At 48.2% G+C, this 60,039-nt stretch overlaps 1 protein-coding gene and 1 non-coding gene across 2 annotated transcripts; both read right to left on the reverse strand.

Annotated features, from left to right (window-relative positions):
- Positions 1–577: 577 nt before the first annotated feature.
- Positions 578–32,533, reverse strand: Faim2 (Fas apoptotic inhibitory molecule 2). The gene is made up of 12 exons (XM_046436362.2): positions 32,375–32,533; positions 29,774–29,969; positions 26,379–26,482; positions 25,941–26,005; positions 25,509–25,562; positions 19,914–19,964; positions 19,588–19,627; positions 19,079–19,116; positions 18,460–18,547; positions 18,144–18,239; positions 16,480–16,533; positions 578–4,208 (listed from the first exon to the last, which is right to left on the reverse strand). Exons 1-12 carry the CDS (start codon positions 32,387–32,389, stop codon positions 4,059–4,061), a joined length of 951 nt encoding a protein of 316 aa, XP_046292318.1. The 5' UTR covers positions 32,390–32,533; the 3' UTR covers positions 578–4,058.
- A 26,791-nt stretch (positions 32,534–59,324) lies between these two features.
- On the reverse strand, positions 59,325–59,426 carry LOC124087490 (U6 spliceosomal RNA). The gene has a single exon (XR_006850081.1). It is a non-coding gene; the product is annotated as a U6 spliceosomal RNA (small nuclear RNA).
- Between the last annotated feature and the right edge of the window lie 613 nt (positions 59,427–60,039).

The raw sequence follows: 60,039 nt of genomic DNA on the forward strand, positions 1-60,039 counted from the left end.
GCAACTTAATGAGATTCCATCTTGAAAACAAAACAAAACAAAAGGTCTGGTGGTGTAGCTCAGTAGTAAAATGCCCTGGGTTCAATCCCCGGTTTGCTGGGGGGTGGGGGGCGTGGGGGTGGAGTTACTTGCTGAGACTGTGTTTTAAAACACTACAGATTCTAGGTGACCAAGAGAGCTCCAAAGAGCTCAGGTTTTATAGTTTTAAAGCTGCTGCTATGGGGGATCTATCCAAGAGCACCACAGACTTTCCTTTTAGGGAAACAGATTTTCACTGAAAATAAGAATCTAACAGAACTGCCCACGAAACATTAGGTTTCCATACTTGGGGTGAGCCTTGGTGCAGAGAAGCCTCTCAGGAAGTCCTTCCAGCTCTGGGAACCTAAGTTCTCCAGAAAGGGTTTATTGAGAAGAAGACCGGTCACCTTTTTATACAGGTAAATAAAGGTGGGGGCTTAATTCAAATGTAGCTGCATGGAGAAACACACTGTGTGAGAGCTTTCCCATTGCTCTGAGTTAAGCCTTACACATGCTCCAGGAGCCATCTGAGGACGCAAGCAAAAGATAATCAAAGGAAACAGTTCAAATGTCATAACTGCTTTTATTCTTATCTCCAGTCAATCACAGACCCCGGAAAAGTGAGGCCAGGGAAGGGGGCGGGCACAGGCCAGGGACCTTGGAGGAACTGAGGCTGGAAGGGCAGCAATTGTGTCTGGGGCTGTGGCAGACAAGCCGGTATCCCTGGTGCTGAGCCTTGGGAGCAGCATAGGGGTGGTTTTCAGTAGACAGGTAAATAGTGACTGAGAGATGTGACAGTCATTGGTCAAAAGGGAACAGCTGGTGGTTGCTGAGAAGAGAGGGGTCTGGGAGGACTGAGAACTGGGAAGGCCAGCAGGCAGGTCCTGTGCCTCACGACTAGCCATAGCCGCCCTAATTCTTTCCCACTTCTCCTCTCGAAGCCACTGGGGGGCAGCAAATTGCTTGTGTAAAATCTCATCCTATCCCTGGCAGACAGGCCACTTTGTCCCCAGGTAAGCTGGGGAAGGAGATGCACAATCTTCTGAATGAGGGGTCTGTCTGATCCTGAATCCCCCAGGATGAAGTGTAGGAAATTGAAAAATCAAGACTCTTGGGCCTCCCGAAATTATACAGAAGGAGCCAAGCATGTACCCAGCAATTGGTTTAGGGACTTCCCTGTGCCTCCCTGGCTCTGGATCTGCAGCCTCCAGGAAAGGATCTCTTTGTCTGTCACCTCTCATCAGGATACTTCTGACTTCACATCACAGATGGTTAGATTCCTGGCTTCCTCTAGCTTTATAAAATGAAACCTACCCTTTCCCAGGTCCAGCCTCACCCAGGCCAAAAAAATGAAGAGCATCAGGGTCCCTCCTCCTCTATAGCTTATGGCAACTGCCCAGCTTCAATTTCTCATAATCTGGCATTCCTGTTCCCCGCCTGTCCTCCTTTCAGGACCCATCCAGGTGTTCCTGGGACTCCTCACTGCCCAGATGGGAGTGGCACACACAGGCTTCAGTTCTGGCCTTGCTGTCAGCTCTGCAATGCCCTGGACTCTCCTTAGGACCCAGGGTAGAAGACTGCAGCATCTTCTGCTGGGCCTCCCCACCTCCTCAGAGGAGCCATCATTGATTTGTGCTTGAGTCACACACATTATTAATGACTGAGGGCTTACCCTTCCCCCAATCTTTTGGAGCTCAACCATGGAAAAACTTCTTAATCCCCAGTTTCTGCATAAATTATCCCAGGAAGAGAAGGACATGGACAAGTGAATTCTGGGAAGCTGGCCAGTGTGGGAGTGGCAGGTTAATGACTGGGAAGAGGGGGTTAAACCCTTCTAGTACCAAGGCCAGAGATTAGGAGAGGAACCCAAGAGGCCTTGGAAGAGGGGTGTCAAACCGGGTGTGGAGATCAGGGAAATCAGTGTTCTGGTGCTTCTCCCTGCTCCACACTGGCCGCGGACTTCCATCTTGCAAATAGGAAAACTGAATTTTCCTATCTGGTGGGGGGAGTGGGAATTGAAATGGGTGGTACTATCCCCAGAGATCTTGGGGCTTGATCATCCACCTTTCTGGGCTCTCATGCAGTCTCATTCCAGCCCCTCCCCACTCAAGCTGGAAGGAAAGACTGATGCCTTTTGAGCGAGGCAGCCATGGATTTGAATCTCAGATTCACCACTGCTAGCTGTGTGACCTTAGACTCATTATCAAGCCTTTCTGATCATCTTGGCTTTGCCCTCCCTCTGCAGTAGGGACATGCAGAGGACTGCCTTCGTAGGACTGCTGCAACGGTTTAATTTAGACCAACACACAGTGGGCACCCCCTTCCCCTGCCCTGATTGCCTTTACCTCACACACACACTACCTGCTGGTTCTTGGTTCATTCTTTCCTCAAATACCCAAGATGGAATAAAACTTCAAATGCTTCTATTATATTTCTTGAAAGCTAGAAGTAGGAAGGGCAGAGAGGGGTGGGGTTGGGACTGGATAGACAACACACCTAGTCACCTCTTCCAGGTGCTAGCGGGGTCTCCAGAATAGGAAGAAGAGGAGAGAGCCCAGGAGACAGAGAGGCCAAGGGAGGGTCCTGATATCTACTCAGAGTCTCTTTACCTCCACCCAGTAACTTTCCACTAGCTCTGAGTTGGCCCTGGGCACATGTCGGCTGCACACTGCCCCAGGTGTGGCCCCTTGTTGCTCTCCCTAGCAGGCACCCAGCCAGTGGCCGGGTGGCTGACGCACACCCTGCCTGAGATCCCAGCCACCTGGAGGCTGATAAGGAACTTTGGCCTCATCACATGGACCAGCTCGAGCTATTGGTCCTGGCTGTTAGCATCAGCTGGACAGCTTCCAAATTGGAGAGATGTGGAGATAGGGAGGGGTAGGAGTTCAGGGACTCTGGGCTGAGTGAGTGGCCAGAGAAGCTGGGGGAAGGGATATGGACCTGCCAACTTCTAAGGCCTCAGGTGGCCTGGCTGGGGATAAGCCAGAATGTGGCAGCAGATAGGGTAGGAAATAAGAGGTGCAGAAGGGACTTGGGCATCCCCTCAGGTTAGGGCTGGGGGCAAAGCAGGATCCCTCCACATGGAGCTGACCCATTAACTAGAACTGCCTGCTCTCCAGAACCTCCAGTCAGAAAGGCCCCAGCATACCTCACTCTTCTCAGGCCTGTGGGAGCAGTCCCAGGCAAACAGGGAGAGAAGACAGTGAGAAGATGTGGGTCTTAGAATTATAACCCTAACACCTCCCAAGTGGACCCAGGTCTAGATAGATTGCCCATGCTGCACAGTTCGGTCTCCCCAGTTGGCTTTTCTGCCCCTACCTCCCTGGGAATCCAGGACAGGCCCTCAGGAGTAGGTCCTCCTACCCCTATCTCTTGCTCCACAGGACTCCCAAGAGGACAAACCAAGGCAAATATCAGAGGCCTTGGGCTTCCTAACCCTTTTCCATTGCCCTCAGCCCTGGGGCCCATTCTCAGAACAAGCCACTGGTCCTGGAGTTGAGAGATGGGCAGCCTGAGACACCTTCCTTTCATCTCCCTTGGTGCTCCCCACCCATTTGCTTATAAGGTGTCAATGTTTGACCTGTAAGAGAGAGAACAGCAGGTTGACTGGACACAGAACAGTATCCCTCAGAGTCACCTGGTTGTGACAGCCCTAGGAGGAATCCTGGTAGGGATACAAGTCTCAGTCAGGCTTCTTAGGGTCTCCTTCCTGCCTCTGAGATTTTGCTGGGCTCCTCCGACTTGTCCCTTGGGTTCTCAAACCCAAAGAGGCCTTCATCCTTGACTGTTCCAGTTTGGAAGATGTAACGGGGGAGTGGGGAGGGTAGCACGGGGGATGATGTGGTCTTAGTTCCTCAGGCCCCAAAGGATGGCATATGTACAAGCTGCAGAGGGTCAGGTGAGGGCTGGCTGAGGGAGAGAGCAGCTGGCCACAGGCTGGCTGCAGCAAGGTTTTATGTCTGGTTTTGCAGGAGCACAGAGAGGGTCAAAGGACAGGGAAGGGGCATTATCTGGAGGAAGGCGGGAGTGGAGAGAGCTTTTCATTCCCGGTTGGTGCCAAAAAGCTGCAGGAAGAAGGTGAAGATATAGATAATATCTAGGTAAATGTTGAGGGCTCCAAAAATATACTCTTCTGGGCTCAGCGAGTGGCGTCGGTTACCCATCAGCAACTGGGTGTCAAATGCCAGGAACTGGGGAAGGGAGGAGAGAGAGAGAGAGAGAGAGAGGTCAGAGGTCCAGTCAATGTGACACTAAGACATCCCAGCTACCACACTCAGGCCACCCTGATTTTTTTTCACCCTCAACTGCTGTTTGGATGTGCAGTGACTCTCCTGTGACAGAACAGAATCTCTCGCTTTTCCAACACCTTCCACCCCTAATTCTATTCAATACCTATTTACCAAGCAACAACTATGTTCCAGACACAGGAGTACAGCAGAGAGCAAGACAGACAGTATCCCTGACCTTGAAGAGCTCTGTGTCCAGTAGGAAGTAAGGGCCTGTGCCATGAGTGTAACTAAAAAGGGTTACAAGACCTATGTAGGTGTGGCAGGGAGTTAGGGAAGGAGGGGTCCTTCCAGCTGAGCCCGATCTTCATGCTTCTGGCAATAAAAGCAGAGACTGAGCATTCTTAAGTTATTTACACACAATAGCCCATTTATTTCTACTAACATCCCCTTCCAGTAGGACTTAGCATCCTAGAGGAAACTGAGGCCAGAGATGTTAATTTGTCCAAGTTTACCCATCTGGGAAGTGGCAAGCCCAGGATTTGAACCCAGACAGGCAGGCTCCAGAGCCCCTAGGCTTGACCATTCTTCTCTGCTGCGCACTGGTAGCACCCAGGGTTAATGCATTTCCTCCCAGGAAACATGCTCTCCCATGGAGCACCTTTGTGGCCTAATGGACACTGAACAGATTCCTAAGGGACAGTGCCTCTCTATCACTGCTGCCCCTATCAGGCCTTGCCACTGGTCCCAGCAACTCCCTCTCCTTCTCCATACCTATCCTTGGGGTCCAAGCCTACACAGTAGGACTCCCCAGTAACAGGATATGGAATTTGGTAAGCACAGTGCATCTTTCTGGGAAGAAAGGCCAAAAAATTCCAGCATTGTCCCAAGGATAAGAAGCACTGGTCCACGTGGGATTGGAATTCTTTAAATCCATTCACATTCTTGTTAACTGGGCTGTGCCCAGCTCTTCCATCACTTGTGTATGGAAGACTGGTGTTCCTACAGCCCTCTGAAAGTCATTCATTATACAAAAACTATTCACGGAGTGACAGTTGCATGCCAGAGACTTGTGGAGAGCTGAAGAGACAATAAGGGACACAAAGCTATGCCTGCCTTTGAGAAGCTCACAGGTTAGAGCGGGATACAGATAACTACAAGAAAATCTGGTATATGCTATAATCAGAGCTCCTGATTGGGGAGGAGGAAGATGTGGTGACATTTTACCTAGGGTTTGAAGGATAAATAGAAGTTTGATAGACTGAGAAGACCCAGAGGAGCCTTGAGGACCTGAGGCACCCTGTGAGGAACTCCATGTGTCAGGAGCAATATGGGAAGGGAAAGAGGACAAAGGGGCTGGAGCCTGCCCTTGAAGCTTGAACTTTGCTCTGGAGGCACTTTCCTTCACCCTAGCCAGGTTCCTTGACTTCCCAGGACTGATTTCTTGGAGTTGCTTTAGATACAGCCCTGTGGAATCCTGGGAGAAGCTGTGCTGATGTCCCCAGTGCACAGGTGCCAGGGAGCACTCTAGCATGTGAGACCAGACTCACACACTTGAAGGTGAGGTGGTAAGGGTAATTGTGAGCTCAGTCTCCAATGTCAGCCTGCTACTCATTAGCTGGGGGACCCGGGCAATGTACCCAATCTCTCTGAGCTTGATTCCCCAGCTGTGAAAGGGAGATGAGAGTAACTTGCCTCATGAGGTTGTTGTGAGAGGAAGATGAGCATGTAAGGCACCTGCACACAGCACTCAATGAATCATAGCTATGACCTGGGTTTTATTGTTATTATCTGCATAAGGAGAGGTGCCCTCTTGAGGACAGGTAGACACCACTGATGAGCCCAGGTGGCTCCTGCATCTCATCAGGGAGGCAGAAATGTTCTTAGGGGAAGATGTGTGGCGTTAACAGAAGGAAAATGGGGAACCACAGCCAGGATGGAGGGGAGCCTGCATGGGTACATCAGGTTCCTGAGCCCCGCAGCATTGAGGGAAGAGCACCCACAATTATGGAATTGCAGTGGAAATGCCTTCATATGACCTCAGTGTCCTCATCCACAAAATGGGACAGTAACGAGACAAGGGGACATTGTATATTACAGTATAGAGTGCTATCAACTATGATTACTCTTTAGCTTCATTTTACCTTATTCCACTCTGTGGAATTTGATTTGAGTTCCCAAGTAAATTTTCCTTCTGTAGAGAACAAACAAGCAGAGGGACCAACTCAAATGCTACAGGCTGTTTAGCAGTCACAGTTGCCAGCATAAGTTAATAAATTGTTGATCTGCCTTATCAATCAGGAGATTGCTTGGTTGATTTCCCAGAGCCTGGTCACCCCTGGGTGAGCTAATGAAATTGAATCTCTCAACCTAGAAGGCTTGGACCTGATCAGGCCTGGGGCTGGCTCCTCCGAGGAGCACCCACCCAAGGAGGTCTCGGGCAGCCAACTGGCTTTTCTCTTGGAGAGAAGAATGGAAGCATTTCTGCCCCTGCCATTGGCCAGAGGCCATGGATGCTTATCTACTTGGTGCTATCTGCTATGGCCTGCCCCAAATTTCAACCCTCTGCTGGTACCACCCATCACCACAACCTCATCCGTGTGAGTCAACTGAAGGCTTGTCACCCATTTATCCTCAACAATATTTACTGAGCACCTATTTTGTTCTGGTGAAGTTGCCCTGATAGAACTGACAGTTTAATGGGGGAAAAGACATGATCAGAGATTTTGTTATGAGTATGCATTCATTAGAGGGAAAAGTAGTCCGCTGGTATCTTCCTGGGTGATGGGAAGCACTGTTAACTAGCGTCTTAGTTGAGAGCAGGTATCTTGGTTTTGGTTAACATCTTAGCTGGCAGCTAAAATTTTAGTTGAGAAGTAACAACTGAGTTGACTGCTAACACCTAGAAGGAGAGCAGGTGCCTGAGTTAGGACCCTACTGTACATGAGACTTTTAGAAGGACTACATGATATGAGGCAAGAGGCATAGGGGGCAAGTGGCGCTAGGATGCTATTAATAGGAATAGTCCTCATCTGAGCTAATACTCTATCATATCTTACTCCCTCAATTTTCCCTGGAAGGTAGGCATTGACACTATCTTATATATAAGGCAAGGAGTCTCAGAAAGACAAGTGACTTGCTGTTGGCAAGTCACTTATCTAGCACTGGAACCACATCACCCACTTTCTATTCTGGTGGGGCTGGGGGAAGAGCAAGCCTGCAGGGAGACACAGAGAGGACCACACAGGGAGCAGAAGGGCCAAGGTAGACTTCCCTGGTTCCCCCACCGTCCAGGGCTGCACCTGCTCAGAGCCCCCTGGTCACACACCTGGCCTGACCTGGAATACAGCCTCAGAGGTGAGGCTGAGGTATTCCAGGAGCACCACTCTATAAAAAGGCCAGCTCAGAGCCACCAAGAGACAGGCACTGAATACAAAGATCTAGGGTTGCAGTGTGTTGAGTCAGCAAAAAAGGGAACATGTGGACCGCATCCGTCCTACGGAAATGCCAGCATGGTGCACAGAGCGGCGCACCCCAGGCCACATTCTCAGTGTTTGTTCTAACAGTGATTCACTGGCAACAACCCAAACTATCAACAGGGGACAGTTAAATAAACTGGCATGAGTACTGAGGTGGAAACAACTCTGATATATACTACTATGAGAAAAATGCAAGTTGATTTTTTTCCCATTTTTAAAAATCTATACTATATGATCTCACAAAACTATGCACATCACAAGAACCTATATAGAAATGATCTACATAGAAAGGTTTGGAAGGAGAGACAACTGCCCACAGTGGTTACCACTGGGGAAAGGAATGATAGATGCTATCAAAATGACATTTCTTTTATCCATATTTAAGATTAAAAAATATCTTAAAAGATGTATTTATAATTATGAAACTGGAAATTAAAAATAAAAGGAGGAGCCAGGTACAGGGGCACAAGCCTATGATCCCAGCAGCTTGGGAGCCTGAGGGAGGAGCACGAGTTCAAAGCCAGCCTCGGCAATGGTGAGGCACTAAACAACTCAGTGAGACCCTGTCTCTAAATAGAATACAAAATAGAGCTGGGGATGTGGCTCAGTGGTCGAGTGCCCCTGAGTTCAATCATTGGTAACCACCCCCCCCCAACAAAATAATAAAAGGAGGAGCTTATGAACTCCATTGTTCAATGCTCATCACAAACCTCTGTGCCAGGTGTTTCATGACATTTTTTGGCATTGGCTGAGAAGACTCAAGCACAGAGTGTAAGTGACTAGCTCACTTCACGAAGCCAAGAGAATAGCTGTCTTCTGACCCTGAAGCCCAAGAGAAGCAAGCATGGTGTGTGTGTGTGTGCATGTAGAAAAAAATGAAGAGTTGGGAAGAGAAGCAAACTGAGTTCATGGCCAGAACACAGGCTTCATGGACAATGCAGAATACTGGGCCCCCCTGCCCCCATGTTTTCAACTAGAGGGTTGGCTTGGGTCTTGAGGATTGTTTTCTGTTTCCAGTACTGGGGATTGAACCAATGACTTTGAACATACTTGGCAAGGGCTGTACCATGGAGCCTCACTCTCCCCTCCCCTTTGTGTTTTGAAATGGGGTCCCTCTAAGTTGCCCAGGCTGGCCTAGAACTTACGGTCCTTCTGTATCAGCCTTCCAAGTCACTGGGATTACAGACATGCACCACAATGCCCAGCTGGGTAATCTTAAGAGAAGACACTACCATCCTTAAGTCCTGGTGCCCCAGTCTGGTTTTTAGGACAGTGTGAGGAAGCAGGGGAGTGAGGAGAGGTTACTGAGTGGGAGACTTGGGTTCCATTTTTTTAAAAAAATATTTTTTTAGTTGTCAATGAATCTTTTTGTTTATTTATTTTTATGTAGTGCTGAGAATCAAACCCAGTGCCTCACATGCTAAGCAAACCACTCTCTACTACTGAATCACAACCCCAGGCCCTGGGTTCCATATTTTGTTTGATGCCAATAGAAGGTACTTCTCTCTCCTTGGTTGACCTGACACAGCATTTGCACCCTCAGGCAGACCACCGAAGTGGCAAGGTCTGGCAGGCACTTGATCTCAAAAGCCTGGCCCAGGATGAAAATGGAATAGTGTACAAATGTGTATGAAAGAGTCTATGTGGCCACATAAGGGGTATGGGTACGATATAGTTAAGAACACAGGCTGGAGAGAGATGCAGAACTGGGTTCAAATCTTGGCTCTGACTTTAGGCATTGCCCCGAACAAGAGTCATTGATCACTGATGGTATGCCATGCACTTCCCATGGGCTTCATATATATCAGTTCTCATAAAAATCACAACCTCCTAGGGAATGGATACTATTATCATCCCCATTCACAGATGATGAAACTGAAGCACAGACAAAACAAGTAAACTTGTTCAAGGTCACTTGTTCAAGGTCACACAGTGGTAAGGATGAGCGAGGCCTTGAACGCAGTTTGGTGGGGGTGCCTTGGCCAGCTGCAGGGCTTCCCCCCACTCCACAAGCCCCCTGGCACCACCTATGGCACTGCTTCTGGCTCTGCCCTGGAGGATTGCATCCTGGATGCATCTGCCTGTTGCCCGCAGGGCCTCATCCCTCCCTCAAGCCTGTTTCCTTGGAGATGAGGGGAGTTCTTTCACTTCCTCCTCCCTAGCAGGCTGTCCTGACCATCCAGGCTTGAGCAGGGCGTTGGTTCTGAGGATTATCAGAAGGTGAGACTGAGGTGAGGCCTGGGAGGGGGATACAGCACCCAGGTCAGTCCAGCCCCCACCCCTGAGGAATCCACTCAACCTCCCCGTGATGTAGGTGAGGCCTCAGTAAGGCCACAGTGCTATTTCCTTTCTGTGATGAGGGTGGGTGGCTCTCACTGATGTTTTAGGCTTCTGTAAACCCTGGAGGCAAAGGAGCCTCTAAATTCCGAGTGAAAGAGATACGCCTAAGATTATCCTGTGGCCTTGGACTTGTGCATTACTTCTGCAGTGTTGTTCCAATTGCATAGGAGGTCGGGTGCACATCACAGCTCACTGGTAGGGGTAGGGCCAGGGCGGGGGAGATGGGAGTGTTTTTCTTAAATCTTCCAGAAGCTGTGGGCCAGGCCTAAGCAGGTCATGGGTGGGGAACACAGATTCTCTATTGGGACTGGATGAAAATAACTGCCAACAGCCTCACATTATAGGTAACAGGGATTGAGAAGGATTCTCTGGTCTAGAGAATCTCTCTAGGCCTCCATTTTCACATCTTTGAAATGGACAGAGAGATGTTGGGCTGATAGTCAGGAAAGTTGGGCTTTCATCCAGTGTGGCTGTTAACACTGTGTGTGTGTGTGTGTGTGTGTGTGTAGTGTGTGTACCTTTTCTCTCTGGGCCGAGGAGAGATGGCTATGCTTTAACCTCAGGGTGAGGAGTCTGCACACAGTGTTAGAGGCCTACCACCTCTACAAAGCATCTTCCTAACACTGGCTTTGGCCTTCTATCAGACGTCGAAGCATCTTCTTGTGACCATACATATACTCCCCGCTACCCTGACTCTGGGACACTGTAGTGGTTTCCTATCTGGTCTCTGGTTTCCCAGCCTCTGACTGATTCACTTGGTTTCTCCCTAATCTTCCCTGAAGCATGGTGACTGGGATGTATTTTTTAATCAACTCTCAGTGGCTCCCATAGTTCTCAAACTGACTAGGTTGGTCGGGAGGGAGAGTTCTATCCAAATGGGCCCATCACTTGATTTCTAAATACCTATGCCTAGCTTCTTCCCTAGGTCTCTCAGACTTGGCTTCCTGATTTAGGTAGCTCAGTGGTCTTAGCTTCCCCCCCCCCCACAAAAGGTACAACTCTAAGATGGAGTAACCTTCAGAGTCATGTGACCTGGAAGATTAGCCCGCTGTTGCTAGAAATCAGCTGATCAGGCCCTTGATCCCATTCCTCTCAATTCCTGCTCAGGCCCCTCAATACTGTCCCATTGTCCCAGACCAGCCATGAGTTTCTACAAAAAAAAAAAAAAGAAAAAGAAAGAAAGAAAAGCAGCATTCAAGAAGAGGGCACCAGGAGGTGAGAGGAGAATGCAGTCACTCTAAGGCCGGTGCCTTTCAGCTGACTCACCCACTTTTGGCATTTGAGTACTGGCATCCAGTAGTGGGACCGGGTGGGAGTTGCTGAAAATTCAAGGTTTCCTGACCATGTACCAAGGATGGATGTGGGTGAAGCCTAGGAGAGGCCTGTTCCTCAAGGCTGAACCAGAGCCCTAAGAAGCCTCGACTCTCCACCCCCTGAATTGCAACACAATTCAGCTGATTGACCCTGCCCTCAAAAATGGCAGAATGTCTCAGGGCAAAGACTGAGGTTTCTAGGAGAGAAAAATCACTGGATTCTCCCAGCCCCTTTAAAGCGCAGGCTGGTGGGAAGCGGGATATCCCACTGGATATCTGCAGCCTCCTCTGACACTTCTCTTCATCCTTTTCTTGCATATCCTTGATGAGGCAGCAAACAGGGCAAGGATACACTGAGTGCTTTCTGCAATTCTCATCTAGCTGCAGGGCTAAGAAAACCCTCCATGGTGCTGAAGGCTAAGTTTGGGGATGATAGTAAAGGCAGGTGGAGACCAGGAACTGGGTTGGAGCCAGAAGACCACAGATCCCACAGGATACAGTGATGCTGGAAGCAGGATCAGCACAAGGCTTCAAGCACACAGTGTGTGCTTCTGAGTTGAGGTTAATGCAAAGGCTTGGGGATTTTAGTTAGCTCTGTGGAGTGAACTCTGAGGATCCTGTCTACTTGAAACTAAGAAGAAGAGAGTAGAATGAGCCTGGAGGCTCCTCTCCTCAGCTTTCGCCTGCACCCTGGGACCCAGGGACCCTGTCTTCCCTCTTTTGACCAGATGCATCCACCCATGTGCTCTCCGCCAGGTTTATGCAACCTGCAGGATGATCCTAACAAAGCTCCTCTGGTGTATTAATCTAATAAGACATTAACGGGTAATTGGACACCACAGTTCCTTCTCCTCCCTCATGATTCACCAGCGAGTGCTGAGGCCATGCCTAATTCAACTGTGCAACTCGTGCCATCTTAGCACCTCATGGACCCAGCCCTACCCTGGCCACACCTCTCAGGCATCCATTCAGCCCAGAAACATCTATGGGTGCCTGCTGTGTGTCAGGCACTGTGCTAGGTGCTGGGACTACAGCAATAAACAAACCAGACAAAACCCCTGCTCTCAAGGAACTAATTTGTGCTAGAAGAGAAAAACAAAAACCAAAAACAATGAACGACAGAAAATAATATAGTGTATCTGAAGAAGATATGTGCTAAACAGAGAATTAAATTTGGGGGTGGGAGGGAGCAACGCGGAAGTGCTCAGGCACACTGCGTTGTAAAAGAAGCTAACCCTTGAAGGAAGGGGAAAAATGTTGAGAAGATACAAGGGGACAGGGAAGCCACAGGTGCGGGGACCCTGGGCGTGGTGAGCCTGTCATACTCAGGCAGCCAGCAAGGTGGCAGTAGCAGCGTGGGCTGGGGGAGGTCAGAGATGGCCTGTAGGAAGAACTTCGTGATGTCAAGGAGAGGACTGACTTGGTCTAGCTCACTGCTGTGTTGGTGCACAGCCTCTGGGCCCAGCAGGGCAGCCTACAGGAGGCCATTGCAACAAGCTCAGAAGCAGATGATGGTGACTAGCATCAGGGAGAACCATGAAGGTGGACAGAAATGGTCAGATTTTGGAAAGAAAGTAGAGCCAGGGGATTTGGGGCTGGGCCCATGCAAGGTATAAGGAAAGGTGAACACTTGAGGCTGTCACCAGGGCATCTGTCCTGAGCAACATGAAGAAGGGGAAGGCTGTGGGAGAAGGAGGCACCCAGGGAAAGAGCAGTAGGTCAGTTTTGCACATGCTAAGTTAGAGATGTCCGTCAGATTTCACATGGAGACACTAACTAGGCAATTGGATTTTCTAATCTGGAATTCAAGAGAAAGATCCAGTCTGGAGATGTCAATATACTGTCATCAGCATAAAAGATGGTATTTAAAGCACTGGGGCTACCTAAGACTCCTAGAGAGGGAGGCAAGAGAGAAGAGTCAGAGAACCAGGGTGGGGTGGAGGAAAAAAAGGAACAGGGCAGGGTCCTGGCCTGGACACTCCCAAGGAAAGATGATGTTTCCAGGGGAGGGAATGAATGACTGCATCAAATGGTGTTAAGTGACAGGCAATAGGAACACTGAAACTTGAAAGCTGAATTTGGCAACATGAAAGCCATTGGTGATATGAATGAAAGCATTTTTTTTTTTGTACTGGGGATTGAATCGAGGGGTGTTTAACCACTGAGTCATTCCCCAGCCCCTTTTTATAATTTTATTTAGAGACAGAGTCTCGCTGAGTTGCTTTAGGACCTCACTAAGTTACTGAGGCTGGCTTTGAACTCACAATCCTCCTGCCTCAGCCTCCTGAGCCACTGGGATTGTAGTGGCTCTCACTGCGCCCTGCTGAATGAGAGCATTTTAAAGAGGGTTAAGTGCTGAGAGCGTAGCTCAGTGGAAGAGCACGTACTTAGCATGCATAAGGTCCTGGATTCAATCCCTAGTCTGGCGTGTACACACACACAGGGTTAAGGGCATGAATTAAAAGGACAGGAGGGAGAGAAGGAGGAGAGGATTCAGAGTAGTGAGTGTAGATTTCCTTCTAAAGAGTTTTGATATATACAGGGAGCAGAATGGGGCAGGATCTTTAGGGAGATGTGAGCCAAGAGTGTTATGTGAGTTTTTTCTTCAGATGGGAGAAATTATAGCCCATCATGCTGATGGGAACAATTCTGCAGAGAGGGCAATACTGACGGTATCAATGAGAGAGAAGAAAAATAGCTGGAGAGCCAGCCCTTCCTAGTTCCTCCCCAGCTCCAAGCCAATAGAAGCTGTCCTCTTTGAGAATGACTACAGAGTGCTGGAAATGGTACCAGGCTGGGCACAGGACATCTGGGTCCTGCTCCCAGATTTGTCCCTTACCAGCCATGGGACTGTGCTAAGCCCATAACCCACAGGGCTTCTGATGTGGAAGGCTCTTACAATAACATCAGTGATTCCTCCCTCCCTGGACCGTGGTAGCAATCCAATGAGTTAATAGGTGTGAAAGTGTCTTGCAGAACGTAAGGAGTAGAACAGATTACTGGGATTATTTTTATTATTCTAATAATGCAAGGGATTATTAAGAAGATTTAAGGGCTTACCATTCACCCAGTCCTACCTGGGTGTGCAGGGAGGCTTTCCTGCCTAGCTCCGAACTCACTGTGACTGAACCTCCCCAAGCCAAGCAATGCCCTGACCCTCCATGGACACCCACGCTCCCTCCAATTCCACCAACCCCACTTTCCCTGGCTTGACCTTTCTTCTGTCCCCGGCAAATGCTATCCTCTGAAGCCCCACACACTACTGCTCAGGCTTGCTCTCCCAAATGCAGTCCTCCTCCTTTCCTTCCAGCCCAATTCCCCACCCCATTCTTTTCTTTAGAAGGTATGACCTGGAGTGCAGGACACTGGCCCAAGAGTCAGGAGAAGCAGTGTCTTTAGGATGACCAGGTATCCCAGTTTGCTCAGGATTTGGTGGTTCTCTTAAGAAGTGGGACTTTGAGTGCTGAGCCCAGGAACATTCCAGGTAGACTGGGAAAAACTGGCAGCCTAATCTTGACCAAGGGCACACTTAATTGATTTACCATTATCTTGCCAGAAAACCTTGGACTAATTACTGAAATTTAGTTTGCTCATCTGAAGAGGAGGGCTTGGAGTTCCAAGTTCTTCCAGCCATCAGATTTAAAGGCTGGAGGTCACTGGTTTATTCTACAATATTCATCTAGTGCTACTATGAGCCACACACCGTGCTCTTCCTGTTGACCAGTGTCCAGGCTTGCAGCCCAGCACCCCACACATGGTAGATGCTCAATAAAGACCTGCAGAAAGGATGAATACATGAACCTCCACACCCCAATTCCTGGCTTCATCTTCATCTAACCTCTAAAACATCTGCTCACAGTTCTGACCCACATCCTTCTTCCTGTGTTGAGAGAGAAGGGGTTGGGGATTGATGGAAAGGACTCATTCTCTCCTCAACCCCAAGTCAAAAGAAGCTTGCCCTCTTTGAGGTCCCATAGGTAGGTGTCCTTTAGGGTATATGCAGGACATCCGGTTCCAGATATGTCCCTTACTGGCAGTGAGACTGTGCCAGCCCCTTAACATCCAGGGCTTCAGATGCGAAAGGCAGTGCTTCCTCCAGCTGTGGTGGAGATCCTGTCACCCATGAGCCCCGAGAGCCTGTGACTAAGCTGGAAACTCTGGCCCTTGTGTTGAACTGAATATGCCAGTGAGGGAGAGGGGAGTCTGGTCACCACTTTCATTGGCAGTGGATGTTTATCTTGGATGCCTTCCCAAGAAGATGTCACCCACATGAGCTTGCCCATTTGGATCCTGGGGCACTATCACATTCATTCAGCTTGAAGCCCACCTATGCAAAAGGTCTGCATTGGGCTGCTCTGGGCAGGTGTCTGTCCCAGGTCATCTTTTGTTTCCTGGGCATCTACTTCCAGGTACTTCCCACCTAGTTTTGACCCTGAGCAGAACTCTGGAGCCAGACAGTCTAGGTTCCCAGATTGGCCCTACCACGTCCTAGGATGCTGTACAACCTTGGGCATGTTCTTTGACATCTCTGGGCTTCGGTTTCCTTATCTTAATAACAAACAGTAAAATTATAGACTTACGATAAGAATTTAGCACACATGGAAAGCTTGCTGTGGGGAAGCAAGTGCTCAATAAACACTAGCTATTATTATTACCATAGCCACCATCATCATCCTCAACACTCCCAGTTTTGTGAGAACTGTAAAGAATAAGCGCATTCGGATAGTGTCCCTTTCACAGGATACTTGGAATCTTCCTAGCTCCCAGATTATCCCTAGGGGAACAACACTAACTTAGTCCACACTCCCACCTCCACAAGCAATGCTGGCACTCTCCAGAGGGAGGAGCAACTTCTCCCAGATCTGCCTTTCTCTACGGCTTCCATCCTTGGGTTATCATCTTCCAGCCTCCCTCCCCTGTCAGCTGGTCTGTCTTGGACACCAGATAGAATTCCCGGCATGCAGCACTGAGCTAGTCCCACCCACAGGCATTCCAAAAGAGTTCTGGGAAGAGGACTGGGAGAAAGTCAGGGGTGGCAGAGGGGCCAGGGGAGATGATCATGAAGTGGAGAAGGTGGCCCCCAGGGAACGGGGCCCAACTCACCAACGTAAACACGCCTGCTCCTAGCACTGCATAGACAGCATGCAGCCAGGGCACCTGTGGAGAAGAGGAAGTATGGCTCAGGGATGGCCAGAGCAGCAGCAGGCAGAGGGGCCAGGAGGAGGGCTAAGTCGAGAATGGAGGATGTAGGGAAGCCTTCCCTGGTGCTCCCTAAGAAGCCCCAGGACTGAGGAGGGGCCTTGATTCTCTGAGTGCTCTGATGGGTGGGGGTGGGGACCCTAAGATAAACATGGAAGAGCTGGCAGGGAGCTCCCAATCAACCTGGTACTTCTTCCCTCAACACACAGCCTCAGGCTCAGGCTGGACAAGGACAAGTCATCCTGCTGGGGCCCTGTCATCCTCCTAGCCTAGGTCTGGCTTGAGGCTGCTCCTTCCTGTCATTTCTGTCCAATATGGAGTTTGTATGTCCCTCTGTCAGGGAGCTCCCTGGCTCTGCTTTGGGGGCAAGGGACTCAGGTGGAAGGGGACAGAGACTTGAACTCAGCGTGTGTGGGGACTTTGGAGACTGCCAGCTGTGCATGACATTGCCTGCAGAGGCCAGAACAGCACCCCGTCCCAGCCTCTTCTCTCCCAGGTCTCAGGGACACCCGTCTGTGTGTGGAAATCATTCACACAGGAGGTGTCACACTAGCCTCTGCTCTCTGTGGGGCCTATTGGGGGAAATTTCCAGAAGATTCCTGGAAACAAAGGCATCCCATCAGCCAGACCTGGGTCAATAAAAGGTTCTTTGAAGTTCTGGGGCCCCTTCCTGTCACCTCCCTCTCCATCCTAGATACATAGAAGGCCCCCAGGCCAGCTCCGGCTCCTCCCTTTGTCAACAGGATCCTGAGAAGAGCCAAGGAAATGCCAGAATGGATCTTGAGGTTGGGGAATGGGAGCCAAATGCCCGAGGCTGGGGCTGGGCAGGATGGAGGTCGGGAAGTGGGCAGTGAGGAATAATACCCCACCAGCCCTGGCAGACAAGGGGCAATGCGGGACCAGGAACCCTGAGTTCAAGTCTTTGTCCACTTCCACGTGGTACCAAATGTGGCTGGGGTCTGAGCAATGAGTCCCCATCAGCACCCAAACTGCCTCCTCTCTTGGGTTTCTAGGATTCAAAATTCAAGGCCTCCTCTCTGATGCCTCCAATCTGTGGGGTCTAGTTGGCAATGCCCAGGGCAGACTGGAAATCCCTACAAGAGCTAAAAATTGACCTCTAGCCAGTGGATGCTATATGGGGTGAGGTCTGTTCTGGGACCCCTGCCCTATCTATCACTGGCTGGGCCAGGAAAATTCTGCCTCTTTGGCTTGGTTGATCTCCCAGAAGGCCTGGTGGGTCCCAAGGAGCCCCAGTGAGTCCTCCCCTGTTCCACACTCTCCCCTCACCCTCCCCTCCACCCTACAGTGGAGGATGGAAAAGGTGAAGCCGGATGCAGGTCATGGGGCTGGGCAGGTGCCCGGGCCTGTCAAGAAAAGCCTCCTTGTTTGCTTGCTTACACTGCCAACATGCCCCGGGCAGGTGCCAGCAGGGGCTGGACAGGATGGCAGGCTGTGGGGCTTTGGCTCTGGGACACAGAAGGGAATCTCAGGAGGAATCCCAGAAGGGAAAAGCACCCCAGCATAGGTCCCTCCCTGGCTTCCCCAAGGGCTGCTGCCTGGAGACTCACATATTGGAAGGGTAGAAGGATGGCTAGGATGAGTCCACTGAAGAAGAGGGTCATGAGCAGCACGAAGAGAACACCCTGACAGGAGGTGAAGTCAAACTGCAAAGAGGAGGGCTGTCAGCACCGTCGCTGGGCAGCATGGAGCGCTGCTCAGGCCGTGCGCTGACCAGAGGGTGAAGTCTGAGGTCTTGAACTCACCCCTAGAAACCAGCATTGCCCTCCTTCCCCCAGGTCTCCCCAGCCCCAACTCACCCCTTTACCTCTCCCAGCCTGGCTCCGCTTGGAGCCCTGCCCCATGTGCCTTCCCCTGCCTGCTGACCTTGGTCTGGAAACTGAAGATGGTGACTGAGAGGCAGACCAGCGCCGTGATGCCCAGGCACAGCAGCACAGATGTGGTGTTGTAGTAACTGAGGACCGAGGACCTGGGTCAGCTCCAGAGAGGGCTCTACTCTCCCCCAGCCCTCCCGGAAGGCCACCCTCTTCTACCAGGACCTGATCTTATGACCTCTGGCCCCAATCCTGTTCCCTTTCCCAGGACCCTCCCTCTCTCAGCTTTCCAGCCTCTCCCCTAGGCCCTTGTGCTTAGACTCATCATGTTATAAATATCTTAAATAGGAGATAGTAGGAATGAGAGGGGTTTCTGTAGATTCCTGGAGGTAGTTTACAGGTAAATTCAGGAACATGAGTCTGAGGTCTTTTATATCACAGCTTGAGAGAAGCCTCCTTGTTCCCCACGGTCCCCCACCTCTGCCCCACCAAACTGGTCAGGTCCTGGAGCCACTGGTCAGGGGGTGCCTGAGAAGAGGGATCCAGGCCTGAGCTCCCTCCCCCACCTGAGTACTTCCAGGAAGGATGTGTTTTGAGGACAGCTCCCCTCAAGTGTGGCCAGTCCCTGGCTTCAGGCCTGGCCCTCCTCTCCTACCATCTGACTCCTTTACCTGGACAACATCCCAGTGAGGTAGGCCATGGACAGGGTCTGAAAAGAGAGGCAGGAGAAGAAATGTTAGAGTACTCAGATTTGGGGGGCCCAAGCACCTTCAAGGTCCAGCTCAGGCCTCTACCCTGTGCATATGCCCCTCGACAACTACACAGGACTAATCCAGCTATACAGTGTCTCCCAGGCCAGCTGTCCCTTTCTCTCTTAGGCAGCCTGTCTTCCCCCAGTAAGAACCCTCTCTTCTTCATTATCCATAGCTCTAGGACACCCCTTAGGAACCTCTTAAGGACAAAAGCACAATAAGGCGAGAGTGGACATAGAGGGGAAGGCTAGGCCCACTTGGAAAGATAAGGTAGAATGTTCTGGTGAAAGAGATGGGGTGAAAACACTCATGTCCCCAGGGTCCTCACATTGGATGTCCCCAACCCAGACTCCCTGGCCCTCAAAGCCCATGCTTTCTTTCCTCCATCCTCACTCAGCACCTGACCCCAGTTCACCCCAAGTACTTACAAAGATGGTCAGCAGAATCAGGTTCCAGGGAAAGTGCCTCCTGTAAAGCAAGCCATAGGTTGGGGACGGGGTCTCTGCTACCCTCCCCCCCACTCCTTGAAACCTCTTCCTTCAGCCACCCCTTCATATGCCACTTGGCTATCAACTTTCCCCACACATTAGAGGTGCCAAGTGAAGGAGAGAGGGGCAGGCTACTTGACAGAGGCCCAGAGAGAGTTGGGACCCTCTCAGGGGTGCACAGTACACTGATGGTGGGCAGGGCTGGGTCCAGACTATCAAAGTTCTGCTCATATTTCAACAAGTTGATCCTCAAGCCATTAACATACCTGGGTCCAGAACAGCAAGCCAGGGTCAGGTAGGTAGCAAAGAACACAGCACTGTAAGAGACAGACGGATGGCTAAGTCAGCCAGTCCCTCTTGAAGCTCTTCCTAGTCTCCTAGCTCATTCACTTGGCTACCCCTGCCCACAAAATGTGAGGCAGGATGTTGGGGTGGGGGCAGGGAGCAAAGAGAAGGCCACAGTCATCCTAGAATCTGGCAATGGGCAGGTTCTAGGTCTAATCCCAGAGGAGAGGAAGGAGGATAGGACAAACCTGCTTCTAATAATTTTGAAACTTGGGTGCCATGGGACAGCTGCTCCTGACCCGCCAACCTAAAGGAACCACCCAGATATCACCTTGTTACTTTAAAAGTTCATGTGCAGTATTTTTGATGTGGTAGGCAGAGTTTTTAACCAGCTTTACAAATATTAACTGATGTGATCCTTGCATCTTTTCTTTTGAGAAGTGTTCTTCACTTTACAGCTGAGGCACAGTGAGGTCAGGTGACTTGACTGTCACACATACCCTCTTGCAGAAGCAGGATTGGAGCCCAGACTCTGGCTCCAGGGAGATCGCTTACAACCACCACCCCACACTGCTTCTTTCAGCCCATCATGGCCTGTAACGATCTTGTCAGTTACTTTATTGTTGGTCTGCCCTACCAGGCTGCGAGCTCAGCATGGCAGGGCCCTTGTGTGCTGCCAGTGCCTGGCATAAGCAGGAAGTGGCACCTATGGAATGAATGTCTGGATCAGGTGGCCAGAGGCAGGGCCTGAGCATCAAAGTTTTGGCGGGGAACAGCGAAGGCAAAGGCCAGTCCAGGAGCGGGGAGATGAGGACCCAAGAAGGGGGTTAGTGCCACCACCAGTGCACGGTCTCCGGGTCCCATGAGGCTTCAGCACGGCATTGCCGTCCCTTCTCCATCCTTTCCTCAGTTCTCTCACCCACCCTCCACAGCAGCAATTCCATACTTCCTCCTCCTTCCCAAACCTCCCAGACCGCCTCACTCTCCAGCATAGTCTACCTGTTGTGTTCCAGAAGATCTAAGATAATAAGGTGGGGCTCCCTTGGCTTCCTGCCTGTCACCTGCCAACCTCACGCTATGGGTCCTCCTGTGTCTCCTCCCATCCCAGGCCAATCTCCCCTGGCTTGGCCTCTGGGGCCCACCCCCTCAAAGGCCTGGTCTCCCTCACTTTAACCTTCCTGCTGGCACCTCTCCTTCCACACAAACCTTCTCAGGTATTCTCCGTCTTTATCTCCTGTCTTCCCAGCTCTAGTTACAGCCATTCCAACTGCCTCATAGCCCAGCTTCTAAAAAAAGGGGTTTCTACTCATTCTCTTCTCGTGTCCCCAACTCAGCAAGCCCCATCTCAACCCTACTTAATGAGAGATGGCTGTGCTACATCAGGGTGACCTTGTTGAGTCCAAGACACTTGTCTGTCCTTACCTAACCTCTTAAGTCTGATCACTCCTATTGTTTCTCTGGTTCTACAATGACACACTTTTGGGTTCCCTCCTCCCTCACTGGCCACTCCTTCTCAGTCTCCTTCAGGGAGTCTCTGAATGTGCTTGATTCCTTCAACACAGACTCTGCTCCCTTCATACTCTCCCTAGGTGGGCTTCCTAACCTACAGGACTTGCACCCCCATATTTCAGAACTACATTTTCTTTCTCAACTCCAGACTGAAACATCCAGCTACCAATTAGGCAGACGTAGTTTTTCAGAAATGTGTCAGACTCAACAGGGTAGAGCTGATCTTTCCATCCTCTCTGTTCCTTCTCCTGTATCCCTGCTACAGAGGACACCATGTACCCGCCAAGCCATCTACCCAGAGGCCTCCGGCATCATCCTTGACTCTCACTCTGCCACTCCCAATTAATCACCTGGATCTGTTTATCCTCCTACTCTGGCAGCTCTCAAATCTGCGCTCTTCCCTCCATCCCCACCACCACCCTTTGAGGTTGGGCCACCTCTTTCTCTTCTCTCCCTGGCCTGATCTATATGGCAGTCCGTCTGGTCCTCCTGCCTCCCGCCTTGGCTTCCACCTTTCAAGCTACCGACAGACCCGATCATGTGACTCCTCTCTATAAAATTCCCAAAGGCCTGGCAATAAGGATATGGTCCTCCCCGCCCACCTCTCCAGCCCTGCTCTCACCTCACTTGGCCCTCTACTCCACCCTCTTCCTCACAACCTGCTCTGCACGCTGGAAACGTGCTCATCACACTGTTCCTGCTGTAAAGTACTGGCAAGGACACCTGAGGCTTCCTCCTCCAGAGGGGTTTCCTCTGTGCCTCATGGGTGTACCTCAGCTGAAGCCTGTACCCCCATACCTCAAGGGCCAGCTCATCAGACTCCCCAAGCAGATGGAGCATCCGAGGGCCAGCCTGCAACTTATTCATTTTGCACTCCCACCGTTTAACCCAGGGCCTTGCACCTGATAGGAGCTCTTTAAGTGTTTCTGAATGCAATGCAAAAATAAAAAACAGGCAATGCAGGGGTCAAGATATGCCATATTGAATTTGGTGAACAAGATCCCTCCATCTTGACCCTTTTCTATTCTTTAGTGGATGTTGAATAATGTGCAGCTATTATCAGAGCAATTGGTGGGGTTCTGCTGGTAGTTGGTGCCAGGTGCCAGACCTGCTGAACACCCTGCCCATGTGGGACAGCAGCACCCATCCTGCCCCAGTTGAGAAATATTCCGGCATCTGCTCTCTTTTGCTCTCACTTGAGTCATTAGCCAGTCACCTCAACAATGATAATAGTACCCTTGTCTACGTGTGTCCTTGGTAAGTCCTGTCTCCTGGCCAGACTAGAAGCTCCCTGAGGGCAAGAGTCCAGTCTCCTTTTCTCTCTGATCCCTACTCCTCAACCCTCATGACAAGATGTCAGAAGGAAGGGCAGAGGGACCCGAGACCAGGACTATGGTGTGGCTCTGGAGTCCAACTCGGCATTCATGTGCCACTACCACTGTATATCTTGGATGAGCTACTTGATGGCTAAGTCCCAGTTCCCTCCTTCGTAAAACAGGAGGTGCTGGGAAGCCCGAAGAGAGAATGCAGGTGAAGCACTCGTACAGGGTTTGGCGCAGAGTTCGAACTCCTCCTCCACTGGAGCTGCTATTATTGCAATTAGAAGCTGGCTGACGGACGGACAGACAGACAGGATGGCCCACCTCCACCCCAGCTCTAGCCTCAAGTCTTCCTTCTCAGCTGTGCTGCAGACACCATGGCTCAGTGGGAGCAATCAGACAATAAGGCGAGAACCCACGAAGGGGAACCTGGGACCTTGAGAAAGCCAAGGCTGGAGTCCCAGGGGGCAGAGAATGAGTTAGAGAAGGCAGAGAGAACAGCTGATTTGTACTTCAGAGCCTGAGCCCCAGGGCCTGGGATAGTCTGTTTACAGAGTTTCAACGACAGGGAGTGAGGCTCAGATGAAGGCCAGCCAAATCTAGTGCCCCTCCCGACTTGTCCTGCTCTAGAATCCAGTGTTGTAGGCAGCACAGCAGAAAGGGTAAGTGTGGGATTCTATCCTGGCTGTGCTGCTTGGGAAGCAATGATCTCTCCACTCCAATTTTCTCATCTGTAGGATGGGGATAATAATAGTACCCACCTGATAGTCTTACTGGAAGGATGAATGAAAATTATATGTACTCATGCACAGAAAAAGAGCTGTTTTGTTCTCACTGATATTACTCTCCTCTAAAAGGAAGAGACAGTGATGGAGCCCTCAAAGCATTTGGTGTGTTGGAGGAAGTGAGACCCTCTGGAATCAGGAAACAGACTCAGGCACAGGATTGGAAGGGTTGAGGGTGAGGAAGGGGCAGGGCAGAACCCCAGGTGGGCTTTCTGGAGGAAAGGACAGTTGAAACTCCTAAGTACCTTTCATGCTTTGTGACACCCCATGAAAAGCACATAGCCCACGCCCACTTCTAATTTCTTTCTACCCGCACCACCCCCCTCCAAGCCTGAAGATGGTGAGAAGGAGGGACTCCAGATCTCATCACTCAGAGGCCAGATTCTCCTGACCTCTCTTCCCCTGATCCCCATTCTCCACACACACACACACCATGGCATGGACTCTGCCCCACTTCCTGAGGCTGTCCTTTTGCCAGGTGCTCAGGGCATGGGGTCCTGGAGACCCTCTCACAGAAGGCCCAGGGACCTAAGGACTCCATTCCCAAGTTCTCAGGGGGGCTGAGGCTACTAGGCAGTGGTGACTATGTGTTGGGATCCATGCCAACCTGCTGTGTGGGCTGGCTGGGGTAGCAGTCCCTGGGGCCTCATTAGCTTTACCAAATAATGCCTCTCCTCTCCAAAGACACATGCCTCCCTGCTTGCTCTGCAGACAGGGCCTCTTCTCCTGTGACCTAGGACAGGCTTTAAGTATGAAAATCTCTTCTCCTGGACCCACAACTTTAAAGAGGTTTCCGAGCTTCTTCAAGAAGCCCGAGGCCAGGAAGAGTCTCTTTACTGCCAGTCTTTGGCTGGTTTGTGCCAACTCTAGGTCCAACTCTGAGACTGCTCTGGGCTCAAGGTGGTCCAGGGGGCTTTGGGTTAACCTCCCCACCAGATCCCTATCCAGGAACAGCCCTGGGACAGCCACAGTGTGCAACTTCCTTAGTCGGATGATCAGAGCTTTGACCCCTAGGGCCCCATGACTTTCTGAGAAATCCTTTCAGCCCTTTGCCAGTCCAGTCTTTCCTTCATCAAACCATTGTCTTTCACTGCAGAAGCCTCATCCCTGGTAGCCTTGGTACAGGGCTGGGCACTCAGAAAGCCTATGGAAAGAGCAGCTCTTCCCTGAGTCCCAGAGTGGTTCTGGCCTGGAATTATCCGGAATTACTCCTTAATTACCCAGAAAGGAGGGTCAGAATCACCTAAAACTTCACACCTCTTCTCCCAAGCTACCAGCTATGTTCTTTAAAAGATTATAGGACTAGCATGAGCCAGGTGACTTGAGGGTTAAAAAGAGACTGCCAAACAGAAGGATAAAGGTCACAAGTTTTAACCTGAATCTTGGGTTTGTATTCCAATCATCACTGACTAGCTGTGTGACCTTGGGCAAATTACTCAAGCCCTCTGAGCCTTCGTTTTCTGAGGTAATCATGCCCAGTAGATTCAAGGATCAAATGCAATACTGTACATAAAGCACACAGAAGAATGCCCAGCCCTTATTAGGCACTCTTTAAGTGGTGGCTATTATGATTAATAATTTCATAAGCATTAATAATAGCAATGCTAATAAGAATAGCAACATTATCATTAGTGTGGGTCAAGGTGTTCCCCCTCCTCTGTTAGGGCCAAGGCACGGGGTCTCTCCAGCCATGGCCCGAGCCCCACCCTTTCCAAGTTATGCAGGCACCAGAATCTACCCACATCTTCTGTCTGCCCTGTTCAGGCCTCAATACTCCAGAAAAGTCCTTCTGGTCATGTGCTGCAGCCAGCAGAATGGGGTAAGGCAGAGGGATCTGGAAGGACAGTCTCCATGGGGTATGGGGAAGTCATGTGCTTGGATCTGTCAACAGAGACACAGAGATTCCCTCCTATTGCCATTGGATCTTCTCTGGGAAGGGGATTCAGGGGTGGGGTATACTCACTAGGATGCCCAGTACCATCCTGGGTTGGCCTGGACATAATCCTTAACAGGGTCACTGCAAAGAAGAGAAGATCAAAATTTACCATAGGTCTCTATTTCTGGTTCAACATTTGCACCCGTCACATACAGTTCACAAGACTTCAAAAGGAGGAAGAAGGAGGGATGCAGCCCCTGGAGACTCAGGGAGTTACAGCCCAGGCCCAAGCTGGGACCAGGGGTTCCTGGGTTTGTAGCTGGTGGATCTGTAAGAAAGACTGCCTCTTAGACACCTGCAGGCCCAGAGAGCAGCAAGTCTCTCTGGATAGAGGACTCCTCAGGTGTCCCCCCAAATCTCTCTTGGTGAACATTCCAAATGAGGTCTGACTGGGAATTCCCCTGCCCCAGGATTGGCCATGACCACCCTGGACGGTGCCAGTTCACATTGTCAACTCACCAAAAGGTAAAGAGAGCCACGACTCCCAAGGTCACCAGCAACTGAATCAGAAGGATGGTGTAGACCTGGGGAATAAATGGGGTTCTTCTCAGTTTGAGGATCCCTGTTTGGGGCCAGGCAGGCTCAGGCTTCCATCAAGGCTCAGGGAGACCCCAGACTCTCAGGGACTCATTTGAATCTCCAGACCCACTTCCTGGGCACTCCATCCTCCTTCTTAGGAATCACTGGGAAAGACCCAGGACAAGTGGAAAACAACCATGGAACCCAGAGGTGGGAGCAGCCGGGGCCTGGGTGAAACTAAGAAGCTCTTCTTAATAGGGATGTCCATCAGCTGGAATCACAAGAAAGGGGGGAAGGTGGCTTCTGCAGGCAGAGGTTAGGCCAAGGGACTTTGAGAGGCAAGCCTCCAGTTCTGGAGAGCCAGAGAAAGGCGCTTACCTTTCTGATGAAGACCCGCCTAACTTTCTGGTCATCCCAACTGTAGATGGTGAAGAGCTCATGGTGCCCCGAGGGATAACCACCATCATAGCTGGAGCTGTTGCCTGTGTGGGCAAGTGGAGGGTCATGAGGGTTCCTGTACACAAAAACACTGTCCCTAATGGCCATCTGCTCGGTCAAGATGGCTCTCTGGACTCAGCAAAGTCTTTTTCTCCTGCTCCATTATCAAACACCCCACTCCAGCCCACACTTAGATCTCTCTCCCTGGTCACTTCTTAACTTTCCTGTTCTGGGTCCTGGAAATGAATTGTCATCTCTCCTCCCTTTCCCTCTACTTAGCCTGGTTGGGGCTCTGGGGGCTGAGCTCTACCACACACAAGTGTCCCTTCTGTCTTGTGTCCCCATCCTCCTCCCTGGGTACCCTGGCTTCCTTGTGGTCAAGGATCAGAAAAGGATAGCCATTCTCCAAGCCCCTCAGCACATCCCAGGGTCAAAGATTCTGACCCTGGATTCCTCTGAGGCCCTTGGAATGGGCTCTGGGGACTGGTGGTTTGACGGGTCAGACTTTCTGGTGTTCCAGAAATCAGGGCCGGGTGGGATCCTGGAGGGGAAATAAAGCCAGGACAAGGGAAAGAAGTGGAGGGTCAAGTGAGGATAAAGGTTCAGGGCTTGGTCCCAGAACTCAGATTTTTGGAAGAGCATGTACTCTATGGTCAAACAGACCTACAGGCAGATCCATTTTCTAGGACTGACTAGCTGTGTGACCTTGAGCAAGTCACCAGCTTTCTCTGAGTATCTTCTGCTATGGGTTGGTGATACTCATTTTATGTGGATCAAATAAGATAAAAATTAAACCCTATGTCCTCTGTGCCTCGTGTGGGGACTACAATACCCTGTCCTTCCTCAGGGCCATTCCCAAGTCTTCATATGTGTCCACTCTGTTTTCCTCCATTGGCCCCATCAGGTCTCCATAATCTCTCCCTCACTGCCCCCCGCAACAATAACCTCTTTCTTGGTCCTTTAAAACTGATATGGTGCCTTTCCCAGCAGAATACAACAGACGCTAGTATGGCAATATGTAAATCAATGGATGTGTAACTGATGTGATTCTGCAATCTGTATACGGGGTAAAAATGGGAGTTCATAACCCACTTGAATCAAAGTGTGAAATATGATATATCAAGAACTATGTAATGTTTTGAACAACCAACAATAAAAATTAAAAAAAAAAAAAAAACTGATATGGCCTTGCTTTAAGCTCTTCAATGGCTCCCCACAGCCCATCACTCAAGTTCCAGTTCCTTAACAAAGACTCCAATCTCCTTCAGGAGCAGGGTCCTCCAAGCTCCCCTACACATCCCTCCCTCCCACTTTTCTTGGCCCGAGTACATTTTTTCAGCCACATGCTGGCCTGCCTGTGGATCTATGCACATTCTATTCTTTCTGCCTCAAACACTCATTTTTCTACCTCTTCCCTCAGCTAACTCATGGCATCTTTCAGGACTCAGCATGGATACCCCTTCAGCTAGGAAGGCTTCCGTGCCCAGCAGACGGGTTAGATGAGCTGCCCAGGCCTCTCTCACTCAATCTGTGCTCCTAGGTGGTAGTCATCATTTCCTTGCAGAGTCTCCTGCATCCTTTGATGTCAGAGCCAGACACTGCCTGGCATACACCTAGGAAATGTGTATCACCCGCTAATTGAAAGGAGTGCTCTTCCTGACTGGATTGTTCCTTGGAACACATTTCTTAAAGTAAAGCAGCCCAGGGGCTGGGGTTGTAGCTCAGTGGTAGAGTGCTTGCCTAGCACATGTGAGGCATTGGGTTCAATCCTCACACCACATGAAAATAAATTTTAAAAAGCTGGGTATGGTGGCGCACACCTGTAATCCCAATGGCTAGGGAGGCTGAGGCAGGAGGACCACAAGTTCAAAGCCAGCCTCAGCAAAAAGTGAGGCACTAAGCAACTCAGTGAGATCCTGTTTCTAAACAAAATACAAAATAGGGCTGGGGATGTGGCTCAGTGGTTGAGCACCCCTGAGTTCAATCCCAGCACCCGAAAGAAAGAAAGAAAGATAGATAGATATTGTGTCCATCTACAACTGAAAAAAAAAAAATATATATATATATATGGTAAAGCAGCTCACTCTAGCAACCAAAACATGAGAAATGAAGAAGAGGCAGAGGGGCAGGTCCACTGTAAACCTAAACCTAACCTGGGGCCTCCCTCTTATCTTTCACTCCTCCTTCACATTCTGCCTATTTTCTTTGCCAACCCAAATGGCCAGGGAGAAAAGGAGAGGGAAAGCAAGTCTGTGGGTGTCAGGGGCAGAGGAAAGGGCGCCCACAAACATCAGACCTTTGGCCTTCCAGTAGTGTGAACCACGAGACATCTGGGTTCCAGGTCCAGGAGGTTGGTAGTGGGAGCCGTAGACTATGGTGGCCACTTCCTGTAAACAGGGGCTCTGTCTGGAGCATTGTCCCTGGGGTCCCTTCTAGAATTCTGCAGGTGGTGGAGGTGGGGATGGCAAAATGGGGGAGGGGAGAGACTGCGGGAGGACGCAGAAGGGGTTGAGGAGTATTTGAGGGACTCTTCCTTACAGCCTGTGGGAAGCTGCCTATTCCCAGCCCCGAGATGAAGCTTCTGCAGGGAACCTTGGCCAGAAGAAGCTGGCACTGGCCTTAGGTGTGGCTCTGAGTCGTGCCCAGTCTGGTTTGGCTAGGGAAAGGGAAGGGAGACAATGAAAGTACTTGATGAGGTGGATCCCCAGGCCCCTAACTCCCCCAAACCATGGGGTCTCCATGGGGACCTTCCCTGCTAAGGTTTCAGATCCATCAATGTGTAAATGTTGTACCCCCACTCACAGGGAACCAGATCCAGCTAAGGTCATGACCAATCCCTTGCTTCAGCTCTTTCTTCTAGGAAGGCTTTTCTAGACCACATCCTGGCTTTTGTCCTCCATCTATCTGTTCCACTTGTTCTAGCCTGATGACTTGAAAAAAAAAAAATCCCCTTTTCCCTGTCAGCACCCTGACTACAGACATCACCTCTCCCTTTTCATGGAGTCCTCTTCAACCTACCCTTAGAATAGTCCTCAAATTCTAAGTCTTTTTTTTTTTAATTTTGTAGTTGTAGATGGACAATTCCTTTATTTTATTTGCTTATTTATGTGGTGCTAAGGATTGAACCCAGTGCTTCACACATGCTAGGCAAGTGCTCTGCCACCCAGCCACAGCCACTGAGCCACAGCTATAGCCCTTCAAAGTCTTTGATAGCGCAACTGCATACAACAACCATACAATGCATCTGGCATTTGGGCATCTTCTTCCCACCCAGGTTTTCCTTGTGGGCCCACTGCTCCCCACATGCTCCATCTTCCAGGAGCTGAGTGACTTACTGGGGTCCACAAAGGCCCAGCTGGGATGGAGAGGCACAGCCGTGGGGGCTGGGGGGAAGGCTCCTGCCTTCAGCCCCTCCCCAGAGGTGGCCTCCTCATAGGAGGGTGGGGCTGAGGGTACTGCTGGAGCCTCCTTTTTCTCACCATTCGCCTGCTGCTGCCCCTCGGTCCCAGGGGCCTTGTTAGCCACGGAGAGCTGTGAAGTGGAGACAGAAAGACAGTCACCAGGGAAAGAGAGCCTTCCAACCCCTCCTTGTCAGCCCAATTCCTGGAACTTCCCTGGGTGCTTTCACCTGTACTAGGAAGGACAGTGTGTAGACAAAAATCTCCCCATTTTATCGATGGCAGAACTGAGCTCCAAGAGAATGGGGGCTAGCCATGGGTGGACCATGGAGCCAGGATAAGAACTCAGAAAGGGGATAATTCTTAGCAGTGTCCAGCATTGGTGGTCACTGTCCCTGGGGGGCAGGGCCTGGGTCTCTGTGGTCCCACTGTTTCCCTGGGGTCCACAGAAGGGCCTGGCCCATAGTAGGCACTCAAAAACATTACTGGATGAAAGATTCTCTCATTTCATCTCCATGCTGCCTTGCTGGTTGTATTTTGATCCCCGTTTTAAAATCAAGAAACTGAAGATCACAGAGGAGTGATTCATCCATGGGCACAGGGCCACACATGGCCTGCTGGGGCACAGGGCCTAAGTCCCACAAACTGGGACTGGTCTCTTTCTGCTGGGCTAGAAATGACACAAGGAGAATGGGGACAGGGGAGAGAAGGGGACAAGAAGGGGAAAGGAAAGGGAGGAAAGAGAAAAGAGGATGGAGAGGGCCGGGTGCAGGGAGGACATGAGCCCCTGGTCGGGGCCCTGTTCTGGCCTCATCCTATGGGAACCTTGGCTTCTCCTCCAAACAGACAGAATTTCAGAATGCCACTGCTGGAGGGGACCTCAAAAGACATCTAGTTTAGCCCCTTCCTCCACTTAACGAATGAGGGAAGGAGGCCCCGGGGAAAATGTGCCCATGGCAAGTTGAGAACTCAAATCTGTTTATCCTCAGATATGTCCCAGCCCCATCATGCCCACATTTAGCTTTGTTGGGAGGCTATGAGCTGTGAGGTCTCAGTGATGTGGCCAGAGAAGGAAAGACTGGTGTGGAGGAGGTGATGTGAAAACAAGAGCCACAAAGAGACCAGACTCAGAAAGTGGCATTTAGGTCTGATTCCAAGTTGACCTAAGCTGAAGTTGACAGGTCCTAGGGAAGACAGCAGGACTCCTGAGCAGGTTGTCTGGCCCAGAGATGGGCGAACACCAGAAGACTCCTGGTTCCTAGCTAGCCCAAAGGACTACTGGACTGGAGGAGTCTTGTCTATCCCAGTGCGTGAACTGAGGCAAGGGACTGAGGAGGCAGGAAGTAGCAAGTTCACCCCAAGACAGAAAATAGTACCTGCAGAGAGACTGGTGGGGGGCAAGTTGGGGAAAAGAAGTGAAGGCTCAACGTCCCCAGGCCCCTGGGGGAGGATCCAGGAACCCAGGCCTGTGAGACTGCATTTCTCCCCCTCCCAGATCCCTTCATCATGCAGACCTCAGGGGTTGAGCGTGGGAAAACCTATCTCGGCTCCACTTTGACACTCACTCCCCAGAACACACACACACATATGGCATTCCCAAGTGATGTCCGGCCAATGGCAGGAGGTGGTATCACCCAGTGACATCATTTTGATGCCCAAAGAACCTAAAAACAGGGAGAGGAAGATCTGAGGGCCCAGAGAGGGATGCCATTGGCTCAGAAGCTCATCTCAAAGCTAAGAAGGGGGAGGGGAGTAGGGGAGGGCCTTCTGTTTTCTCTGCCCAATCCTTAGCCCTCCAAACAGCAGACTGGAGGACCCTCCCCCTTTGCCCTAGGCCCTAATGGTTGTATAATTCCACAGGCTGTTGATGTTACATAACCCTACTGGGCCAGCCAAGTCTCTGCCCAGCCCTCCCCCACAATTCAGGCCTAAAACTAGAAAATAAGAATATATTTTTATCAGTCTCATGCCTGGCCAAAACAAAAACAAAAACCAGGGCATCCTGATGCAGGGTTTCCATAGTAACCCCAACCATAATGTACTTATCCAAATATCCAGATATCCAGATAACCAGATGTAGAGTAATGACAGGGAGTTAGGGGTGATGGTGGGGAGAAGGATTCTTTGAGGATGTGAAAGATGACTATAAAGTGGTTGGGTCTGCAAGTGGAGGGATGCCCACAAGCATTATCCCTCAAGGTTCATCCTAGCATACAAATACACAGCACATAGATACAGTTATGCTGCACACCCAGGCTGGCTGGTTATGGAGGCCATGGCCTTGTAAAGTCTTGAGATAGCAAAGTATGGGGTGGAAGAGATGGGAAGGGAGGAGAGCCCAGGGGTCCAGAGAGGTGCCAACCCTTTTCTAGAGATGGGCCTTTTGGTTCTCTGACTTTAGCAAGTATCACAGAGCACCTTTGCCCTGGAGACAAGGGAAAGCTGCTTAAAGTGGTCCAAGGGAGCTTACTCAGAATGACAGGGAGACAGGGAGCCCGGAGGATAGAGGATGGTGCAGGTCGGGGGAGATGCCGGTACCTTTCCCTGGGTCATGGTGCCGTCTCTCGGGGAAGGGGTCCCTGAGGCAGGGGCGGCCGCTTGGGTCACCGCAGCCTGCCTGCGTCTCTTCCTTCCTCCGCGTGGGTTCTAGCAACATCCACTGCAGCCCGGCCAAGAGGACCGGAGCGTACCATCCGCTCGAGGGGGGGGGGACTGGGGGCAGGGGGGCGGGCCTGGGAGGATGCTGCGGAGGACGCTGCGGATTCGCGAGCTCAGGGAGGAGGTGCTTGCCGCCCCCTCCTCCGCTCCCCTCCTCCTCCCCTCCTCAGTATCTTCCCCCTTCCCCCGGGATTAGGGAGCTCGGTGCTGCGGAGAAGCCCAAGTGGATGGGTCCGCGGGGGAGGGAGGAGGCGCGGGGACTCCGTGACACCCGACCAGCTGATGCCGCCTGCCGCCTGCCCTTAGCCAGAGCTGTGTCAGGGCCTCATCTCTCCACCATCAATGCCGCAATTAGGCTCCAGCCAGGCTCCTGCCTTGTTCCCTCTCCCTGTGTGATCACGGCCCTGATTTCTATCTCCGTCATCTATTTCATCATCCAGGGTAGAGGGGGGAAATCCTGGATGTCTTGTGCACTCTGCCTGCTTCTAACAGGGCCTCTGGGCCCTAAATTCCTATGGCCCTTGGGTAAACCATGTAGCCACCTCTCCTTGCTTTGGTTTTCTCACCTGTAAGGTGGGAGAAATAGGATAGGCCCCTGCCTCCCTTGTCTCCCAGAGAAGTGGTTGGGAGGATGCAACGTCTGTCTTTTCAATGCTGTTAGGACATTTAACCAGGTCTTTCTGGAGACATCACTAGTTCTATCTCAAAGCCTCTCCTGTCTTCCTGCCTCTGCTCAGCCCCCATCACCCAGTCTCCATCCTATACCCACTTCAGAGCCCAATCCACCCCCTTCTCCAGCCTTGTCCTTGGGACTCAGTCATCACCAGGTCCCATTTGCTGCAGTTGCTGCAGTGTCACTGTGAGGTTTGCAATCTCAAGAGTTGGGCTGGAGTTCCAATTTAGTCACCCACTGGTTGTCTAACCTTGGAAAGCCCTTGACCTCTCTGAGCTGCAGCATCACCTATGAAAAGAGGGTGGAAAAGAGCTCTGTCCTCCTAATTTGACTGTAAGACACATAGGTCAGGGCAACACATTGAAGACCAGGAAGTGCTGCCGGTAGGTAACCTTTTATTTACTGAGGAATCTCCTACCCATGCCTTGGGCTGCCCCGGAGTGAGGACTCAGAGAAGACTAAAAGAAGGGTCTGAACCTTCTAGATGGGGTGAGAAACCAAGATATAGTGGGAGTGCCGACTTACTTTCTGATCTCCTGTCATCTCCCAGCTAGACCTCCCCTCTAAAGACCATAGAGAAAGAGGATCCTCTGTGTGAGGGAAATTAGGGAAGTCTTCATTCTACCACTTTTCTCTCTTCATCCTCCATTCCATAACCAATTTGTCACATGCATGTGTAAGCCTTGGCCACCACTTTCAGATGCACTTACAGTCCCACACACCCAAGCCCCTCCTCCAGCAAGCTATCCCTAGGTCCAGCACTGCTGTTTGAAATCACATGTCACTATGGAAATCTTTGTCTGTCTCCCCATTAGACTCTAAGGATCCTGCAGTTTTTGTGATGGCAGGACTGAGTACAGTGCCAGGTATGTGGAACACACTCAATAAATTGTAGCTATTAATATATCCCAGACATGTGGCATTGTGCAGAACTTGAATTTATGTAGGCCTCAGTGTTTTCATGTTTGCAAATCCACCTATTCCTTGTCTTTTCATTCACTGTGCTCCAGTTGCATGGGCCTCTTGACTGCTCCTTGCCTGGGCCAAGCAATTCTTAACTAGGAATGATGCATGGATCCTTCCTCACTTGCTTTCTCACAGCTAGACCTCCCCTCTAAAGACCATAGAAAAAGAGGACCCTCTGTGTGAGGGAAATTAGGGAAGTCTTTATTCTACCACTTTTCTCTCTTCACCCTCCATTCTATAAACAATTTGTCACATGCATGTGTAATCCTGGGCCCGCTGCTCTGATCAGACATCGCTTTCACATGGAGGTCTTCTTGTGCACAGTAGAAGTGCCACCTGCATACCCCACCTAGCACATTGGATTGTTGCTTTTTCCTAACCTCCTGTGTTTTTCCCATAGCAATTGTTACTCCTGACTTTTATTTTTTGTTTCCTTTTTCTCTCACACACTCTGTGCATCTCCTACAAGAATATCAGCTACTGGAGATTAGAATTTGTCATTGTTCTACACTGCCAGGTTAATACAGCTACATTGTTTACACTTGGGTTAAAACTTGGATGTGGTTGGGGCTTTTTAAATTTTGTTTTGTTCTGCAGTACTTGGAGATTGAACCCATAGGTGCTTTACCATGGAATTCTATCTCCAGTCCTTTTTTTTTTTTTTTTTTTTTTTTTTTGAGACTGGGACTCACTAAGTTGCTCAGGGTCTCGCTAAGTTGCTGAGGTTGGCCTGGAACTTTCAATCCTCCTGCCTCAGCCCCCTGAGTTGCTGGGATTACAAGCATGCACCACAGTGCCCGGCCAATGAATGTAGTAAATTAATGAATATCAGGATGAATAAGTTCTTTAAACAAAATCCTTTATTCCTCAGACATTTTTATGTTGTCAGTGCAAGAGACACTGAAAACCTGGAACATCAAGTGACACTCCTCTGGCATCTAGATGCAGTTAGGCATGGTGGTCACAGCATGGCCCACAGAAGTAGATCCTACCTCCCCAACTTGGAAGCTGTCTGACAAGTGAGTTCCCCTCTTTGAGCCTCAGATTCCCCATCTGTAAAATGGGGAACTGACTTCATGGAATTAAATAACACTGTTCAACACTGTGGCCAGCACACAGTAAGCTTTTGGTGTGAACTGTTAGTGTTAACCTTAAGGGTTGCACAAATGTTAGTTAATGAAATAATTACTTTCCACCCTCACCAGGCAACTCATTTCCACAGTTACCCACACGTTCATTCCTTCATCATGTTTGTTGTGCCTATCTCTGTGTGACATACTCTGGTAGGAGCTTTGGTGGTTTAAAGGGGGAAAATCACATGCTTACCATTTCAAGGCAGATGCGGATCCCCTTGGGCTCTGTTCCTACCCCATTATGGGAAGGGTGGGCAGACCTGGGGGGCTTGGAGGGGCACAGGCAGAATGGTGCTAGAGGAATGAGTGCCTGAGGGGAGCTGGGAATGGTGAAGGGGTCCTCAGGGGAGCTGGGGAGGTTGTGGGGTCATATTCTTGAATCCCCAGCCCAGGGATGGACTTCATTCTGTTTGCATGATATGTGGAAGTCTGAGGAGTTTCAAGGTTTTTTTGAGCAGAGTAATGACATGTTCAAAGACATGCTTCAGAAAGCTGAAGCATTGTAATAATATTTGTTGTTAAACATTTTTCTTTTTAAAAAATATTTTAGGTGTAGATGGACACAAAATCTTTATAATTTATTTATTTATTTTATGTGATACTAAGGATCAAACCCCGCGCTTCACATGGGTAGGCAAATGCTCTACCACTGAGCTATAACCGCAATCCAGCATTTTCTTAAATAGGAAAGGAAGAAGGTTTCATCAGTGAGCGTCATGTGTGAGAGGCTGAAAGAGGAAGAGGTTAAAAGTGCAGGACAAGCCTTCAGACTCTCTCACAGTCCTTGTGTGAGAGCTCAAAGTCCAGGCTCTGGAGTAGTCTGCTTGGGCCCAAATCCTGGCCCTAGGCAAGATGCTTGCATTTTTCTGTAATTCAGTTTCCTCATCTCTATGCCAAGGTTGTGAGAGCTAAGGAAGGTAGGATCTTTAAAGAACCTAGGACAGAGTCAAGCAACTATGTTCTATGCATCGTTCATAATTAAAAAAAAAAAAATGAACCAGGGGGCAGAAAAATGAAAAGAAGCAAAAAGCTTGGGACAGAATTGACAGGACTTGGGAAGAACTGGGTGTGGAACTAAAGGAAAAGGAGAGTCAGAAGGGATGGAAGTTTGGAGGCCAAGGCCCTGGGAGACTGGTGGCACTATTAAAAGGAAGGAGGAGCTGCTGTGTTCAGGCTGAGTTTGAGTTGTGGGGGTGTCTGCAGGTAGTGTCCACAGGCAGCTGGATGGGGTCTCTAGAGCCAGGAGAGAGGTCCAGGTTGGGCCTCCTGAACAGCCCCAGGAGGCACCATGCACTATATTGTGGGGAAGGCTGTGCCCGTCTTGCTCTGGAGCTCAGCTCAGGTTTTTATGGAATTAGACAGTGAGCAGCCAACTCTGGCTCATTAGTGTGTGGACAGTAGCTGAACCTGGCCATCCTCAAAAAGTGAGGTCAAGAAGGAGGGGCAGAACAAGCCCAGGGCAGCAGCTGGGTCCAGGGAGACAGAGGGGAATTCTTTTCTTCTTCTGCAGTCCCCCTCACTGTCTTCAACAACCAGTCTAGAGTGGAGAGATTCCAAGGCCAAGTGTATTTTCATGTCTTTCTTAGAGGATGAGGAGGTGGTGGGTGTCAGATCAGGCGAGGCGGGCACCCCAGTCATTTCTTCTCTCCTTCATTCAGGCCCACACCGTGGCAGCCCATCCCACCTGGTTCTGCTCTGGTTGGCAGCCAGATCTGTTTGGTGGCAGTACCAGGAAGAGGAGGGGGCTGAAGGTGTGGACACTTCTCATTTTACAGATGTTGAAACACAAAGCCAAAGAGGTTGAGTGACTAACCCAAAGTTACATGACCTGCTGAAGGCCAGGGTGGGAAGAGAGCATTTGACCCCAACTCTGTGGCCCTCAGCACATGGGGGTTTTGATGCACACATGCAGGTTGGGGTAGGGAAGGAGTTGGGGGTTCTCAGACCTCAAGGCTCTCCAGGCAGAGAGCTCTCCAGGCACACATGTGCGTACACACACATACATGTGCACAATTTGCACGTTCTCCACCCCCTTTGGGTGAAGGGAGAGCAAGTGAGACCAGTGATGGGAGACAGGGGCAGGGCAGAACCCAGCTCTTCACAGGGGGCAGGTGTCTCAGGGTGGGCCACAAGATGTTGGGCAGGCCAGGCCAGCTCAGGCATCAGGCTGTTCTGACTGACCATCCACCTGGCTAAACCCATGGCTGCCCTTTCCCCCTCAAATGTCAAAGCCTGTCATTCTTCTGCAGATCCCCCCCTTCTTCACTGTTATTCACAGGGACCCTCCCTCCCTCCTTTCCCCCCCAGCAGCCCTACAGCCCAAAACTGACACTCCTCTCCTAGTCAACTGTAGCTTGGTTGCACAACCCTTCTTTGCTGGGATTTCTATTCCTGCCCCCCCACCCCCTCACCCCAAGACACCTTGCACCTCCCCAGATACAGTCTCCAAAACAAGACACAACGCCCAGGCCTTGGCAGGTGTCAACATCCTGAGCTATTCAGCTGCAGGGATTGCTCAGTGAACCATGTTCCCTCCCTCCTCTTTCTTTCTGCTCTCCCATGCCTGGGCTTTGCTGGGAGCTAGACAAGGGGCTGAGGCTGAAGCAGGCTCTCGCTGAATATAGGAGGACAATCCCTGGGCTCCTAATTCTCAGCCTCACACTGTGTCCCTTGTGATCCAGCAGTGTTAGAATATTTCTTCTGGGTCAGGTCCCTTAGAAAATAAAGTCATGGGAAAAAAACAAACAAACAAAAAACACAAAAAAAAAAACAATTGGTGTACTAGTCCAGATTTGACCATTCACTTGCAGGAGGACCTAGAGAAGTCGTTTCTTTCCTCTGCATCTTGGTGTCTGCCCTGCCCAATTCCTGGCCTGTTTTGTGCATGCATTTCCAATTGCCTACCAGATGGAAAGCTTCTTAAAGGTACAGGCTGTGGATCTCGATCCTTGATCCTTCCAGTCCCTGCCCTATCCCTTGCACCTGGAAGAGTTCAATAGTGAAGAATAGAGGCTTTGGAATCAGATCAATCTGGGTGCAAATTCTGGTTCTTTGCTAATGAGATGAGTGACATTGGGCAAGTCATTAAAGCTCTCAGAAGTTCAGTCTCCTCATCTATAAAGCGGATATTCATTAATTAATTCAATGAATATTTATTGAGGGCCTACTTCATGTCAAACATTGATATATACACACAACAGTGACCACATCAGACAGAAATCTCTGCCTGTGGGGCTTACTTCTTAGTGGGGGCTATTAGTGCCTGTGATTGTGAGGGCCCAGTGACATATCTACAGGGCTCAGCAAAGTGCCTGGCATACTGTAAGCCAAACAAATTAGAGCTGTTGTTGTAAACGTCATTCAGAACCATTTATCAAAAATGGACCATGCGGCAGCACCATGTTAGGTGCTAGGGAATCAAAGATGTGAGAGACCATCCACTCCCTCAAGGAACCCACAGTGCAGTGTACCTGCCATTGTCAAATGGGCACCATCTTTATCATGGCTCAGAAACTTATAACCAGCACCAACTTGTTGTGCACGCTGCAAAGAATCATAAAATTCTAGAATGCCAGATAAGCAAAAACACTATTTATTCCCCAGTATCTTTCAGACAAAGTCATACATGATTGACAATTATCAGCATTGGGCTTTTGGGGGGGTTCAGAGAAAAGGAGAGGTTATATGTTATATCTGGTTGGGAGATCAGGAAGAACTGGAGGAAAGACTTTTGAACAGTTTGTTTGTTTGTTTGTTTGTTTTTTGGTACTGGGTGCTTTACCACTGAGCTACATCCCCAGCACTTTTTTTATGTTTTATTTTATTTTTGAGACAGGGTCTCACTAAGTTGCTGAGGGCCTTGCTAAGTTGCTGAGGCTGTCCTTAAACTTGAGATCCTCCTGTTGTAATCTCACAAGCTGCTAGGATTACAGGCACTGTACCTGGCATGAAAGCATCTTGAAGAAAATAATAGAATACAACAGAGACAGGGGTGGAAGACGAAAGAGAAGGAGACTCTTTAGGGGACCAAAATGGTGCACAAAGAAGAGCACAGAAGAAGAAAAACATGAGGTACCAACTTTGTGCTTAATTCCAAGAGGAAGAACACTTATCCCAGGGGGAGACTGGAGGCTGATCTAGGCAAGGCAGCTATATTCACACCCACAGGTGGGGTTTGAGGGACCTCCTTCCCTGTCCTCTACTCTTGGAGGGGTAAGACTTCCAGGACTACCCCAGGCTCAAAATTCTACCATTAGAAATTCTTGTATAACCATTTAGCAGGCTCCAAGAGGCCCTGGTAGGGGAAAACCATAACCTTCATTGGTTAACCTTGAAGGATGAAGGATGGTTCTGGGTCAAAGAGGAAGTGGTGAGGAAAAGAGATCTGGGAACAGTAGAGAGCTAGTGAGGGCCAGAGCCTTTGGTCTGCCAGGCCTTGTGTGTGACCTCAACTGTAAAGGCCAACTGCCCGGCTGTGAGAGGCTGGTCACTAGGGAAGGACGAGTAGATGTCAGTTCTGTTCCCATGCACTGCCCCCACTGAAAGGAAAGTGACCACAACACTCAGAGTGACCAAGAGATCTTTATTGCAGCAGTGCAACAGAGAGAAAAGAAAGAAGGAAAGAGAGAGAGAGAGAAAAGAGAAGAGATGAACAGGGAGAGAGCAAGAGCAAGAGAGAGAGAGTGCGCGTAAGAAAGATAAAGAGCAAGAGAGAGAGAGAGCAAGAGAGAAAGAGCAAGAGAGAGGGCGGCCTGGCAGGAGGGAGTTTTTATAGCCCAAATCTAATGGGGCCTCTGGGTCTGCAAGCTGCCTTGTTGGCCCAAGCGGGGGTTAAGTGTTCAGCCTTAAGCAGGGTTGAATGTTCAGACTTGAGGCAAACAGGTGATAAAGGACCAGATAGAGGGGGGTTTGAGTGCATGGGCTATCTTGCAGCCAACATCTGTTCAGCCTGCCCTGCAGACAACACAGTTCAGCCTGCTCTGCACCCAACACCCACAATTCAGCCAGGGCTCCTCAGCCTTTCCCACTGTGCCTACTGTGGGAGGTGGGAGGTGTCCAGTCCACTTGGCAAGGCCATTTCTCAGTGCGATTTGGCCTTGCAGCATTGTGGGTAGCCCTTCATGTGCTTGGGTGAGGACCAGCACTTGTTCATTGAACCACTGGGATTCACTGTGGCCTGAGTGCCCTGCACTGAGCTGGGAAGGTAGTAATGAGCAAGAGACCCCCCACCCCTGCTCTTCTGGAGCTTGAAGTATGGAGGGGGAAGCAGACTTTAAAGAGCCTGTACCCATGTCTAATCACATGTGGCCAAGCCCTGAAGCAAAAGCCCAGCTGCCTGGAGGGAGAGGGAGAGGGCGGTGGTTTAGATGGGGGAGGGCTGCATTCAGGGAAGGTCTCCAAGAGACCTGAAGGACAGTAGGAGTGAACTGGTGGAAGAGGGTTCAGAAGAGTAGGAGCTCCACGTGCAGAAGCTCTGAGATGCGGAGGACTTGTGGGCTGAGGAGGAATTTGGAGAGTTATGAGGAGGGGTTGAAGGCAGAGGTGACCCATGAAGATTCAGATTTTACAAGGGGGCAGACAAAGAAGAGACTGAGGAGACCATGAATGCCTTCAGGGGAGGTAACCGTGGCCAGGGGCCTGGGCGTAGGTGGGGCAGTGAAGATGCAGGAAATTCACAGTTTCTCATGCACAAGTTATTTAAGGTAAAATGGTCAGGAGTTGGTGAAGGGCTTCCTGGCATTAGAAGGTGAGTAAAAGGAAGAGGTTTGGGGGTTGAGCACCCGGGTAGCTGGACATGAGAAGGGCTAGGAGGCCTGGCCAGTTCTTGGAGTGTTGCCATTGGTAGGGAGTGACCTGGGTGCCATCCCCTTCACTCTCCAGCTGTGTGATGTGATTGTGCTTATTAGTTACAACAGCTAATGTCGAGGGGGCACATCACACAGGCTAGGCACTACTAGTGTGCTACACAAATGGTTCTGCTTAGGCCTCACAACAGTGTTAGTCCTTCTTATCATCTCCATTTTACAGACACCAAACCAAGAGTTGGAGAGGTTAAGTAACTTGCCCAAGGTCACTCACAGTTGGCAGGGAATGGAGCCAGCTTCCCAGTCCCGGCAGACACCAGAGCCCAGCTCTCAGCCACCATGCAGTGGTACCTCAGGGACTCAGGGCTCCATTGGTTGAATGGGGTTAGTTAGTGGCAGCTCCTTCATGAACGGGGAGGCTCTCTGCACAGTGTGAGGTGATGTAAGCACTCAACAAGTACTAAGTCTCCTCCCTTTCTTCTGAGCTGAAAGTGCTGTTTTGTGAGCCAGGAGCCTCGTAAATATTTCAATGGTGTGTGTGTGGCGGAGGCTGTGAAGCCTGTTCTCAACAGGACTTGAAGAGTGAGATCTGGGAGACGTCTTGGGGCCTGTTGCAAGTGTTTGATCAGCGCATTTTCAAGAAAAGACTTTTCTGTGGAACAGCTGACAGTTGCTGGCCTGAGACAGATTTACAGACTTTTTCTAGTGAGAGGCCAGAGCATGAGTTGGCCCAGGGTCCCATTTTCCAAACAAGGCCACAGCCAGCACCCAGCAGCCATCCATGGGCTCTTCCACCTGTAACTCAAGCCCAGACTGTGCACCGTGTCAAGGGCTCTGTCACACTAGCGGTCCCGGAAGAGCCGCAGAGAACCCAGAAAAGAAAAACAAAGGAACAGGCTGTGTCCCACAGCAGGAACTGAGGCCAGAATCCGGGGCAGGTTGATCTGACTCTGTCTCTGGGAAACTTTGAACTCCCTATAGCCTCCCCAGGTCGAACCCAGCTGGAGGAAGTATATAACCTAACCAGAGGCAAGGAGGAATTTGGACAGTGTGACCTCTTGAGATGTCCTGTCACTAAAGGGTTTTGATTTTTAGATATTGGAGGAGGAGAGTTACTGGACTGGGTCATCAAGAAAAGGGAACATCTATGTATCAGTTTATAAAGTAAAAATAATTAAAAAAGAAAGAAGCCAGGTGCAGTGGAGCATGCCTGTACCCCCAGTAATTTGGGAAAATGAGGTAAGAGAACATCACAAGCTCAAAGCCAGCATGAGCAATTTAGCAAGGCCCTAAGCAAGTTAGTGAGACTCTCAAAAAAGACAGAAAGAGGGGCTGGGGTTGTGGCTCAGTGGTAGAGCCCTTGCCTGGCACATGTGAGGCACTGGGTTTGACCCCCAGCATCCATCTACAACCAAAAAAATTATATATATATATGGATTTGTGTGAATGAGTGTGTGTGTGTGTGTGTGTTTTGTTTTTTTCCTTAAAGAAAGAAAGGGAAGAGAAAAGAGAGGCTGGGGATATGGCTCATGGTTAAGCATCCCTGGGTTCAATCCTCATTATAAATAAATAAATAGATAGATAAATAGATTAATTAATTAATTAATAAAAGAGAGGGAATGTAGAGTCCCAAGTTATTCAGACCAGTGGGAGGCTTTGGGCTAGCTTCAGTCACCTGGCCCACACTGTGAGCCCCTACTTGATGGCAAACGGTATGCCAGGCTCTGTGATGTTGTGGAGATGCAGACTCCACGCTCAAGCTGCTGGGGAAGAGGTAAGACAGGACCACAGCAAACTCAAGAGGGTGGTATAAGAGCCACAACAGAGAACAGCAATGCAGATGGAGGCCCAAGAAGTCCTCCAGGGTTGCTGGTACTTTGGTCTGGAGATCAAGTAGAATTATATATATATATAATTTTTTCAAATTATAAAAGTAGTTAATACAAGTTTATAATTTTTAAAATTTTTTTTAGTTGTAGATGGACACAATACCTTTATTTTTGTTTATTTTTATGTGGTGCCAGGATCAAACCAAGTGCCTCACACATGCTTGGCAAGTGCTCTGCCACTGAGCCACAACCCCAGCCTACAAGCTTATAATTTTAAGACTTTTAAAGGTCTTGAGGTATAGCTATGTAACAGAGCACTTGCCTACTTGCAAAGTGTGTGCAAGGACCTGGGTTTCATCCCCAGTACCGGTTGGGGGGGGTGTCAAAAGAACTTACAAGAAAATGTAAAAATCAGAAAGAAAAAACTAGTTACCTAGATTCAAAACCCAGAGAAAAGCTTGGTTAAAATATAGGTGTGATAAAATATTGGTGTGCTTTTTTTCTGACCTTTTCTCTGTTGCACTGCCTTCTTTGTTCTAAATTTTGTAGCTGAGGCATTTTGAAGGTAGCATTTTGGCAGACGCAGTTGAAGGAGACAACAGAGCAAGGGCATCTCTGGGCTCTGTGTGAGCCCACATCAGGGCAATGGAGCCCATAGGCGGGCAAGACTCAGCAACTCCCCAGAGGGCCACCAGCCCCTAGGCTCTCTGATTGTCTAATAGGCCACACTCTCAGCCTGTTTCATGCCTGGTATCCCACGCTGGGATTCCAGGCAAGGACAGGAGACTGTGGTCACTCTTCTTCCTGGCATCATCTTAGGGGAAGATGGAGCCTAGAGTTGAGTTTCCAGCTTCAAAACTCAGTAAAGCGGACCAAATCCCAGGATAATGTATATCTATACTGTTCCAATATGACAGCCACTAGCCACACGTGGCTATTGAGCATTTAATATGTGGTTGGTCCAAATGGAAATGTGCTATAAATGTAAAATACACACTGGGATCAAAGACACTATGAAAAGCCAATGCAAAATACTTTATTCATAATTTTTATATTGATTATACATTGAAGGAATAATATTTCAGGCATATTGAATTAAATAAAATATATTACTAAAATTGATTTTACCTGTTCTTTTTACTTTTTAAAAACTGAGGCTAGTAAAACAATCTGAATTACTTATGTGATTAGCATTTGTGTCTCATGTTCTATTGCTTTCTATTGAACAGAGCTGATGATTTAAAGTGTACTGTTCCCAATTCCCTACTCTTTTAAGGAAACCCCCCCAAGGAGATGTTGTGGGGAGGGTCAGGAGAGGGCCTATGATGCATTGAACTTATAGCTAATGGATGGGGAGGGATGTGAAGGGGGTGCACAGCTAATCCCTAGGAGGCTGCCAAGAAGAAGGGTGTATAGTACAGGGATTTTCACTTTCACCCTCATATTTCTCTGTTCATGTGTCCGCCTCCCTACTAGGCTGTGAACAACCTGAGAGAAACAGAGCCATGCTTCACTCATCTTTGCATCCTCAGGACCAAGCATAGGGCCTGCCATGGAGGAAGTGCTGAGAGCAAGCCTGCAATGAATGATGTGGTAAGGGATAGGATGGGGAGAGAATCCAGGCAGCAAGGAACTGTGCTGAGATGGTGCCAGGCCTGTCTGGATGGCTCCAGGGCTAAGAGTATTTGGAGATTTTAATCCTTAAATCCTTTAGGTTATAATCTCCCAGAAAGCAGGGAAGCCAAACCCTACACCCACATACATGCTTCTGGGTGGCTAGAAGACAACCGGAAACAGATAGCGAGGAATCCCGAAGTCATCGTGTCCAGCCTCCAGCTCTCTGCCCCCTTTAAAGGAGGAGATTCTCCCCCTCTTGCAGTCAGCCTGCGATTTCCCTCAGTGTGAGGACACATGCAAGTGCGTGTACACACACACACACACACACACACACACCAGGGAGAATGTTCAGCAGGTCTCTCCAGAGACAGCCCCAGTGGTAAAGTCTGCTCCTGCAGTGGGGAGAAAGAGGTTTGAAACGTTCAGCTGTCCCAGTTTGGCACTGCCCCACCCTTGCCCACTTCATGGGTCAGTGACTTTCAGGGTCATGCTGTTCACACACCTTGGCTCTCGAGGTGGGGTCCTGCCAGCCAAGTTCCATAGTCCCCACCCTCATTCAGCCTTTCCTGGCCCCATATCGGGCAAGGCAGAGATGCAGCAGGATCAGGGAGGGCCTCTGAATACAAAAAGGACAGCAGAGTGGCTCAGGGGGGATGATGTTTGGCTTTGCATGTTAAGAAGTAGCCCATTGCATACTGTCGTAGCATATTGCTAGAACTCTGAAGGATTGGACTCAGGGCTTCACACATGCCAAGCAAGCACTCTACCACTGAGCTACATCCCCAGCTCCTTTTTTAAAATTTGAGACAGTGCCTTACTAAGTTTCTCAGGCTGGTCTTAAACTTACCAAAGCTCCTCCCTCAGCCTCCCATGTCGCTGGGATTACAGGCCTGTGTCACTGGACCTAGCCTAATTAACCTCTTAAAAATCTTCTAAAACAGGCACAATCCAAGTCCTCTGCCCATGATTTGGTGACTGAAAACAAGTCAAATGCTTAGAATAGCGCCTGGTGCATGTGAGCATTCAGTGACAGTGGTTTGCCTCTGGCGGGTTAGGTCCCTTGGCAGCACCAAGTGAGGCTCATCAAGGATCAGCTCCTGAACACACTTCTAAATACAACATAGTTTTATATTATTCTGTCTTTTCGTTTCCATTATGGAAAATCTCCAACATATACAACAGTGAAGAGAATAACACAATAACCCCCACGTACTCATCTCCCCACTTCAGTGACAATCAGCTCAGTCAGTAGAGGTTCATCAAGCCCTGCTACACCTCTGGGAGGTGGTGGTGGTGGTGGTGGTTGTTGTTCTTCTTCTTCTAAATAAAGAATTTAGCCTTTATTTCATTTATTTGTTTTTATGTGGTGCTGAGGATCGAACCAGTGCCTCACCTGTGCTAGGCAAGCACTCTACCACTGAGCCACAATCCCACCCCTCTGGGTTCTATTGAAATAAGTCTCAAGCATCATACCTTTTGACTGTAAATATTTCAGAATATAATTTCTAAGAGAAGAATACTTTAAAAAATAGTCATACTATTATTACACTCCCCCAAATGAAAAATAATTTATTAATATCAAATATCCTGGCGCTGGGATTGTGGCTCAGAGAGAGCACTTGCCTCACATGTGTGAGGCACTGGGTTCGATCCTCAGCACCACATAAAAATAAAATAAAGATATTGTGTCCACCTATAACTAAAAAATAAATATAAAACAAAAATCCTGCAGGACACAGTGGCACACACCTGTAATCCCAGTGGCTTGGGAGGCTGAGGAAGGAGGATTGAGAGTTCAAAGCCAGCCTCAGCAAAAGCGAGGAGCTAAGCAACTCAGTAAGCTCCTTCTCTAAATACAGTACAAAATAGGGCAGGGGATGTGGCTCAGTGGCCAAGTGCCCTAAGTTCAATCTCCAGTACAAAAAAACAACAACAACAACAACAATAACAACAACAACAACAAAAAAACCAGCCACTGTTCTAATTCTCCAATTTCTTCATTTCTTTTTTTAATTTATTTTTAAAGTTGTACATGAACACAATATATTTATTTATTTTTTAGTTGTAGTTGTCAATACCTGTATTTTATTTATTTATTTTTATGTGGTGCTAAGGATCACACCCAGGGTCTCGAACGTGCTAAGCGAGTGCTCTACCACTGAGCTATGACCCAAGCCCTCCAATTTCTTCATTTCTAAAATAATTTGTGTAAATCAGCATCCAAGTAAAGTCTGTATGTTGCTAATGATTAATACCTCTTTAAGTCTTTTTAAAATAGGTTCCCTTTTTTCTTTTCCCACTCCCTTGCAATTTATTTACTGATGGAACCAGATCATTTTTCCAGTAGTGTTTCCCCAGCCTCAGGTTTGACTGGTCCCTGAGTTCGATGGGATTAGGTTCAGGCATGGGGTCAATTCCTCCACCTGGGTTGGTGTTCTTCTGGCAGGAGACACGGTTGAGCAGCTGCTGAGGATTAATGCCTGGACCCATCATTTTATTAGGGGTTGCAAAGTGTTGGGGTTCTGTCATTCCTCTTGCATTTAGTAAGCTGAAACACTTTTACCAATAGACCCTTCCTTTCTCAACTATCTAATTGTTTTTACATTCTTTCTTTCTTGTGCTGGGCATTGAACCCAGGGGTGCTTTACCACTGAGCTTCATCCCCAGCCCATTTTATTTTTCATTTTGAGACAAGGTCTTGCTAAGTTGCTGAAGCTGACCTTGGCCTTTTGATCCTCCTGTCTCAGCCTTCCAAGTTGCTGGAATTATAGGCGTGAACTTGGCAGTATGAGTCAACTTCTATAAATTGTACTAGAAAGGTAGAATCAATGTTTCTTTCCCTTTGTTTATAGTTTCAAAATAATGAGCTAGTTTCCTACCATCTCTTAAAATAATCAATGTTTTATTTTTCTTATCAAGAACTCATGGATTCAGGGCTGGGGTTGTGGTTTAGCAGTAGAGTGCTCACCTAGCACATTCAAGGTGCTGGGTTCAATCCTTTGCACCATATAAAAATAAATAAATAAAATAAAGATATTGTGTCCTACTACAAAATAAATTTTAAAAATGAACTCATGGGTTCAAATATATATGAAATGTTTCAACCCATTTCCAATGTAATTAGTGAATTTAAAAAAAAGTTTCTCTACTTGGAATAGAATCACCATTTGACGCAGTTATCCGACTCCTTGGCATATACCCAAAAGACTTAAAATCAGCATACTATGGTGATGTGGCCACATCAATATTCATAGCAGCTCAATTCACAATAGCTAAGCTATGGAACCAACCTAGGTGCCATTCAATAGATATATGGATAAAGAAAATGTGGTATATATACACAATGGAATGAGTAATCTCAGCCATAAAGAAGAATGAAATTCTGGCATTTTCCAGTAAATGGATGGAACTGTAGACTATCATGCTAAGTGAAATAAGCCAAGCCCAAAAAACCAAAAGCTAAATGTTCTGTCTGCTATGCGGATGCTAACTTACAATAGGGGGATGGGAAGAGAGTAGTGAAGGTTCACCAATTTGTCGGGGGGTGTGGGGGGAAGGGATGGGAGATGGGAATAGGAAAGACGGTACAATGAATCATACATAACTTTCCTATGTTCATACATGCATACACAACCAGTGGAAGTCCATACCATGTACAAACACAAGAATGTGAAGTTATACTCTATGTATGTATGATATGTCAAAATACATTCTATTATTATGTACAACTAAAAAGAAATAAAGATTTTTAAAAATTACAAATCAAGTAAAACTAAAAGAAAACGAAGTTTTTCTGAGCCACGTATGGTGTTGCACTCCTGAAATCCCAGCAGCTTGGGAGGCTGAGGCAGGAGGATCGAGAGATCAAAGCCAGCTTCAGCAACTTAGCGAGGCCCTAAGCAACTTAGCAAGAAAAAGCGCTTGGGGTTCAATCTCAGCTATAAAAAAAAAAAAAATTAAATAAACAAGTTTTTCAGGCTTAATTTTAGGGAATAAGGGTAATAAAGATAAGAGGCAACATGGAATAAGGGGTTTGAGAGGACTCTAATTTTGGAGTGAAGCAGCCCAACGGTGGAATCCTGGCTCTGCCACTTATGAACTGAGTGACCTTATACAAGTTACTTAACTTTTCTTTTCTTCTATTTCCTCATCCCCCACATAGGGAAACAGTTAATAATAACTAACATTTACTGAATGCTTGCTGTCTTCTAAGCCTTACACTTAAATGCTTTAAAGACATGAAGACATTTTTAATCCTCTTATCAGCTCAATGAGGTTGGAGCTATTATTATCATCTCCCTATTAAAGACAAGGAAGAAGTGGGAGCCAGAGTAATTGAGTGATTTCCCCAATGTTATACACTTAGAAAGTTATGGAGCAAAGACTTGAACCCAGGGTGGTCTGCCTCTAAAACCCACTGTTCTCTAGGGGACTGTGGTGTGGGAGGGTGATGGTGACCACTCATCACATGCTGCAGCACCCTGGGCACCATGCCAAGCATGTGCCCTGGCTCCACAGCCCACACCCTAGGCCAGCGCTGAGGAGCAGGCCTGTGATCATCATAGCACTGGCCTGTAGTGGCTGCTCATTAGCGAGAGTCACCAGTGGTCATAGAAGGAACCACCATGGGAGTGGGGATGGGGCAAAAGAGGTGACAGAGGGGGAGAGCAGGGCAGGACTCAGAGCCCCTCAGGAGTGGAGCACAGTCAGGCCTGGCATGTGGGGGGCTGGTGAAACCCTTATTGCAGCTATATCCTCCCCGCCTCCCCAGATTCCCCACCTCACCTGCTGTGACCTAGACCCTTGCCTGAGAGCATACCTGTTCCTGGCGAGCTCCATTGCCACGGCCATTATGGCTCCATGGATCAAGGTTGATTGCAGGGAATTTCTCTCTGGTTCTCCAGAGTTAGTTGTGGTGGTGGCAGTACTGGGGGTGGGGGTTGAGTGGTGCAGTGGGGAGGGTGAGCTGTGGATAAGAACACTAAGAGCAGCAGTGGCCACCACTATTTCCCAAGTCCCTGCCACATGCCCAGCAGGGCCCTGCCCTTTCTTAGCTCACCCTCACAATGGGAGGTGTGGCTGGTTATCCTCTCCATTTTGTAGATGAGAAAACTGAGGCTAAGGGTGGTTAAGCAATTTTGCCTGAGGTCACTCAGCCAGGAGGTGGCTAGCAGCAGTCTAATCCAGCTGCCCAACTCCACATCAAACACAGGGTCTGCAGAGGAAGGGAGGCCTGTGATGCGGGAATTCTCCAGGCAGGGGAGGGGGGCATTCCCGGTTGAAGGAACAGATTGTGCAAAGAGTGAGGTGTGAGGCGGTGTGGGATGCAGGTTGGTGACTAACACCGTGGCTGCAGTGAAGGGTGTGGACAGAGGAGTGGCAGCAAATGTGGGGAGGGATTAGGGGCTGGGCCAAGGAGGAAGAACCCTGGGTTCCAGGCCAGGGATTTGGAGCTTTGTACCAGGTAGAGGGCATCGCTGGAGGTGTTACATGGGCCATGACCGTGTGGCAGTTTTGTGTGATGAGCTTGGTTTACGAAGAACTTCCAAAGATACGTTATTGGAGGAATCCTCATGGAGCCCTGGGAGATAGCTATTTTTTTTTTTTTTTGGTACTGTGGATTCAACCCAGGGGCGCTTAACCTCTGAGCCAGACCCCCAGCCCTATTTTGTATTTGTTTATTTAGAGACAGGGTCTCATTGGTTACTTAGTGCCTTGCCTTTGCTGAGGCTGGCTCTGAACTCTCAATCTTCCTGTCTGAGCCTCCCAAACCACTGGGATTAGAGGAGTATGCCACTGTGCCCAGACTCAGCCTTTTTTAAAATTTTATTTAGAGACAGGATCTTGCTGAGTTGCTGAGGCTAAACTTGAACTTGCAACCCTCTTGCCTCAGTCTCCCAAGCTGCTGGGATTACAGGCATGCGCCCCCGGAACCGAGCTAGTTAGCTCATTTTATACATCAGGAAACAGATTCAGAAAGAGATCTGCTCAGCTGCAATAAAAAGTTGCCGCAGTGACCCCAGGACATTGCTCTAAAAATCAGGGCCTCATGAAAGAGGTAGGGGCATTCTTCAGTTCTGACCTCTCCAGCCCTACTCCTGCTCAGCCTCACGGGGAGTAGGAGATGAAAATGATGCCCAGGTCCTAGGCATTTCTACTCACCAAGAATATGACAGTAAGTAATAGAAGGAACATTCAGGAGTCCAACTATGGAGAAAACTAGACAGAGAACAATAGCACCAAGCACTCTCTCTCTCTCTCTCTCTCATAACCAATATTCTGAACTGAGTGTGCCCCAGGCCTGACCAGGAGATGCCCCCTCCTCGGCCCAAAGAGCTAGAAAAGGCTACCATTTGAGAGAACTGCAGAACTGGCTCAGCCCCTAACTCCCCTGTGACCTTGAACAGGGCAGGCTGTTCTGGGAGACTCTGGCAAGCCAGTTGCTCAGTTGGGGGACCAGTGTTTTAGTTTTCAAAGGGGAGCTTCTCAAGCTGACTTAGGAGGTCTAGGGAAGGGACTCTGGCTCATGTGTCTTAACAAGCTCCACAGGAACCTCTGAAAGCATACCTGCTTGGAAATAACTAGATTACCAAGATTGTTCAATAAGTTCAATAGGACATGTGTTTATTGAGCACTTACTATGCCAGGTGTGGTTCTGCAGTCTCAGGGAATGATCAGCAAACAAACAGCAAGATAAGTAAATAAGGTTTCTGGTGGTGAGAGGTGCCATGGAAAGAGGAAAGTGGTTTGGGGCAAGGTGATGAGGAGTGCAGGGTGGGGACAGTTACAGGACACAGGTGACGGGCAGGGCTGGCCTCACTGAGAAGGGCACTGAAAGGAAGCAAGGGAGGCCACTGAGTGGGTGTATGGGGGAGATCGTGGAGGACAAGGACAAGGGTCCTGACAGAGGAGCACTCTTGCAAGTGTCCAATGTGGCTGGAACTGTGTGGCCCAGAGTCAGGGTGAGACAGGGACAGCCGTGGAATGCTGTTTCTACGTACCAACATTCTAAGACACGTCAAGCACTGTTCTGAGTGTCTTGACCCTGCTCTTGACCCTGGGCCTGACCCTGCCCTGACCCCTCTCCACTCATCTTTAATTTTAAGGACCCACCCATCACAGTAAATGCCAGAACTGCCATACCAAAGCAATGTTATTTGACTAGGTATGTATGTATTTTAGCTCCTTTAGTCTCAGAGTCTTCAACCTCTCCCGTCCCACCAAGGTATCAGCCCTGCCCTTCCTGATTCCTTCCAGGCATTCCAAGTATTTGTGACCTGGAGGCAGGGGAACAGGGCCTCCTGAGAATGTGTGGCCGTATCATCCCATGGTCCCAGGGAAGCAATAGTTTAGAATGAAGCATCTGGGAAGTGGGAGGATCCATCAATAGCTTTCTCTGTAATTGGGGGCATCTTCTCTGAGCTTTTCCTTGGAAACCCCAAGGTGAACAAGAATACCCTTGTTCTCTGGAGCTCCCTACTGGGGTGAGGTGGGAGGAATGGAGCTGGGTAAGGGAAGAAACAAACACAAACCCAGAAAATTCTAATTCATAAACGATGGGATTCGCCATTTGGGATTCGCCAGCCCTAGCTGGCGAATTGTGGAGAGGGAGAATGTGACCACTCCCTTCAAGGTTGCAAAATTCAGCTGGCCACTGTCTACTGGTTGGGGGACCCTGTACAAATCAGTTAACCTCTCCTTAAGGCTCTGAAAAGCACTGACTCAATACATACCTATTAAAGGAATGCACTTCAGTTTCTTTGCATGTTAAATGGGGAGTAATAATAATTCTATTGTTGACTGAGAGCTCCCCAGAGCCAGGCTCTAGCCCACTTCCAACAAGCCTGGCCCCCACCCCTCCTCATCTTTGGACCCTCCCCTCAGTAGTGTCTATACATTCTCTCACTGTGGTGTCAAGCATGCTACCTGGTCATACCTGTTGAAAGGAAGAGCATACCAGCTAATGGATGTGACCTTGCCGACCAAGGGCAGCACACAGCTGATGTAATGATAATTTAAGTGTTTCACAAACATCAGCTGTTGCTTTTATTGGGATGGGTGATCAATAGTTATGGTTGCCAACTTTAACAAATAAAAATACAGGACACACAGTTAAATTTGAATTTCAGACAAGAAACTTTTTTTTTTTAAGAATAAGTATGCTCTATGCAACATTTGGGACATACTCCTACTAGAAAAGCAGTCGTTGTGTACCTGAAGTTCAAATTTAACTGCGTGTCCTAGATTTCATCCGGCAACCTTATTGATGGCAGCTTATTGATTGGCTGGGGATTACGGGGTTGTGAAGCCAAGAAAGGGCTCTGCGGAGGCTGTCTGGAACAGAATCAAGGAAGGAAAGGATGAGTCACTGTTAAGACTCCCGCCGGGGCTGTAGGATCATTACCACACAAGACAGTGCTAAGCCTTTATTTGCTAGTGAATCCATCAGAATCAGGCTTTCTTCCCTCAATGTCTGAACACATGTCCAACTAGGCTTACTAAATAGGTCGGGCTTACTAAGAATGAACTAGAGTGAGCCAGGTGCAGGGACACAGGTCTGTAATCCCAGCTACTCCAGAGGCTAAGGCAGGAGGAACACGAGTTCAAGGCCAGCCTGGGCAACTTAGCAAGACCCTCTCTCAAAATAAGAAAGGCCTGGGGATGTTGGGGATGTAGCTCAGTGGTAGAGCACCCCTATGTTCAATCTCTAGTACTGAAAAGAAAAAAAAAGAGAGAAAAGATTATAGAATGGATGCAGGAGTGTGGGAGTGGGAATGAAAAATGGAAGCAGTCCCTTTCTTTGTCCCCTCACCCTTTGGTACCAGGGTGCTTAGTCACTAAGCCACATTCCCAGCCCTTTTTTTTATTATTATATTTTAAGACAGGGTCTTGCTGAGTTGCTTAGGGTCTCATTAAGTTGCTGAGGTTGGCTTTCAACTTTGGATCCTCCTGCCTCAGTCTTCCAGGTTGCTGAGATTACAGGCGTGCATCATCACACCCAGCTGTCAATCCCTTTCTTGACAGTCATACCCTCTCAGCATGACCACACTCCCCAGCCCAAAGCCTAAGGGCCTGGGAACCAGTTGACTGCCATCGCAAGAGATCCTGGTCCTGGCACGGGAGGCCAAGTCCAAGAGAAGTTGCTAATTAAGGGAGAGAAGCAGTTGGCTCAGGCCCCCCACCAGGAGAGTCCGGCCCTGTGTGAGCACTGTCTCCAGGGGCCCAGACCCAACCAAGAGAAGAGGACCTGGATAGGGCTGCAAAGCCCTCTCCAAAGTCAGGACAAGACTGAGAAAATGTACACATACTCAGCTTTCCACAATGCAGACACACGAAGGAGGGAAAATTTCTTAAGTTTTGAGGTGGGACAGACCTGGGTTCAAAGGCTTGCTCCACCACTTAACTTGGGCAACCTTTGCAAGGTAAGAGTCACCCAGATAATGAATCTCACAGGAGTTTGTTTGTTTGTTCAGACAGGATCTTGATAATTTGTTGGCCTCCAATTTGTGATCCTCCTGCCTCAGCCTCCAGAGTCTCGCTTTATGATATCTAGGGTCAAATCATATTAAAGCTGGAAAGGGCCTTGGGAAAAATCTAGTTTTATCTCCTCTGTTTATGGAGGAGAAACAAAGACCCAGCAAGCATAAATGACTTAAGACCATATGTTGATCAAATAATACAGAAGCTTAGAATCTCCCAATCCAGGGCTGTGTCCACCATTGTGAAATTATGCCTGTGTCATCCAGAGGGTTGGCATTCTTCCTGACGTATTAGAGTCCAAAGAAACAGAAGAAAAGTTAAGGAAAGGGCTAGAAGAACCTAGTGGAAGATTTAGACATTTTCATTTAACTCATGGGAAAAAGAGAGTATTCAATAGAAGGTGTTGGGATACCTGGATTTTTGCTGGCGGGTGGGGGCGGGGCGGATAATAAAACTGAAGTCAAAGCAAATTCCATCCAGAGCAAAGAGTTAAGTATAATAAAGCCAGGTAAGTTCTACAAGGAAGTGTGGGCAAATAGATTATAATTTTGGAATGGGAAGAGTTTTCTAATCAGGATGGAAAAACCAGGGGTCATAAAAGAAAAGATTGATACAGAAGATCACATAAAAATTTTATTTTAAAATTTCTATATGAAAAGCTACCATATAAGTGTTTTATCAAGGGGCTGTTTTTCCAAGAGTATTTTCCTACCATGAGCAAGGCACTGGGTTCCATCTCTAACACTACAAAAAGAATTTTTTTCCCCAATAACAGAAAACACACAACAAAGGGATATTTCCTTAATTTACAAATAAACTCATACTAATGCATAAGAAAAGAGTTTAATGATTGTAATTGCTAATATTTAATGATGATTTCCTACATGCTAGACACAATTTTAAGTATACATATATTATTTTATTTAATTCTTACAGTAACTAACTCTATAAATTAGGCATTATTATCTCCATTTAATAGAGGAGGACAGTGATGCAGTTAAAAAAATAATCGAAGAATATGTATAAGTAGTTTGCAGAAAAAGAAACATAAATGTTCAATAAAGATACAAAAAGATGTTTGATATCACTCATTATTCTAGAAATGCAAAATAAAACTGGAATTTTGACATCACTTTTTTACTTCTGTTTAGCAAAAATGAAAACACTTGTTGATACCCAGGACTGGCAATATGAAAGCCTGCTTATTAGCTGATCCTCTCATATTCTGAGTTCTATCTTTGTATTAGCTCAAATCACCAGAAAACTATATATTTTTTAATTTGTATTTTATAGTTGTAGATGGACAGCATGCCTTTATTTGTTTAGTTTTTTTATGCTGTGCTTAGGATCGAACCCAGTGCCTTACACATGCTAGGCAAGCGCTCTGCCACTGAGCTACAACCCCAGCCCCAGAAAACTATTTGAACCACATTAACTAAGCAACCCAGCAAAAATGCCTTCAGCAAGTTTCATTTTAATATTACCCTTGAAGTCTCTTGATGTTTGGCAGAAGAAAAACCCCTCTCTTTATTTGTCCTGGAAAAATTACCACCAAAGGCATTGTCTACTATGGCAATCAGTGTTACTTATGTATGAAGAACCTGCACAGTATAATATCTTTAACATTTACTATCAAGAAAATCTTTTCTCTGCTGAAGACCTGAAATGTTTCATTTTACCACATAGTAATAATTATATAAACGATTCTGTTTCCCTTTTCTCCTGCCAGAAAGCTCAGAACCATATTTGGTGATCCATGACAATTAATGACATAAATAGGATAGTTGGCATCTGACTTCTCAGCCCAATCTAACCACATCTTAACTCTTTCCTTTTTCTCCTCTTTGCTTTAGCTGGCTTCTCTCCTTTCACTTCTTTTTTAGTTTTCTAATTTTAGTTTAACAAAATTATGTAATTATGTGGTTGGTTTTTTTTTGGAAACTATTTCAAAATCTTTTGGAAGCAGGTAAGGTAAAAGTTATAGACAGTCAACCCCCTCGGTTTTGTTGTTTTTGTTGTTGTTTAAATATTTTTTTATTTGTAGTTGGACACAGTACCTTCATTTTATTTATTTTTATGTGGTGCTGAGGATCGAACCCAGTGCCCCGCAGGCAGGCTCTAGGCGAGCGCTCCACCGCTGAGCCACAAACCCCAGCCCCAACCCCCTCGTTTTATGGTTGAGAAAATTCAGGTCCTCTCGAAGTTAAATGACTTACTCCAATCTGCAATTAGTACTTAATCTGTGTACACATGTGACTCTCACACTTTATTGTAAGCTCCTTAGAACTGGATTTGGGCATAGGGGGTCAGGGGACACATGCCTATATCCCAGCTACTCAGGAGGCCGAAGCAGGAGGATCACAAGTTTGAGGCCAGTTTCAACAACTTAGTGAGACCCTGTCTGAAAATTAAAAAATAAAAGGGGATGGGGATGTAGCTCAGTGGCTGAGCGCACCTGGGTTCAATCCCCAGTACTCTTAAAAAAAAAAAAAAAAAAAGAGTTGTATTCGTCTCTGAGATCCTGGAAGCAGGCTCTGAGCCAGTATGCAATAGGTGTTCAATAAATGTATATTGGCTGAAAACATTGTATACATTAGGAGGAAAGGGACACATTTTCTTGGAATAAGTTCTGGTAGGTTGTAGCTGTCCATGAGAACTGAATTAGCAATAGGGTATGGACTCAGCCTCAGGCCGAGCCTCACCACACCCAAGCCCCACCATTACCCAGCACTCTCAGGGTTAGGCCCAGCACAACCACTCTGCCTTTTCCTCCACCCTTCCGTCTTGGGCCTCTTCTTGGTCCAATCAGTTCCCAAATATTTTGGAGTTTCACAGTGGGTGGGGACAGCACATGTTCTCCAAGTCTCTGGGCCCTGTGACGCCTGGAGGTTAGGGAATGGCATCAACTTTCGACCCGTGTGCAGTACCCAGTGTGGGCTGCTCATTAGTAGTAACTGGTAAGGAGGAGAAGGAGGGTCCATAGTCATGGCTCTCTCTGTCCTTGTGACCCTCTGCTGAGGCATGTTCCCATACTCCTTGTGGGGCAGAGGAGCCAGCAGAGATTGATGCGATCACTCTTTCCCCACTTTTCCCATCCTTCTGTGCCAGGAGGGAAAAGAGTAAGATGTAGACAGTGAGGTCAAGCTGGAAACATGAGTGGGATGGGGCTTCCTCTGCATGCCTTCCTGTGACGTAGACACAAGCTGGCTTCCCAGGGACTGTTACTCTGTGCCCTCTACTCTCCACTCTCCATCTTGCTCTTCTTCTGGGCAATTTCTAGAAAGAGAGCTGATGTCTGGGCAAGTCCTCTGACCCAGATTTCCTGGCTTGATGGACAACCTGGGCTGGGAAACTGACAGGGCAAGCCAAACTTCAGGGACCACACCTGCTAAGCCACAGGAAACCTCAGGCCTGGGGCTTCTCGGAGCTAGTCACGGCCTCAGCCTTTAACCTCCTGCCAGGATTTGGGTCAACCACCCCTGAGGATCATCCTGCCTGAGCAAGAGGCTTTGCTCTTCCTTCTCACCCAGGACTTCAGAACCTACGTGGCGATGCTGCAGGATGGGAGGTGTTTCCGTGGAAGGTCCCTGCCCTGGTCTCTACAAATGGGAAGTGTTTGCCTACATTGTGTGCTCCAAGGGGTTCCCATGTGTCCAGGTGGTGAATTTTCACATTTCTCAGACAATTTTAGAGCCCCGGGAAAGACAGTGAGCACCATGACTCTAGCTGAGCTCTTGATTTGTATCTTCCTCTCTCTCTGGGGTGGCAGAACTCCCAGCTTGAGTAAGAGGTAGCCTACTTGGGATCTGAACATTCTACAAACTCTTGCCTACTTCTGTGAGAAATGATGACCCTATGCACAGTATCAGGCCCAGCTTAACTCCTGTAGGACCCGGCAAGTTCTCCTACTATGTGACTACACATTTAAAGCATTATCAATTATACAAACAAAATATTAACTAAAATAAGTCCTTATATGCCTACCTTGACAACATACTTTTATATTGACAAAACTTAAAAATGTATAAAGTTGGGGCTGGGGTTGTGGCTCAGTGGCAGAGCGTTTGCCTAGCATGCGTGGGGCATTGGGTTTGAACCTCAACACCACATAATAATATAAATAAATAAATAAGTAAATATATTGTGTCCATCTACAAACTAAAATTTTTTTAAATGTATAAAGTTGTTAATAGTTTTTATATAGCTGAGAGGTGGCAAAACATCAAAAGACTAATCTTTATTTACATGATGCGCTGGAAATATTCAGTTGAATAATAAATGTATACATAATTTGAAAACTACTACATGCTTGCATATTCGATAAAATTACTTTTCTTGCTTTTGTTACAAAATTATCAATTATATAATTATAATCAATATTTAAAAAAATATTTTTAGTTGTAGATGGACACAATACCTTTATACCTTTATTTATCTTTATGTGGTGCTGAGGATCGAACTGAGTGCTCTACCACTGAGCCACAACCCCAGCCCCATAATCAATATATTTTTTTTTATTGGTTGCTCAAAACATTACAATGATCTTGACATATCATATATCATTCATTTGTTCAAATGGGGTATGAATTCTTATTTTTCCCACGTGTACATAATCAATATTTTTATACAATTTAAATTCTGTTGACAGTCAAGCCAAATTAGACAATCTTTCTCGAGTCATAAGTCTCGATTTTTTAAATGAATTTCAAATTATTATCAACATAATTTTTGAAGCAATAGTTGGATGTAGAATTAAACCATTGATTTTATGTATCATGTAAAATACACTAATGGGATAGCATATGATAAATTATTGTGTCACACACACAAAAATTACAGTGTTTTTATTTCATTCCATAAACTGCTATTTCTTTTTTAAAAATATTTATTTTTTAGTTTTAGGTGGACACAATCTTTTACATTTATGTGATGCTGAGAATCAAACCCAGTGCCTCATACATGCTAGGTGAGCACTCTACCACTGAGCCACAACCCAGCCCCTAAACTGCTATTCCTTTCATCATGAAAGTTTCTTAGAGCAAGTCAGGCACATGACTGTAATCTCAGTGACTCAGGAGGCAGAGGCAGCAGGATTACAAGTTCGAGGCCAGCCTCAGCAACTTAACAAGATCTTAAGCAACTTAGCAAGACACTATCTCTAAATAAAAATTAAAAGGATTAGGGGTGTAGCTTAGTGGTAGAGCCCAAGTTCAATCCCCAGTATTAAAAAAAAAAAAAGAAAGAAAGAAAGAAAGAAAAAGAAAAATTCTTAAGGGAATAACTGTACCTATAGATCAGTAGCTCTCCAACTTTTTTATTTTTATTTTTTTTAACATGGAACGCTTCACAAACATGTGTTATCCTTGCACAAGGGTCATGCTGATCTTCTCTGTATTGCTCCAACTGTAGTATGTGGCTACTGAAGTGAGCACTCAAACTTTTTGAAGTCAGAATGCCTTAAAAGTTATTGAGAAACACAAGGAGTTTTGTTATGTAAATTATGATTATCAATATTCACCATACTAGAAAGTCAACCTGATTACTTTTAAAACACAACACGAGGGCTGGGAACGTAGCTCAGAGGTAGAGTGCTTGCTAGCATTTTCGAGGTCCTGAGTTCCATCCCCAGCACCAGGAAACAAAACAAAACAAACACCAAAGCACATGCTTTATCAGTCATCAGAGCAGTGGTGACATCACACATCAAGTAGCTTCTGAAAAACTCCATTGTACACTCTTGAGAGGATTAGTGTGAAAGGGCAAATTACCTCAGTTCTTATTAGAAAAATGGGTTTGACATTTCCAGAGAGTTCTCAGACCCGCTAGAAGGATTCAGGAAACCCCAGGAGTTCTCAGACTATTCTTTGAGAACTAGTGCCATAGAGCACTGTAAAGGACTGGTATGGTGCTATGGGTTTTATCTAGAACTATAAACATACAAATAAAATAGTTATAAGAATTCATCTTATGAAACATTGCTCAACTACAACTTTTATGAATACTGCTCTAAATCATGAATACAGCCAGGACTGCACATTGGAAC

Source organism: Marmota monax, unplaced genomic scaffold (assembly GCF_021218885.2).
Source record: "Marmota monax isolate L192 unplaced genomic scaffold, Marmota_monax_Labrador192_F-V1.1 WCK01_AAM20220418_F8-fsc00012, whole genome shotgun sequence".
In the NCBI taxonomy this organism is placed as follows: Eukaryota; Metazoa; Chordata; class Mammalia; order Rodentia; family Sciuridae; genus Marmota; species Marmota monax.

Excerpts from the sequence above, each read along its gene's own strand:
- Faim2 (XM_046436362.2), bottom strand. Across the intron at positions 18,240-18,459 it reads TCTTCAGTTTCCAGACCAAG|TTTGACTTCACCTCCTGTCA; the intron begins GTCAGCAGGCAG and ends TCCTCTTTGCAG. Across the intron at positions 16,534-18,143 it reads TCCTTCTACCCTTCCAATAT|GTGCCCTGGCTGCATGCTGT; the intron begins GTGAGTCTCCAG and ends TCTTCTCCACAG.